The sequence below is a fragment of the Sorex araneus genome, chromosome 1, assembly GCF_027595985.1.
Source record: "Sorex araneus isolate mSorAra2 chromosome 1, mSorAra2.pri, whole genome shotgun sequence".
Taxonomy (NCBI): domain Eukaryota; kingdom Metazoa; phylum Chordata; class Mammalia; order Eulipotyphla; family Soricidae; genus Sorex; species Sorex araneus.
In genome coordinates, this window is record NC_073302.1 from 289552203 (window position 1) to 289624291 (window position 72089).

General features: G+C 41.9%; 1 protein-coding gene across 1 annotated transcript; it reads right to left on the bottom strand.

The window, feature by feature from the left end:
• Positions 1-26885: 26885 nt before the first annotated feature.
• OXGR1 (oxoglutarate receptor 1) lies at positions 26886-59751 on the bottom strand. The gene is made up of 3 exons (XM_055127707.1): positions 59705-59751; positions 59255-59321; positions 26886-27908 (listed from the first exon to the last, which is right to left on the bottom strand). The coding sequence occupies exons 1-3, from the start codon at positions 59749-59751 to the stop codon at positions 26886-26888; spliced, it is 1137 nt and encodes a 378-aa protein (XP_054983682.1).
• Positions 59752-72089: the final 12338 nt, after the last annotated feature.

Below are 72089 nucleotides of genomic sequence, written 5' to 3' on the forward strand. Positions count from 1 at the left end.
CATGTTGAGTTCTTGACCTAGGTACACATAACTACTGCATTCAGAGATGTCTGTTCCATTGAGAGCAAATGAAATGTCAGGAACTAGTTTGTTTCTCATGAACATTGTTTTCATGAGATTCAGCTGTAGTCCGACTTATCCACACTCATGGTCGAAGTCGGCCAGCATTCGTGCTGCTTGGCTAATGTTTGGTGTTATTAGAACGGTGTCATCAGCAAAGCGGAGGTGGTGTAGTTGCCGATCTTCACTCCATTCCTTCCCATTTCAGTTGTTGCATGACGTTCTTGAGGGTGGCACTGAAGAGTTTCGTGAAATGGTGTCGCCCTGCTGAACCCCTCTCTTTAGGTCGATGATCACTTCCTTGTAGAATTGTGAGATCCCGGTGGTGAATCCGTAATACAGCTTCGCGAGCCGTGATGTAAACTATAACTAAAATATAAATTATTAAAAGTGACAAAAGAGTAGACGCAAAGTCCATTCTGGAAGGAACTGTGGCCCTACTTTGTCTTTAGTCCTTCTCTTGTCACTCTTTGACACAGTTTGACTCTATTTGTGTTCTCAACCCATCGTTCTAATAGATCAAGTCTTGTACTTGTCTTTGCATCTCAAAACAACATGAGAGTTCAAAAGAAATATGGTGTCTTCGAACCAGAGGATAATCTGGAGGATGTTTAATTAGGGGTGTCATTAAATAACTAGGAAAGTGTCCTGACCCTTGTGTTCCCCATTGTAAACACTACACAATAACATAAATTGTTCTATCTGCCCTACATCCATTGGCCTATCATCATCCCCGTTGCCATAGGGACCCTGACCTGCAGGCTCCCTCCACCTCTTCCAGTCTGCCCCCCGCCCTCCACCCACCGCTGCTGTGCTCGCCCCTCCATCTCACCTCCTTCATTTCCCAGAGCAAACCTGGTCTTATCTGACCGTTCCAAACAGTATTTAACGTGTATGCCTAGTTGTTCTAATCACTCTTTAAATACATTTTAGCTAGAATGAAACAGGGATTTTTAAAAAATGTGATTTTATTGTTGGCATCAGAATTCTTACTAGGCAAAGAACTGCTTTTATTTCGTAAAATACACCCACAAGCTGAAGCTAAGAGAAAAGCAAGGTCTTCAGGGGATGGATGGGCAGGAAGAGCACAGAGACTAAAGAAAGAAGGGTGATGATGGGAGAATATAGGTAAGTGAAGGCAGAGCTGGAGGAGGGACTGGACAGATGAAGAGAACTGGTAAATCACCCAGTATGTGGGTAGTATTTTGGGTTAAGCAGCTTAAGAGAAAGCACAGGCCTAAGTGGGAAATGTGCTAGGCAAAGTGTGGGCTTCAGAAGAAAATTCCTGCTAGGGAGAATCAAGACGTGGACAGACTTACGAGAGTCTCAAACAGGAAGTCTGGCATAAAGAGTTATTCCAAGAGAAATGGGGCATCCTTGTAGCCTTACCCCCAACAAAGGTGCCGGCTGACTGCTTATCTAATATCTTCTCCCCACACTCCCACCCACAACTGTGTGTCTATCTTACACTGTCCTTCTGATATGGACTAACTCTACCCTATAGCCCCCATACCCACAGTTCTGCACACATCTTACCTTTAAGCATATTGATATGTACTAATTCATAAAGAATTGTAATTGTACATGTGACAGAACACAGAAATGGAATGGTGGTTGTATTCCATTCATACATATAAATAACTTTTAGTTAGTTGCTGTTCACGGGCTAGCTTGGGCCTGTGCCTGATCCATTCTTTGCAACAATTCTGAAGGATGGAGCCAAAGGTGCTGACCTTGACCTGTTTTGGGGGTAGTGATCTACCACAGACAACATGGTAGAAAGGATCAACGTGTTGCCAGAATCAGCAGATTCTTTTTTTTTTTTTTTTTTTTTGCTTTTTGGGTCACACCTGGCAATGCACAGGGGTTACTCCTGGCTCTGCACTCAGGAATTACCCCTGGCTGTGCTCAGGGGACCATATGGGATGCTGGGATTTGAACCCGGGTCGGCCACATGCAAGGCAAACGCCCTACCCGCTGTGCTATCTCTCCAGCCCCGAATCAGCAGATTCTTTATGAAAGGGGGAATCTAATATTCAGCTTAAATTCATCTTCCATGTACGTGTGAGACATGGTGTCCCCTGCCATCATTCCCACGTTGCCGCAGTGAAAACACACAGCCTGTACTGTTCTCCATCCCATTGTGTGAGTGGGACTTCTGAAGTACAAAGGAAATAGCTTCATGACACCTGTTTTGGTTGATATCAAGACTGAGGGAAGGGGACAGAGATCAAAGCAAACAGAACAAGGGAAAACAGATTTCAGAGAAACTGGGTCATCCCAGCATAGACCAGGAAATTCAGAAAGAAGAGTAGAAATAGCATCCTTTCCTCATTGCCAATCCCTGCCTCCCTTCCCCACTGTGAATCATGCACCGGTAATTTTCCCATCTGTAAAATTAGTACATGGTCCCTTAGGGTCCCTCCAACATTTGTATTAAATGAATCTCAGCTTTTCATGGAGCTTGCAGAAACTAATAAAAATTATATCCTATTAGAAGAAAAATATTTGGTGATGTGAAGTCACTTGATGAGATCCTGGAGATGACACAAATAATGACAATCATTTAACACCTAGGTGAGAAAAAGTCGCAAATTAAGATATGTAGCCTGGTGGCAGCAAACAATGGCTTATTCAGTTTCTTCAGCGGTTATGTAGTGTCTGCTCCAAAAAATACGATATGTTTTGAAATTACAATATGAGCGCATAAACAATGTGTGTCAGATATTTATGCAATTGTATTATTTTTTAAAAATTCTATTATCTCTGGATTCAAATACTCTTGTGCTCTCCAAACCTGGTGAACATAGGCTGTCAAATAGTAGCTGACAATGGGTGTTGAGTTCAACTGATAAAATTGCAATTATTTGGGTGAAAAATATCAAAGTATTTCTTTTTCTCTGCTACAGGCAATTATCTGATTCTCTGTAAGTAACTTTAGTCACAAAGAGGCATTATTTTGAAACTGTGTAGAGGGAGAGGACTAATTTATAGCATCATGATTAGGATTAAGTGAGTTGTATATGTTAATGTTTTACAAAAAAAGCTATCATCATCATCATTATGACCTTCATTATTAATATATTATCTAATGGTTCACTTCAATTCTAATTGGAAGTATCTCCACTGTCATACATACCAATCCAGTCCATACATACCAATCAGGACTGGAGCGATAGCACAGCGGGTAGGGCGTTTGCCTTGCATGCAGCCGACCCAGATTTGATTCCTCCGTCCCTCTTGGAGAGCCCGGCAAGCTACCGAGAGTATCCTGCCCCCGCACAGCAGAGCCTTGCAAGCTACCTGTGGCATATTCAATATGCCAAAAACAGTAACTACAAGTCTCACAATGGAGACATTACTGGTGCCTGCTCGAGCAAATCCATGAACAACAGGATGACAGTGCAACAGTGCTAAATAGCAAACCAATGCAAAGTAAATAATTAAGCATGAGGATTGTCTTTTCAGTAGAGAACTCAGTCATGATTTCTATAAAGTTGCAATCTTATGACACCCAATGTAACAATGTGATTCAGGTGAGATTCAAATGATTTTTTTAAGTTTGAAAACTTCACCTACCAGTAGAGATGATCATTTCATCCAGAAGCTCCCATATGCTCCTCATCTATGTCTTTTGTTCCCAAGATAGCAATAATTTCCTTATTCAAATGTATCGGCATATACTCTAGTGCAATAGGGTTTTCCTGGGCTTCATTCTTCATCTTCCTTCTCCCTTCTAATCTGTCACAAAGCTCTACTTAACCAAATAACTCACAAGATAATTTTTCACTATTCCTTGACAATTTCTCCCTTGAACAGCCTTCTTACTACAGAACTCATGATAATGGAATAAACAAAACTTTCCCTTGGCATCCCCTCTGAGACCCACAGATTCTATACCACCCATTCCCTTCATTAAACCTTGGCATAGTTTCTTGGATTCTTCATGGGTCAACGTTTAGGAGACTAAGCTTGCACCTCAAAAAGTTTTTGTAGTATGGAGCTATGTTGTTTCCTAGGTAGACTCGGAGTTGTCAAGCGAAGTTGTAGTAGAACCTAGCAAGGCACCATTGCATGAAGCAGGACTCTAAAGCAGGTATGCATTTCTCATGTTATGGAGAGATCCAACAGCAGACAAACACTACCAGTATCACACACCCCCAGTCACACACACACACACACACACACACACACACACACACACACACACACACACACACACCATTACCTGCATTCATGCAAAGAGGGGCCAGAGACCAAGGATCTTACCTGGTGAACATTATCTTGTATCTTGTGAACCCAGGACACAATCAGATGGTCAAAAGAGGTTCCTACCATCAGATCCCTGAAGCAAAGAGTTCTGCTGTTTCCAAGCCACTCTCATCTGATCCATGACACCTATGGGATCTTATAGCAGAGTAAGTTAGGAAAAGTGTTGACTGCATAAACAAACATAACTTGTTTATTCACTGTATTCCTTTTTACAAAAAAGCCTTGCAGAATTTAATTTTCACAATAATCCTATAAATAACACAGCTCCTCTAGCCCAGGCATTAACCTGAAAAATAGAACACAGAATATGTAGAAGGTTTAGATTTGTTTTTCTTTCCCTGTGATGTATTTAAATTTTATGTATACAAACAAGTGTTTCTCTAATGAATTTTCCACTATTGTCTTCTTCAAGGGCTGGAGCGATAGAACAGCAGGTAGGGCGTTTGCCTTGCACATGGCCGACCCTGGTTCGATTCCTCCATTCCTCTTGGAGAGCCTGGCAAGCTACCAAAAGTATCTGGCCTGCACGGTAGAACATGGCAAGCTTCCCATGGCATATTCGATAGGCTGAAAACAGTAACAACAAGTCTCACAACGGAGACGTTATCGAGCATATCGATGAACAGCGCGCGGGACGACAGTGCTACAGTGCTACAGTCTTCTTCAAAAGTTGTCCCCAATCCATGTTTATAAAAGAATTATATCCAAATTTGTATGACAATACTTTTATTATTTTATTTTTAGGACTTAGATACAAAATTTATCTGATTTCTATAAGGATATATTGTAGTTGTCCTGATTTACTTTTTATTATAGTTGATCAGTATTAGTTTAATAATTTCATCTTTTCCAAAAAAATGAAATGTCATTTTTGCCACACACACACACAAAAAAAAAATTCCAGGATAGAAATTAAACAAACATCATTGATACCTGTGGGTAATCTACATTGCAGACCATGCACATTTACTAATTTTGCCAATTTAATTCACATGCCAAGAGAAGCATATTTTATCGAAAGCGATTGGATTTGTTTTTAACGGCAGCCTTACTTTGTCTCTCCCAGCTGCATTTGGCAGACAGCTTTTCATTTATTCAGAGACTGATTCCCCCCCACCCTTATAGACACTTTTATTTCTAATAAGAGTTCCTCTGCCCTCTAGTGGTTATTTTGCTTCTGACACCTGCATCTAAGTGCTATTAGGAAGCCACGTTTTGACCACGTTGGAGTTCAGGAGCAGTGCCTTAGTCACTGTACGACTGACTCACATCACTGTAGAATTAGTGCCTTCACCACCACCACGAGGGAAATTCTAATTTATTTAGGTGGCTGGAGGCACACGGGTTTTGTGCTCAGCCACCATACCTGGGCCTGCACAAGGTCGGGGCCAAGCTGAAGGGCCACATCCTACCCCATCCTTAGGGGTAACACCTGGTGGTGCTCAGAGAACACTGTGACAGCATTCACACCAGGGTTTGTGTCTTGACGTGTTTGGCACGTGCCTTACCCATTGTCCTATCTCCCTCAGGCCCAGAGACGGGTTTCACAGAACACGCTCCCTTGCCTTCCTCAAAAACGACAACCAACTCGCACTTTCTTTTACCCAACATCTCTCCCTGTGCTCCTCCAATACAAAATAATAAAAGTTCTGCCCCCTTTAGATTATATTTTATTACAAGAATTGGTTGAGTTTGAAAAAAGCGCTTATTTCTGCCCTCAAATTCTGAAGATAATTGGAGGGAGGCCAGTAGGGTGTGGACCATACCCAGAGTGGGCGGGTCTGCTCCTGAGTCTGGGCTCAGGGATTACTTCCTGCAATACCAGATAGACCAAGGGGTTCCAGTGATCAAACCAGGTAAGCAGCGTGCAAGGCAAAGACCTTAACCCCTGTCCTACCTCTCTAACCCCTGAGGATTTTTCTTTGCAGTGCTGGGAATGAAACCCAGGGTCCCACTCACGGGAGACAGGTCCTCCACAATGGATCCACCTCCTTAATCCAATAGTTTTAAATTCTGTCTCCAGCAGGTGAGGTTTTTAAATCCATTCCCCTGAGAGACGGAGCCATCTCGATTCGTAAGGCCAAGGAGGAGAGCTCGGTGGCATATTGTGGGAACTTTAGCAGTTTTAAAGTCCAGTGTAGTAGTCAAACAAATTCCATGCTTGGATTTAAAAAAAAAAAAGCCAAAGTGATTTGCAAAGTGTATTCTGAGATGCAATTGCTCTGGCTGTCTGGTCAGAGACAGATTTTCTTTTTGTATAGCCTCTGGGCTCGCATCATCCCTTCTAGAAATGTTAATCCCTAGTAATTATTGGAAATGACACCAACTCTTCTTAATTAACCCCTCTGACATAAACAGAAGGTATACTTCTTCTGTGGGCTTCCTCTGAGCCTGGAAAAGGTTTCATTGCTTGGAGCTCTCTCCCATTATTCACCAATGCCTACAGGATAAAAATGATGAGGAGAATTTATTTAGATTAGCCTTTCACATTAACCTAAGAAGCAACTCTATCCATTGCTTTGAAGTGCTGGAAGAAAGTCCTCAATAGGCAAGCAAGATAGAGAAAATATTGCCAAATGCTTTCTTATTCATGTGTGACCCCCAGACCTTTGAAAGTATAATTGTTATATCATAGTCTCCAGATATCCTAAATATATCATATATATGGTATACATCTATGTAATTGGCTAGTTAACAGTGAGTAATAAAAATACAAGCATCCATGTTCCTTTATGATGTAAGGCCACAGTATGCAGAAATTAATATGCAAACATCTTGTCAGCAGAGTATGTGTTGGTTGAAGTGATATAAAACTTCTACTAACAAGTACTCAATTTCTCTCTCTCTGGATCACAAGGATTCAAAGACTCCAGGGTACTAGGTGTTGGTGAAGACACGAGATGAAAGGAACAAAGGAACTTGGATTGTTGCGTGGAGATAAATTTCTTGGAATACCTACAATGAATAGTCACTTGATCCAAGAAAAGGATTCTATTGTGTCAGCTACTAAATTTGGTGGCTCTTTTATTGCACCAGCCTGTACTACTCTAACCAATACAAGATTTGGTATCCTGGGGCTGGAGTGATAGCACAGCGGGTAGGGCGTTTGCCTTGCACGCGGCCGACCCGGGTTCTAATCCCAGCATCCCATATGGTCCCCTGAGCACCGCCAGGAGTAATTCCTGAGTGTAGAACCAGGAGTAACCCTTGTGCATCGCCGGGTGTGACCCAGAAAGCAAAAAAAAAAAAAAAAAAAAAAAGATTTGGTATCCTAAAGTAGAAAGGCACCTGAAATATGCTTAATGTTAAGAGTAATAACCTAAGTGTTATAATTGATACTAAAATGTTGGACTGTAAAATGTTTCCATCTCTAGGGTCAGAGCGGTAGGTCAGGTAGGGCATTTGCCTTGCATGCAGTCAATGCAGGTTCAATCCACAGCATCCCATATGGTCCCCTTAGCACCTGGGTGTGGAACAAAAAACAAAACAAACCAAAAAATAAAATGTTGCTGTCTCAACACAGTAAAGTCCAAATTTTTTTAAAAGAATCATTGCTGGTGTTTCTGGTTAGAAGGTAAAGAATGACATGGTGATAAGGGGAAAAGTTAAGAGAAAATGCAGAGAACTTGGGGCTGGAGTGATAGTACAGCGGGTAAGGTGTTTGTCTTACATGTGGCTGACCCAGGTTTGATCGCCGGTACCCCAGATGGCCCCCTGAAAACTGCAGGAGTGATTCCTGAGTGCAGAGACAGGAGTAAACCCTGAGCATCACCAGGTATGACCCAAAAAGCATTAAAAAAAAATTACAGAAAACTTAAGCACACAGTAGCAGAAAACTTTGCCTGCTTCAATTCCAAGAGCAAATGGAAAGTTCAGTGTATGTGGGGCTTGCAGGAATATACCTGGTAAGAATTAGAAATGCTCATATATGTTTTCTCCTTGTTTAGAGCAAGTGTACAAAAATAAAAAGATGAATCCAAGGGGAAAGTGGCTGGTTTAAGAGCGGAGAAGGAAAGGAATGGAGAGAACCCAGAAATTTAGAGTTTTCAGATTGGCAAAACTGTTTCTGTACTCCTAACCAAGATTCAAAAATGAAAAACCACTTTGGGCCACAAAGTTCCATTAGGAATTCTCATTTACATGAAGGGATTAGGCCCAGAGGCAAAAAATCAGATTAAGAGTATTTCTTTCCAAGTCAAGGTTACTTTAATGAATAGCCTCAAGGCAATGGCCGCAGCTTTGAAAGAGGCAACCGAGGGAGGTAGAGAGCAGAAAGCAAAGCTATGAATCAGAGTGAGAATTCTGGCTAGGGAGAAACGAGTGTAGTTATTCATATGTGGAATTTACTGGAACCAAATAGAACCAGAGCCTAGTAAGTAACCTGGGGAATTGTCTTGGAAAGTATCTGCATTTGACTCTTCAAAGTCTAGGATTATAAAATAATCCCTTTGCCCCCAGTTTGCCCCAGCAGGAAGTTGGCCATTAAAACCAAGTGTCCTTGGGGAGGATTTATTACTTCATCCTGGGATTTTAGAGCCACGGGTCACCCAAGGCAGCAGCATCACCATCACCCAGGAACTTGAAACGCCAGGTGTACTGAACTCAGAAATCCTAGAATGGGTCCTAGAAATCTGAGTTGTAACAAGCCCTCTGGTATTCTGATGCTGACTAACACTTGGAAACTGTGCTGTGGAGGAGAAGTAGTCTGTGAGAGATTTTTAGACTGTAGGGTACAGGGGAGGAGCTAGTTCTAGAGAAAAGGAAATTGAGCCCAATCTCCAAACATTCCTCATGCTAGGAGAAATGAGTCTTCACAAAGCCTCTATAGCCGAATTACAAGATTCCTGTGATTTTTGTCTTCTTTCTTTTTTCTATAGGTATTTTACATTGCATGGAGCGATAGCATAGCAGGTAGGGCGTTTGCCTTGCACACAGCCGACTGGGTTTAATTCCTCCATCCCTCTTGGAGAGCCCAGCAAACTACCGAGAGAATCCCATCCGCACAGCAGGGCCTGGAAAGCTCCCCATGGCATATTTGATATGCCAAAAGCAGTAACAACAAGTCTCACAATGGAAACGTTAGTGGTGCCCACTTGAGCAAATCAAAGAGCAATGAGAGGACAGTGCTACAGTGCAGTGCTACTTTACATTAAAGTTACATTTAATCTATTCTGCCTTTATGTTGGGGACAGTTGCCAAATAACCTGTCTTTTATTTTCAAGAGAGCCAGATACTTCCAAATATGCAGTATGAGACCTTTTGGAGTTAAGTTCCCTGACTCACTATGTGGGTGAAAGCTATGTTTCATCCCCCCAGACACAAAGGTTCTGGTCTTTAAAAATAAATCATACATTTTTATTATGATGAGCATTTATATTTTTAACAATGTTTAGTGATAGTTTATATACCAAATTTCAACAATTTAATGTACAACACTTAGGTTAACAAACCTTCTTGAATTATTTTGTGGAGGCTGGAGAGATAATGCTTTTATCTTGCATATAGCTGACCTGGACTGGAATGATAGCACAGTGGGTAGGGCGTTTGCCTTGCACGCGGCTGACCTGGGTTCGATTCCTTCATCCCTCTCGGAGAGCCAGGCAAGCTACCAAGAGTATCCTGCCCACTCGGCAGAGCCTGGCAAGCTACCCGTGGAGTATTCGATATGCCAAAAACAGCAACAACAAATCTCACAATGGAGACATTACTGATGCCCGCTCAAGCAAATCAATGAACAACGGGATGACAGTGCTTCTACAGATGACCTGAGTTCTATTCCCTTCCCCTTCTGGTCCCCTGAGCCAGAAGTGATTCCCTAAGCACAGAACCAGGAGTAAACCCTGAGCACTGCTGGGTATAGCCCAATCCTTGCGCCTCCCACACCACCCCAATTCTTAGATTCTTGTGAGAATGGTCTTTCCTATTTGTGAGCTAGAAAGGAACATAGTGGAGGAATAACAAAATCCCAACAGGAACAACGTGTGTGAGCCAGAGAAAATCAGTTCCGTAAAGTCTAGATGCCTCTGTGAGTGCTTGCTTTATTGTGGCGGTGGTTCTCTCAAGAAAAGAAGGGGAAATACCTGAGCTGCCTCTGATGCCCCTTACTTCTAGTGACCCTCAGGTTCTGTTCTCCTTTTAGAACAGCAATAGGTGAACTGCGGCTGGCTTGTCCCTTCACCACATGAGTCTGTGATGTTGGTGGCCGTGGGGAGACGACTCAGGCAGAAAACCTTTGAGAATCCCCTTTCCTTCTTGCTGCTGCAGTTGGTACGCTTCTGCTGAGGCTGTGGCCACCAGCTGTTTCTCTGTCTTCGTCATACACCAGGCACAAGTGCTGTTCTATCACTGCACATGTGGTTTGCACACAACAATGTCTTTTGTTGTTGTTTCACACCTAGCTTGCCTTTAATTTAGATTAAATGTTATGTTCTCATAACACAAAGGCATGAGACCCTCAGTAGTGTCCCCTTCCCTGACGTAACTTCTTCTAGGACAATGGTGGAGGGAAGTGGTCACTCTGGAGAGGATGGGGTGCTGAAAGGGGGGAAAGCGTCGGCCAGAAGCTGATTGTAGGGCAGGCAGAAGGGAAACTGGGGTCATTGAGGAAGTAAAGTGGACACCAGTGAAGGAATTAGTGTTGGATAATTATACTGCAACTCAGCCATGAATAACTTTATAACTCACGGTGATTCGACTTTGAAAATTCTAATATAGAATTATTTTTGTGAAAGGAACAATCTGGGTGTCAAGCTTCTTATGAGGAGTCAACTCTCTCAACTTTTATTGAATGACTTGAACCTGAACTAACTACTCTGTCATTACTCTAATTTCCAGTTACGTAAGTTTCTACTTGTCCATTTTATAACATCCCACTGCTTTTCTTTCCAACCCCTGTGCTAATATTGCAGTCTATACAAGCTTGTATTCTAGCTTGACCACCCCTATGTTGTTCAGATAAGATTTGCTTAAAGTTTGCAGTTTGCATTTTCTGTCTTTCTGCCTCACTTATGTAAATTCAGTTTCTCATCAGAACAGAAAAACGAAACTGTGTTTTGAAAATATATAAATATAATTACAGAAGAACATCTAAATAAATGAAAAACTACACCCTGTACATGTACTAAAAGACTGAATATTGTTAGGGTACCAAAGCTTCTTATTTGACTTACTGATTCAGCACAGTCTCAATCAAAACATCAGTAAAATTTTTGAGAAATGGATTCTAGTAATATAAAAGCCGAAGGCTATAGAAGTACCAAAGGGGATTTAAAAAAAACAACAATGTTGAAAGACTAATTTCAATACTACTATAAAGGTACTAGAATGAGACATTGTAATCTAGGTGTGAAAACACAAAGGAAATAGAATAGTATCTAATAGTTCCTAAGTAGACCCTTATGGAAAATTAAATTTTGAAGTGACTAAGAAATTTTAGTTAGAAGCAGGGAGTATCTTCATCTATTACTGCTATACAACTGGATATCCATGTGCCAATAAAAGATATCTTGACTTTCACTTCAAAGCATACATAAAAATTAACTTGAATTGGATTATATGCCCAAATATAAAAGTTAGAATAATAAATATTCTAAGAGCAAGCTAAGTAGTCAAATGTCTTTGTGACTTCCACTGTGCCACAATTTCTTATAGGGCCCAAGAAGCTCAAAGGACACCTATCAGGTAGAGGTCATCAGAATTAGACACTTTACCCTAAACAGAGACTTGTTAAGAAAATTAAAAGACAAATCACAAAATGGTTGGCAATATTTCAAAAATATATGTCTATACATTTGTGTTAGACAGATAGACTGGCTGGCTGTACGGAAATCAGAGGAAGTGTGATCAGAGTAGAACTGAAGTCAAATATGATTATCTTCTGTTCTCTTCCATCTTCAGAAAGATTCCTCACCCTCTGAACCTCTTTTTTTTTTCAGTAAAGGTGTGAATTGTAAGGGGCCAAGTGAATGCCAGAATGGTAGGTGCTCTAGGCACATAGTAAAACCTCAATAAAACGTGAGTGTTCTTGCTTCCATCATATAGCACTGATGACAGTATTATTATCCACAATCACTCTGATGCATACATATTATGCACCAGGTACATACTGTTCCTTTCACATTCAGTGGACATTTTGGAGCAATTGACCTCTGGGATGTGAACCGGGAGGACATTCAGAAGTGGAGCCTATGCCTTGTGGACCGGGTCCCTAGGTGGACTGGCCTCCCGAGCTTTCAGCCTCTGGTTTCTGTCATGCCAAGCTCACCCTTCTGTGTTGTGTGCATTTGGGGGGTTCCACTGACTGACTCCCTCAAGTATCCTTGAAGGTGCATTGTCCAAAATGAGAGAAGGGGGAAGGGGCACAAGAAACTCTCCACCGTGCTCGTATTAGATTAGTTTTGCTTGGGGTAGGAGCTGCTCGTTGCTTTTCTTTGGCCATGCCTCTGGCAGCCCGAGGGTCAGTGCTGAGGAAGGAAAACTGAGTCAGCAGCAAATCTGTTCCCACCCACTTCACCCACCCTTCTCTTCTTGGGCATTTCCGTCCTTTTATCAGAGCTATTACATGAATCCTTGTGGCAAATTTTCTTTATTAGATAACTGTGTTTTCTATTATTATTATAAAATGGACTGGAGCAATAGCATAGCGGGTAGGGTGTTTGCCTGGCACACGGCCAACCTGGGTTTGATTCCTCTATCCCTCTTGAAGAGCCCGGCAAGCTACTGAGAGTATCCCGCCCACACACCAGAGCCTGGCAAGCTACCCGTGGCGTATTGGATATGCCAAAAACAGTAACAACAAGTCTCACAATGGAGACATTACTGATGCCCACTCGAGCAAATCGATGAACAATGGGACAACAGTGCTATGACAGTGCTATATGTCTAATAAAAGGTCTATATACAAAATATATTAAAATGCAACTCAAGAATAAAACAGGCAGTTCATTAAAAATAGAAGTATTTACAAATACCCAATTAGCACAAAAAAGAAAATGCAGGCACATTAGTCAAGAAAAAGCAAAACCTGGTACCACTGTATGCTTCCTAGAATGGTCAATATTTTCAGGACTTAAAATAGCATATTTTGAAAAATATATGGAGCAACTGAAATCCTTATCCATTGCTTGCAGAAATATAAAATTGGAAATCTAAACATAAAATTTGGGAAATTATCTGACAATTTCTAATTAGCTTCAACAACCTTTACCACATCAACCAGGCATTTAATTCCTAGAAATTTATAGATAGGAAAGTAATATATACATTATATGTAAATATACATATCAACATAATGAAAATACTTGAGCATGTTTCCAAATATTAAGAGAAAGTTTATACAAAAGAGTCACAACATGGAAACTGTGTCCTTCAGATGGTGCATACGGTGAATGTACATATAACAGTGACATTTTCACATAATGGAATATTGACCGACAATTTTTAAAAAATTATTGCTGATGTAGCAAGAATGTTGAGGAATCTCAAGAGAATTTTGCTAAATGGAAAGAAGCCAGAGAAAGAAATGTCAGAATGTATCATTCTGTTCATGTGAAACTTAGAAAACATAGAAAGCAGATCAATAATTTTCAGGGGATAAAGGTGGGAAAAGTGATTTAACAACAACAACAACAACAACAACAAAAAGATGATCACTCTTTTTTTGAAAGAAAAGCTCTTTTTTGGATGATAAAAATTCAAGAATCCTGGTGTCTAACCAACTGTGTACATTTATTAAAACACAACAATTTTTATATTTTAAGTATAATTTAAGTATATTTAATCATATTTTGTACATACATATTTTAATAAAATATAAATTATACATAAGTAAAGTTAGGTTTTAAAGAAAATTATACTGGGCCATAGTTATAGTACAGGGTACCCGGTGCTTTCCTTGAACACTGCTGTCCCAGGTCCAATCCCAAGCTCCCCATATGGTCCCCCGAGCTCTAGCAGGAGGAATTCCTGAGTGCAGAGCCAGGAGTAAATCCTAAACACTGCTGGGTATGATCTAAAGCTAACCAAACAAATATATAAATAAAATTCAGCGAAAGAAATCCTTATACTTCGAATTGCTCTAGTGATTTTTCTGAAAACTAACTTTCAATCTGTCTTATATAGACTCTGGTATGGGAGATTTATAATTTCTCTCTGATATTTCTTTTTGATCACCTGCAGGGCATACCTGGTGATGCACTTCGGGAACCAGGAGACGCAGGAATTAAACCTACAAGGTAAGTGCCTAATCCACTGGACAATTTCTGCAAGCCCCATGGTCTGCAGTTTTAACTATGGTGTCTAGTTGCCAATTTGTCTTCATATTTAACCAGTCAAGATGTATTCGATTTCCTATGTGGAAGCTTTGGGATATTCAATAATTTTCGAAGAACATCAGTCATTATCAGTCGGCATTTAAATAGTGCCCCTATATTCTCTTCTTTTCCCCTGTCTTTTTCTGAAACTCTGTAGATATACTTGATGAATCTTCTTACTCTCTTTAACAACTCTAAGTTATATTTTTATATAAATTATACAAATATATAATATTTTTTAATATTTTGACTAAACATTCCAGATCTTTTTCTTATTTCACTTCAAATTCACTAATTCTCTTTTAGCTATGTGTAATTTGCTATTTTACCAACCCATTCAAACTTTTTTGTTTGTTGTTTCATGAAGCAAAGTAATTTTTATTGAAACTTATTTAAAAATATACAAGGGGGATGAAGAGAGAAGTATGTGCTTGAAAGTGAACACCTGCTTCTTCAGAGTGGCAATAAGCAAGAAAAGAAACAGAGAGACAATCAAACGAGATTCATGTTCAGGGGAGAACACAGTCTTGAAGAGCCTGTCAATTAAAGCTTTATATTTCAACTAAAATTTACTATTTTTTAAAAAAAATTTTACATTTTCTTTGGGGGTGATAGGTATCCCCAGAAGTGGCAGGCTTGATGGTTAGGTGATCGGGTTCCTATGATGCTGGAAGCTGCCAGGTGTATACTTCATGGTATTTAGGGGTCCATGCAGTGCCAGGGACCAAATCTATGGAGTCCATGCAGAGTATTTTCGCTATCTCCCCATCTCTAATATTTTCCTAAGAATTTTATGGCCTTTGCACAGCGGGTAGGGCATTTGCCTTGCATGCGGCCGACCCGGGTTCAATTCCTCCGTCCCTCTTGGAGAGCCCGACAAGCAACCGAGAGGATCCTGCTCTCATGGCAGAGCCTGGCATGCTACCCGTGACTTATTCAATATGCCAAAACAGTAACAACATGTCTCACAATGAAGGCGTTACTGGTGACCGCTCGAGCAAATCGATGAACAATGGAGAACAGTGCTACAGTGCTACTTTAAGGTTTTGTTGTCAGAAAACCCAGTCGAGATCTAAGCTGCCTATCTTTCCCTTATATTCAGGTTCTTTAACTTAGCACAGGACCACAAGAGCTAGTTAAATAGTCAAGCAATTTATTATAATTTTCATATATTATGATATTAAGAGTATAGTACACAATCAACAAATTAGCATAGTAAACACTCAATAAATTTACCAACTAATTTGTTGGTAAATTTTACGGATAGGAATTCTTTGAAACCTAGGTTACAATTGCTTTCCCTCAGAGAGTTCCTCGTATACACTAATTTGTTAGCATACTTTAAGTAAGTTTGGATCAGAGAGGTAATCTTTGTGTATATGCCAAAATGTCAAGGACATTCATGAAGGTCAAGATCAAAGAGTTAATCTTTGAGGATAGATTAAAAAATTAAGACAACTCCAGTTTGTTCCAGGACTCGAGATCAACCATGGAGTTGTTCAACCTCACAGTGCTCTTCCAGAAAAATATTTCTCAGAACAGTCTCTTTTATTTTTTTTTCTTTTTTAAAAAAATTTTATTGAATCACTGTGAAATAGTTACAGGCTTTCATGTTTGGGTTACAATCACACAATGATCAAACACCCCTCCCTCACCAGTGGCATATAGAATAACATCACATGGGGCTGACACCCAAGGACAGTAGAACAGAGTCTCTTAATGTTCGGCATTTTCCCTTCTCCGTCTCCTTTTCATCCTTCTCCTCAAGACTCTTTGTGTTTTAAAATAAAATTTAAATTCTGTTTTAACTTCAGTGCCTGATACTGCTCACACACGAATTCTTTGATGGTTTTCAATCCTCTCGTTGGAAAGAGTGTTCTGATTCTTCAGTCCTCTAATTCTGACATATTTCATGCACTGTGATTTTTTTTGACTGGTCTTTTTTGTGATCCCTTTTTAATGTGTTTCTCATATTCCTTGGAAATCTTACCAATAGGAATTCTTTGAGACCTAGGTTACAATTGCTATCCTTCAGAGAGTTTTGCATATGTTTCTGCCAGTTGCCTGATGCTGCTACCCATCTGGAAATCACTTTAAAATCAATTCTCTACTTGAACTTCAATTTTAACATGCAGGTAACAACAAATTTACATGAGAGCTCAATACTGACTATGATTTCTCATGGGCAAATTCATTTTTCTTCTTTCCAGTGTCAAAATAAATGAAGGTTATTTTATATGCTGTCCCCTTCTGTTTTATAGCCTTATTTATCTTCACCCTTACATGGAGTATTGATCCTATTGGCATGGACCATCTTACATAGATTTTCTATTATAATCTATACCTTGGTTGATTCCAGACTTTGTGCTCATCGTTCACGTTTAGAACATTAGTTTTTTATTGCTAAGGATGTTCCTATATTGTATTTCACTTAGAAGAAGCAAAGTGATGCTACAATTACACAAAGCAATCAGCATTGACTAATACTGCACTGGGAAAAAAAAAAAAACAGGATATACAATCACCCTACTCACCCAATGCAGATATTTAAATTCAGGATAAAAAAACATCAATATTATCTGAAATTTCTACCTACTGGCCTCTATTTTTTTCCCTTTTATATTTTTTTCCCTTTGTGGATTCTTTGGTTTCTTACCAGCTCAGTGAGCGTTTTTATTGGTGTTTATGAAAATATTTTATTTAGCAATTTTCATTGTTTCCATCTGGAAGATTGTGCAGTAGATTTAATCTAGCATGTTACCAGAAATAGAAGTCTTTCCCCTCATCTTCAAAGATAATACAAAGACTCCAATTACATACACTTTTTCCATATCCAGAAACTGGTCCACTGGTCTGGGATTAAGAAGCGGGTATTTATCATTGTAAATGAGGCTTATTTTTGTTTTTGCTCTATAGACCATCCCTTCTAGCATACTGCCAGGAGCAAAAACCACAAATAAAGGTGACCATGCATTGGAGGAGTTAATCCCACTGGGAAGAAATAAATGGACATGGCAGAGCAGTAATTCAAGTCCTATATTGGAGAACATCCCAAGTGACTCATGAATAAGACAAAGAAGTGGGACTGGATAAGCCAGCCTTGAGGCCAGACAAAGAGTCACAAAGCTTAACTCCAGCAGTTATTTATAAATGGCTAAAAATGCAATAGGGCCTTTCACACTGGCCTTGTCTGAATTCTTCAATGTCAGTAATATCTGGATTTTCCCCTAGATTTTTTTTAAATAGCAGCATTGTTTAAGCTTTTAGATGAGCTTGGAGAATCAGAAATGGCTTACAAGAAAGAGTGAGTCTGTTATTTGACATAGAGAGCGTTGTTTGTGGTGAGCATTGTTTGTGGTGATTACACACACACACACACACACACACAGTTTTTTTCTTGGTCTTCATGGCACAAGATTCAAGTAGTTATAATGTTGCCTCTAACAATGAGATAGGGTAAAATATATATTATGAACTACTGTTCTAATGCTCATCTCCCAGACGGGTTTAAACAGATAAATGGGGCATTTAGCCATTTACAACTAGCACCCAAAGATAATTCTATAGATTTGCCCTTGTGAACACAGTTTAAGGGTCAGTTATTGATGAGCGGGATTTAAAGGACTGGGTAAGATCCTGAAATGTTCCCATTAGATTAAGCTTATTAGCATGTAACTAGAATAATGACAAACTATAATGGAAAACAGAACTAGGATAATCATTTTGAGAAGTTAGATAACTAAATGTAGCATAACAAACACTCAGCTTAAAAGGTACACATGAATAATTCAGTTGGTTTGCAAAGTTGTGTAGAATTGTGTTGAATTGTTTCATGTCTCCAGGGTAAAGTACAGCACTTTGCACATAACAGGAGTTCAGGGGCTGCTGGTTAGTTTATCTGAATAAGAGTCAAAACAATCCTGCTGCCCCAAACACGGAGGCCACAGAGTCCTGTGTTCCTCCATTCAACAAAACTATAAACAAAAAATATTTTATGCATTTACATGGAATGGAGAGATAGCACAGTGGGTAGGGCATTTGCCTTGCACCCAGCCAACCCGGGTTCAATTCCTTTCTCCATCTCGGAGAGCCCAGCAAGCTACCGAGAGTATCCCGCCTGCACAGCAGAGCCTGGCAAGCTACCCGTGGCATATTCGATATGCCAAAAACAGTAACAAGTCTCACAATGGAAACGTTACTGGTGCCCACTCGAGCAAATTGATGAATAACTGGGCTACAGTGCTACAGTGCTATGTATTTTCATCTTGTTTTTCAGCTACTTATAGAAGTTCATTATAGATACATATTTGCATATATATGTGTATCACATTGTGTATATAAATATGATTATACATATACACACATATATGAAACCACCATTTAGAAACATTAATGTTGGGGTCACAGTGATAGTACAGTAGAAAGGCCCTTGCCTCACATGCAGCCATCCCAGGTCTGATTCCCCAGCATCCCAAATGGTCTCCCGAGCTGACCAGGAGTGATCCCTCAGTACAGAGCCAAGAGTGAGGCATGAACATGGCCCCAAAACTAAAAAGCATTTCCAGAAAGAAAAATAACATCTTCAAACCACGAGCCTATGTTCAAATCCTAAAAAGAAATTATGTGCTATTAAGTCATAGTATTGCATATGCTCACCTATCATGTAATACCTAATAGACAAGATAAAAACTTAAAAACAGTGACTCCAAAAAACTCAGTGACTTAAATACATTTTAGTTTTCTCCCACTCTAAGTGCCTGGTTCTCAAAATTGGCAGTGATGGTTTGTTGCAGGCATTCAATACTCCAGTGCCAACCCCACCACCACTGTCTCCTTCCCTCCACATTGTCTTCACTTTCCCAACCACCCAAGATACATTTCGAAAATACCCGGTTTCCCTACAACTTCTGAAATACATACAAAATAACAAACCAGAGAATGCTTTGCCTACACTGAAATCAGGAAAAAGGCCAGCGTCATTACCGTCCCCTAAGACTTCCTTCAGACCAAACAGAATAAGTTGAAAGACCATATGGAGTGCTCCCAGTGGACAGGGAAGTGCTTGCTAGGCAGGCTTCTGACCTTGGCTCCATCCCTGGCAGACAAATGATGCCCTGAGCACCTTTAGGAGTAAACTCTGAGCACAGAACCAGGAGCAAACCTTGAGTACCACCTGAAAAAATAGTTGGAAGGAAGGAAGGAAGGAAGGAAGGGAGCTAAGATGGCTGTGGCAATTTCTAAAACTAATAAGACAACAACAATGAAATTTGCACCATTGATTCCATCTTTTTTTCACCAAATATTTATCCATAGTTAATGATGCTGTTTGATAGCATTTGCTCCAGTACAACTTGTTTCAAAGTTAGAGTCAATCCCTCCCAAACCTGCTTTATCAACTGATTTTGTATAATATTCCAAATCCTTGGTTGCCATTTCAACGGTGTTCACAGCCTCTTTTTTCACCAGAAGTAGATTTCGTTCCATGTTTAGAAACTATTTTATTTGCTCATCCAGAAGTAATTCCTTATCCATTAATGTCTTAATATCTTACTATAAATTTGTAGCATATTGTTTGCATCTTCAGAATCTATTTCTGATTCTAGCTCTGTTGCTATTTCTGCCACATCTACACTTACTAAAATTTTAAACTCAAAAGTCTTCCAAAAGAGCTTGTAGTCAACTAGTTTCAAACTCTTATTAATGTTAATAGGCCGTCTTCCATAAATCATGAATGTTTTTAATGACATCTAGAATGGTGAGTCTTTTCCAGAAGACTTTGCGTAGATCCATCTGAAAATCACTCTCTGTGGCAGCGAGAGCCTTCGGAAATATATTTCTTAAATAGGAAAACATGAAAGCCCCAAACACTTCTTGATCCTAATCTACAAAATGGATGTTGTGTTAGCAGTCATGAAAGCAGCATTCATCTCCTTGAGCGTCTCCATCAAAGCTCCGGGGTGACAGGTACATTGTCAGCAAGCAGTGAGAAGGCACGCGGGGGAGGCGGGGGAGGGCCCAAATGGTGCTCAGGAGATCCAGAGGCCTCACCTGTCAATTCTCCATCAAGTGGGTCTGCAGTTCAATGCATCGGGCATGGTCTGGGCTCCGTGGCGCTGGGGATTCCCAGTCCCAACCCTCAGGCACTCAAGCCTCCCCAGAGCCACAACCAGCGATGCTTTCGGGATCGTGTGGTGTGAAGGATCCAAGGCATTTGCCTCCAAGGCAAGTAGCTCAACCCTTAAACACTCTCTCCAGCACCAAGCACAGCAATTTTGATTTTGAAGCGTATATTTTTTAAGCAACCGGTGCAACAGTGGGCTTGAAATGTTGAGTCAACTATATTGTAAACAGATTCGCTGTCCCCAGGCTGTGTTGTGCCATTAAGAAAGCAAAGGCAGGGGCTGGAGCGATAGCACAGCGGGTAGGGCGTTTGCCTTGCACACGGCCAACCCGGGTTCGATTCCCAGCATCCCATATGGTCCTCTGAGCACTGCCAGGGGTGATTCCTGAGTGCAGAGCCAGGAGTAACCCCTGTGCATCGCCGGGTGTGACCCAAAAAGCAAAAGAAAAAGAAAGCAAAGCCAAGGGCTGGAGCAATAGCACAGCAGGTAGGGCGTTTGCCTTGCACGCGGCCAACCCGGGTTCGATTCCCGGCATCCCATGTGGTCCTCCGAGTACCGCCAGGACTAATTCCTGAGTGCAGAGCCAGGAGTAACTCCTGTGCATCACCAGGTGTGACCCAAAAAAGAAAAAAAATAAAATAAAGCAAAGGCAGTGGAGCTTCGCCATCGTTCAAAAATTCCCCCAGAAGTTTTGGAAACATACATGACTCATGGCCCCTAACCACTTAGCCCGATATGCAGGGCTAGAAAGACAGGGCAGGGGGTGAGGTTCCTGTCTTGCAGGCAGCTGACCTGTACTCTATCCTCGGCACCACGTCCATCAAGAGTGAGCCCTGAGCACAGAGCCAGGAGTAAACCCTGAGCACCTCTGGGTGTGGCTCAACAATAACAACAGAAGAAACCTAATTTTGGAAGATTCGTTGGCAAGTATTGACTCCTCCTTTCTAACTATGACTATCTTCGATGGCGTCTTCTTTTAATAAAAGGCCGCGGCACTCGCAGGCTGTGGTTTAATGAAACTGCCTTTGTCAATGATAACTAATGGCTCTTTTGAAAAACTACAGCGTCTCCCTGAGCACTTATTACTGTTTCCCTTTGTGCTGTGATGGTCAGAGCTGACTTCTTAGACCTCAAGAATTGACCTCTGCTAACTTCATTTTTTTTTCTTTCGCCATTTCCCTACCTCTCCCAGTCTTCAAAGAATGACAGCAACTTAACACTTACCCTGCTAGAAGCACGGTTGACCCAAACCTCAAATTAAAAAAAAAAAAAAAAGTGTGTGAGGTAGCGTGAACACAATAAAATAATGAAGCATGTGTGTTGACTGACTCTCAGTGATTTCTGGTAACTGAGGAAACACATCAAAAGTACTAAAGCATCCATTGGAATAAAACAGAATTATAAGATACATTGCTAAGGAGATAATAGGAAAATGAAGTGATGATTAAAAATGTTGTATTCAGTGAAGAGAAAATAGGAATAAACAGCATAGAAACAAACCCCCAGAAAAACAAACCCCCAAACAGAAAGAAGATAAAATGGGAAAATGGTTCACGAACTATATTAACAGTCACATTAAATGAGAGTACATGAACATACCCATCTTCATATTAAATGTAAGTCCACTAATTGAAAAGTGGAAATCACTGGTTGGGTAGAAATCAGGACTGGACCTAGACTCTCTCCAGGAAACACAGCTTCACTATCAAGGCACAAATAGATTGAAAGCAAGAGAAACAAATACAAACCAAGAGTACACTGACCAACACCAAAATTAAAAAATATATATTTCCAAGTTTATTTTCATGGCCAATTAGATGAAAAACCTCAATGATATTTTTTAATGTATCTTTGGTCATTCCATCAAAATGCATAGACATACGAGGAGAGAAATCACTAGATGAATACACATGAGGAAAATGGCAGACACAGAGAGGAGGAGAGATACAGGACTTTAAAATAATCATTCAGTTCCAGGAAACCATTTGGATAATAAACTACATTCTGATAGCACAGTGGGTAGGGCGTTTGCCTTGCCCGTGGCTGACCCAGGTTCAATTCCTCCATCCCTCTCGTAGAGCCCGGCAAGCTACTGAGAGTTTCTTGCCCACACAGCAGAGCCTGGCAAGCTACTCATGGCATATTCGATATGCCAAAAACAGTAACAACAAATCTCATAATGGAGACATTACTGGTGCCCATTCGAGAAAATCGATGAACAATGGAATGACAGTGCAACAGTCATGATTTTGATTATCTCATTCTGTGTCAGTCATAGGGGACTGAAATATATTCTGACTTAGCAACATGCTTATGAATCAGCTATGAAGGTGGGGATGATTGAAGAAATTTGGGTGAAAGTATCAGGCTGATGCATCATTAAACTCATGATCATTCATTAAATGAAGGTAGGGAGTAGCTGAGCAGTCCATCCCTCATCAGGGGAATTCATGTTCTGTAAAAAACAGAATTAAAAAAAAAAGAAAAGAAAAACATTGGGGTACTAAAGGGGTGAGAGAGAGAAGAAAGGGTGAGAAGGAGGGAGGAAGGAAGGAAGGAATCTATATCTACTCAACTCTCAGTTCTCTAATTCATTGTAAATATGGGATATGGAAGAATATTATATGGGATATGGAAGAATACGATAAACAGCTAAAAGAATTCAAAGAGACAAACACCAAAGTCAAAAATTAAGGACCAACAACATCTTGCTCTTTTTAGTTAAAAGTACCAGGAGGTAGGTTCAGAGAGATAGTACAGGGCTCGAGGTCTTGCCTTAGGTTCAATCCCCAGCACTGCATATGATGCCCGTAGCATTTCCTGGGTTGACTCCTAAGCAAAGAAACAGAAGTAGACCCTAAAAGCATTGCAGTGTGGCCCAACCTCTCCTCCAAAACTATGCCAATAGATAAAAATAAGGAAATGTAATAGATTCAGAAACAATCAATAGACTTAACTAAATGTAAGACTTGGACCTAGTTTGGAGCATGATTTGAAATGTCAGCTGTAAAAAAAAAAAGACACTTTTAGGTAATGGGAAAAATAAAATATGGATTTGATCATTGATAATGTCATGGACTCATATGCTTTATCTTAATTTTATTATTTTCTTAAATTTAGTTTAATGATTGTTGCATTGTAAGTACCATATTTACAACAGTATTAACATTTATGGTTGTTAATACTGAAGCAATCTTGAAACATTTATAGCTGAAATGACCAGGCTTCCTAGGATTTCTTTTCAACATTCTCATAATACATGTGAGAGACGATCAATGAAACAAGAATGGTAAAATGTAGATTGTTGCTAAAAAGAAGACATATATATTGAATTCATTTTGCCTATTTATCTTACTATGTGACTACTTGGAAATGTGCATGCTCCAAAGTTAAAAAGAAAAAGTGGCAGTGCTTTGGGTTTTTGATATTGAAAAAAAAATTGTTTTCTGAATTCTGTTCTAGGGTACAGTGATCTTGACTTCCAACCTTAGGGTATGACTGCCCAGCTAGTTCTCCTTAAGAGGGGACAAGAACTCTGCCCCTTTGTTCTTGACTTTCTCTGCCTACATCTGGGTTGAATGAGAAAAGATCTCAGGGACTCTGTTTATCTCAGAAGTACCATTGTTCTCTTTTTTTGGCCTCAGTTCCAAACTGCACTTTACAGCACAATTAGCCCAGAATTCCTTGCTTTGAAAATTTACCTGACCCTTGCATCCAACTGAGCTTGGGTCTTTGGGATTATATACTATCAGAAGAGCCCACAAGAGCGGATAGTAATCAGCTTTTGATCCATCACTGTAGGAGCAGGTTAGAGAAGGGGATGGCACAACTGAATGAAGGAAGGATACTTTGGGGATAAAGAAAAATTCTGCTTGTTCCTGAGCTGAGTCAATGACCCAGTGTAACAGAAATGATTTGGAGGGGACTCAGGGGGAGGAGATGGAGGGAAACTGGGGACAATGGTGCTGGGAAATGTACACTGGTGGAGGGATGGGTGTTCGAACACTGTATGACTGAAATCAAATTATGAACAGCTTTGTAAAGATCTATCTCACAGTGATTCACTAATCAAATCTTTTAAAAATTGTTTTGAGAAAGTGAGGCTAAATATGGGAGCCAAATTTGCTGAGAAACCAAAAGACACTGGATAGAACTAATGCCAGGGAGATGATTCATTGTTCTAAATTTGCCAAGAAGAAGGAGAAAAATAAGGCACTAGAGATACAATGCAATAAACATGAAGTTTGGCTTTGGTGGATGAAATCTCTAGAGTAAGAAGGGTTAGAGAGAGGAGAGAAAGTAAAATGTCTTGTGTCTAGTACCAGAATAACCACAGCAGTGGGATAAAGGGTAATGTGATTATACTTTGTGAGGGTACCAGAGCTGTTCTGGACCTTTGTGAACAACAGGGAAGAGAAACAGTGAGGAGAAGGGATAACTTCCAGTTTCCAGTGGACCTTTGGATCCCATTATGTGCCCATTCATAACATAATGGATGGGAACATTAGGTCCTCTAGAAAGGAGAAGATGGTAGATGGAGAGACTCATACCATATAGAGAAGTTTCTGCCAGACGCACGCCTTTCTTCTCTCTCCCACCAGCCTGTCTTGCAAAGATTCTTCTGGAACATCTTCACTTCAGTCTATCTCCGAGGTGAAGCACCTGAAAACCATGGGGAGTTTCCATGGTACCTTTTCTTTGTTTAAATCCTCTATCCCAGGCTTACTCTCTAATTAATTCTTAAATTTATTTCTAGTCTCTAGATTGGGAGTGCATAAATTTCATGTAAATACAACAGTGATAAAGCTGCATTTTCACTGGGAAACATTACCATCATAGTCAGTGATTTTTAAATTAGTTTATTAATTGTATAACACATTTACTAGGCTTTTAAATATCCAGACTAGGCATCTTCTCAAATATTTACACTTAGTGATAATTAAGCACACATGCAATTTAAAAATAGCTTTAGCTGTTACAATAGATATCATGCCTTTATGAGTTACAGAAGAAAAAGCTATTTAAGGAGGATTAGTATTTCTTGGGAGATTTCCCTTCAGGACTCAAAACTATATTAGATTATTTGAATCCCCAATATAATATATGAATGTTTAAAAGTTTATCTGTTTCCCTCTCTCCCCAAAACGTAGCTGCTTCTTCCCCATGACATATTGGTATTACTAATCTAATTTGATAATTTTTAGTAAATTCAATAATAGCTTTCAAATGATCCACAATAAAGAGATAATATGTCAAATCTACTGTAGGTGTTAATTTTAGGGTCCTTGCATTGAGAGTGATTGTCTCATGCGCACCTGATTGGCTTGCTCTGATCGATACAACTAATGAAAGCCTAGTGAAAAACACAGTTTAGTCATCTCAAAATGTATCAAATAGTTTTTCAGGATATGAATATAAGAAAAGAACACAATTAATGCCTTAAAGCATCCGGGATCCAGTAGTTTCAATAGGAGGGAACATGAAATTATAAAGAAAAGAGTGGTTTTCTTCTGCTGCTCTGCCACTAATTTACGGCGAGTTCAAAGTCAAGTGTGTGAGCTTCCACCTTCATAATAATTTGGTGTGATTATTATTCCTTCAAGATGGTCTTGAGTTCCAATTGTTGCAGCTCAACATTGTAATCCATTCCTGGATTCATTTTAATCCTTCCCCGGATTCATTTGAATCCTTTCCCGGATTTATTTTAATCCTTACCTAGACACAAGAGAGAATTTCACTAAGAGGATTGCAAAAGCTTCCTGCTCAGGGCTGGAGTGATAGCACAGTGGGTAGGGCATTTGCCTTGCACGTGGCCGACCCGGGTTCGAATCCCAGCATCCCATGTGGTCCCTGAGCATCACCAGGGGTGGTTCCTGAGTGCACAGCCAGGAGTAATCCCCGTGCATCTCCGGGTGTGACCCAAAAAGCAAAAAAAAAAAAAAAAAGAAAAAAGAAAACAAAAGAAAAGAAAAAGCTTCCTGCTCTCTCCCTGACTTTGGCACAATTACCCGAATACACGATATTTACTCAGAGTTCCATTGAGGGAGGAATCTGGGACTTCTCAGCAGTCGTAGGAAAAGTGCCCGCAAACCTTCCTTCTTGGCTGGACGTACCTAGCATGTCAAGGCTCGTTTGAGCAACTCATCTTCTTTGCTGGCTCTAAGTTCCCAGCCGCTCTGCATCTTACCATTGAGCAGACGGCCTGCTGAAAGTTGTCACCTACCGCCACATATAGCAACAGGTTTCCGAAGGTGTTGAGGGCAGCTAACGGCCTAGAGACAATGTAAGCCTCGTGGATCTGATTCTCAGTGGAGCAGCTGATGGGGAGCAGGCGAGATTCGATCCGAACCACCCGCAAGATATGGAAAGGTAAAAAACATATATAAAACACCAGCAGGAGGAGGACCGTGAGCCTCCGGGCTTTCTGCTTCAGGCAGCTGTGAGTCTGAGGTCCTTGGGTTAGGGTGTAGAGGATCATCGCGTAGCAGAGTGTCACTATCACCAGGGGGAAGCAGAACGTGATGGTGGTCAAAACCAGATTGTACCACTTGATGGTGAGAAGGTCATTCGAGCTGGTGAGATCCAGACAGGCGGATCTATTGGTCCTGGTGGTGGACGTGATCAGGAAGTTCATGGGAATGACGGCCACCAGCGAGACAACCCACACCATCACACAGGCTACCACTGCCCACTGTGTTCTGTGAATGGAAAAGCAGGCCACGGGATGAATGATCACGAAGTAACGGAAGATGCTGAAACAGGTGAGGAAGAGGATGCTGCTGTACAGGTTGAAGTGGAAGCCAAAGCGGATGAACTTGCACATGAACTCCCCGAAGATCCAGTGCTCGCCGCCCGCGTAGTAGTGAATCAGGAAAGGGAGGCTGGTCAGATAGAGCAGATCCGTGCAGGCCAGATTCAGTAGGATGATGGTGCTGTTTTTCCAGGGCCGCATTCTAAAGACATATGTGGAAATGGCCACCGCATTCCCAGGAAAGCCCACCAGGAAGATGAGGCTATAAAGAAGGGGGAGGTAGTGACTCTTGAGTGGGATTTTTTCATCAGTGCAATTTCTAAAAGTAGCCGTGTCATTGGGGAAATCAGAGGCACTCGCCCAATCCATGAGTGGCTCATTCGTGGCTGTCTCCTTTCATCTTGCGAGCAAGCAGAGAGTATTCAGGTTGGAATGAGAATCGACTGAGAGGTAACTCTGATAAAGGAAAATGGAAAACATCAATGATAAGGTAATGAAAACAATGATCTACTCTTAACTGAAAACTGCTCTCACACCCTTCTAAATTTGCTACTTGCTCTTCCTTCTCAAAAGAGATTCTTCGGGAGAAACAACTGGATTTCCAAGAAAATGACCATGGGGCATGTTACTAAAGATAGGTAATCATAAAATAAACGCTAAGTTTCATGAGAAAGATAATGAAGGACGGGGGAGATTGGGGGAGAACTATTTGAAAACAATCTGCTTTAGGTTGCTGTTTGGCCAACTATGGGGTATCCGAGTTCATATTAACAAGAACCATGAATCACCCTCAAGGCATTTTACCAGTGTGCATCCTTAAGCTTGACAAATACTTCTTGTTGGTCTATTCTACAGAATAAGTCAGGTGTGAGGAAGATCTTGGGGCCAGCCCCTGAAAATGAATCTGAAGGCTCAGTCAGGAGTCAAACCCATGTTTGTCTGATTTAAAAGTTCTTCCCTTTCAGGAGGCTGGTGAGATAGTGCAGCAAATAGCATGCTTCCCTTGCATGCAGCCGACCCTGGTTCAATCCCATCTGCTCCCCTAAGCACTGCCAGGAAGAATTCTCCGGTGTAGACTCGGGAGTAATCCCTGAGCATTTCCCAGGTATGACCACAACACAACACAAACCAAAAAGTGATCCTCTTTTCGCCTTATCTCACTATGCTGCTTCTTAAGCAAGATTATCCTAAAAACTAATGAGGTGCAGGGAAGTTCAGGCCTTGCCGCATAAGGCTTTGAGTTGGATGCCCAGTTCCACTCCACATTGCCACGCAGACTGATGTTGTGGTCCCCAGTGCCACCACAAGTCTAGTCTGCCTGGTGAACCCTGCAACCAAGAGTGTGAGCTACACAACCAAAGATGCCTCCTTGGGTAACAAACACATGGAACCACCATCAAAGGGAAAAGAATTGGAGGTGGGGGAAAGAATTTGTTTTAAATGATAGAAAAGGAAAAATAAAGGCACGAAACTATCAAACTCAAGGAAAAATTGAAATGTCAGTTTCATGCATTGCAATGCTTTATGTACAGTAAATTTAATTTTCAAACTTCAGCTGTCCCAGCCCGCCTTAAATGTCAGCGTCACTTGTGCCTCTGGAGTGGGAGAAGCGGAAGAGCAGCTGTCTCAAGCAAGCTTACCAGCTTGGACCACAAATCCTGACCTTGGATTTCAGTTTTACCATTGAGGAGTGTCCCTAACAGTGCTGCCGTGCTCTCAGAGGCTGGGAGAGGTGGCGTGTTTTACTTCCTGCTTTGTGCTCAGGGGTGCTTTCTAAAAATTTGACAGTAAATTTCTGCAAGGAGAAAAACATGGAAATTATTTTTTTTAAAAAAAAGAATTCCTTACAATTAGTTTATTATTCCCATGTAAATAGCTGAGGGTAGCATGCAACCACTTACACCTCCGGAGTGCCCATTGTGTGTTAATTAGGCACTCTGCCAGGGCCTTGAGATGCAAAGTAAATGGCACATGCAGATGTACAAGCCACTATCTCCATCTGCTGGGGAAGATGGGCACCAGAGTCATTTTAACAAAACCTAATTCTCTCTCACAGGAGCTGTCAGTGTCCAAGATGTAAAAGAAAGAAAAAAACAAAAAGAACACTTTGGGATACATACTAACGGCTCATTAAATTGTACGTGTATCCTAATCTGTAAATCCTCTGATGCTGCTGTGATAATGCCCAATTTACAGATGAGGAAACTAAGGCACAATAAGAGAGTATTTTGGTCAAGGTCACAAGACTAGTAGATTAATCAGAATCCATACAAGGGCAGTTTGGGCTCTCTCTCTCTCTCTCTCAGCTTTTGCGTCATACCTGGTGGTGTTGAAGGTATCTCCAGGCTCTGTACTTAGGAATTACTCCTGGTGGTGTTCAAAGGACCATATGGAGTGCCAGGGATTGAACCCATGTTGGCTACATGCAAGGCAAGAACCCTACCTACTATACAATCTTTCTGGCCCTCCATGCTGCCTTTCTTCCACCTGAGTAGGCAAGAAGGAAGCAAGTAGTTGCAGCTCAAAAGATGAGCTTAATCTCCACCCAGAAGAGCTCAAAGACTTGCCATCTGCGATCAGGGCTGGAGAGGGGCATTATTAGACCGATGGCTTTGTGTGGAGAAAGGATTAAACGAGTACAAACGCATAAACAGTTTTGAAGAATGCCAGGTAAGTGCTACACCTGTGTCCTCTGCCGTGGCCACTAGGCCCTGCAGCTAAAGCTTCTCACAGCCCCGAGCAGACGCATTTCCAGACCCGTCCAACTCCATCCACCCAGAATCAGCAACATTCACTCCGTTGGTTGGGCCGCAAGCACGCTCATCTCTCGGGATGCAGACTGGAATGAGCATAATTTGTATATGAGCGTAAGCATTTTATTTGGTATGAGCGTAAGCATTTCTTTCTTTTATTTGGTACAACTGGGAGAATGAATAGGCCTCAGATGTAAGATTTGCCACAGGGCAGTAGAAGAAGTCAGAATGTTCTGGAAAAGTGGGAACCACGCACTATGGCTCAAAACTAGAGGCATCTCTCCTTGTAGCCTAATTGGTGCTCGTGGAAACGTGGGGCCATGCAGGCTGTGCTCAGCAGGACAGAACTTTGCAGCCACATGACCACTGTGGATGGCATCTCTGTGCTGTACACAAGAGGCAGGCAGTTCTCGGGATGCCTGAGGAAGTCGGGAGGACACTAGCTTTGCTGCTTCTGGTGCAAAGACCTAAAGACTGATTCAGTAACGTCTAACGCTTTCTCCAGATAATTCCTCACTCTTGGAATGTGGCTTCGCGCAGACAGAAGAGTGAGGGCAAGGCAAGGCAGTTCACTCTTTCTGCCTGTTACCAAGGCTTTGAAAGCAGAATCATAAAGTCATCTTGGAGCCCCGGGGCCACCCAGAAGGTGCTTAGTAAACATTTGCTGGTTGCATGAAAGAGCAATAAGGAATATTAGCAGACTGAATGTGGGGGAGAATGAGTAAAACCCGCAACAACTGTTTTTTTTATTTTTTAATGTTTGTTCCTTGAGTGTCTTTATGATTTTTTTGGGGGGGGACACACCTGGCGATGCACAGGGGTTACTCCTGGCTCTGCACTCAGGAATTCTCCTGGCGGTGCTCAGGGGACCATATGGGATGCTGAGAATTGAACCCGGGTTGGCCGAGTGCAAGGCAAATGCCCTACCTGCTGTGCTATTGCTCCAGCCCCCTTGAGTGTTTTTAAAGTCAAGAGAATTGCAATGATCCTGGCAATTGTCATCATTGATAAATTTCTGTCACCGCAAAGCCATCCCCTGTCATGTGATGGGATCATTGTAAACATTAATTATACCAGGAAAGGTTGTAGGTAGAAACAGCCGCTTTACGATTTGGGATAAACAGTTTCACTCAGACTTTAAGGAAACAGGGTGATTGGAAAGAAGGGAGTAGGAGGTGATGAAGAAATTTAACTCTTCATTCACAGATTTCATCCACAGGATGGGCGGGGTTTCCAAAGATCTGTGTAGCATGAAAAATGGCAGCGAGTATCCCTCTGTGGCTCGGGGCTGAGAGTGAAAGAGAATGAAATTACCCCTTTCCTCCAGCTACCCAGAGTCCTGGCTTCTTTGTTGCTCCTACCCTGACCCCACATTCAAAAGAACACTGTATAGCACAGGGACATTAGAGAATCATGCGGTGCCTTCCCAAGCAAGGGAGGATACAGACCACCTAGTACTAGTTCCTCTTTAGAAACTCATAGTCACAGTCACCATAAGCTTCCACGTGACCCAGTAGACACTTGAGCTACACAGGAAGCCATGTCAATTAAGGCAAACACCAAAGATGCACCATTGCGTACAACAAGCAAGCCAGCCACAAAAATATTTTTCACTTGCCCCACCCGCCTCTGAAACTGGGAAGAGCTTATGATCATCTGAGATCAGCTGTAAGTAGCCGAGTCTGGGGGACACACATTTTGAGAACCACACTCCTAACTCTATGAACCTAATAGTTCCAAGATCCCAAGATGCTGTGGCCACAGAAAGGAGGACCCAAAATCCCATTTATTCAAAGGGTACAATGGACTACTTTGCACCCTTACACTCTTCTTGTCCATTTGGTGAGAAGAAAACAGAATGAAAATGGAAAGAAGAGCTTTTTTTTCATTTTGTATTAAATCTTTACCCAATTACCCCACTCCCTCCCCGGGGGCTGCCTCTCCTCCCTGCTCTCCGGGGTCTTCCTGCTACTGCTCTAGTGCAAGGTCAACACCCCAACACCCGTCTCTCACCCTTTCTCCAAGCTCTCAGTAGACCAAGAAGGTATGACCTTGAATTATGTACCTCCCCTTGACTCCTGTGATTGTGGACCAAGAAGAAACTCCATGGATTGTTCATTCACAAATATGCACCACATTTTTCCTTATTTATTTATAAATCCATGACTCCCCAGTCATGCAGCACAGGTGCTTTCTTCCTGCAGACACGTCTGTGTGGTGGGGGAGAGTTTGTTCCCTTCACCACACCTCAAAGGAATGCCTCCTCACCCCAAGCAACTCAGTTAAGATTTGTTAGAATTGGCCAGGTGGGCAGGACCCCAAAATGATTTTTAGCTCTTTGGGGAACCAGCAACAAAAGCTATGTCATCTCAGAAACAAGATACCTGTGGGTACAAAACCATTTTAACATACATCTTACATGCTTTTCATATGCATTCCAGAAGCTTTAGAGACCATCTAAATGAAACCACCAAGTTTATAACATTGAAACCAAACCAAAACAGACAGAAGACAAAAACAAAAACCACTACCCTCCCCCTACACACAAAAAAGAGACCAATGAGAGAGGAAATTTTGTGGATTTTCTTGGGGCTGGAGCAATAGCACAGCAGTAGGGCATTCAACTTGCACGCCACTGACCCAGGTTTGATTTCTCCGTCCCTCTCAGAGAGCCCAGCAAGCTACCGAGAGTATCTCCCTGGCACCGCAGAGCCTAGCAAGCTCCCCGTGGCGTATTCTATATGCCTAAAACAGTAACAACAAGTCTCACAATGGAGACGTTACTGGTGCCCGCTTGAGCAAATCCATGAGCAACAGGATGACAGTGACAGTGACAGTTCTTGGGTCCAGGAGTGGGAAGGGTGAAAGGTGATAGAAAGAGGCATCAGGAGATTTGCCTACAAAGACCCCCTCCTCCAAACTCCTTCCTGAGTCCCCGGGTCTGGTCTTGAAGAGTGTAAGCTTCTTCCTGCCTCCAAATCTCTGGCCATTCTAGGATTCTCTTTCCCCTCAAGACCCCCAGTCTCCGTCCTGCTGCCCTAAGAGAGTCCAGGTTGGTTCACCCTTCTGTTTTTCCGTAGGCGTCCTAGGGGTGTTACTCCCCTAGACTCCGGGTGCCCGCAAGAACACTGCAGCTCAACTCACCCCCTCACCCTGGTCCCTCCTGCTCACCTGGTCACCACCACAGGGAACAGGTCGCCTCTGCCACGGGTGGCTGGACAAAGGGAGCCCAGCTCACACCGCCCTGTCCGGCCCCGCCCTCCCCAGCCAGCCCCTGCGCGTTCTGTCCCCGCCCTGGCAAGCAGGGGGAGAGTGCCCGCTTTCGAGGAAACGCGGGCGAGGCAGCCACTTCCAGGCAGCCACTTGCAGTCCGGGGATACCTGGACTGGCGCTTCTCCCATCAGGACTCCCTAAAAGGAGTGTTCACGGGGGGAGGGTGGGGGCAGCAGCGCCTGGACTTTGCCCCAGGAGGGTTGGCATCAAGGTCTGACTCCTAGAACCCTTCCTGCCTGGCCAGAGTTCTGGGCTTTTATTGAGCGTATCAGCAGCAGGAATCCAGCCCTGTACATCAAGGGGGCCTCCACGAAAACGTCTTTTCACTGGATCCTATTATACGCTGCCCTGCCGGAGCATGTCAGAAGGGGCCGTTAACACTAATCCCTTCCCACGGTGACAATGACAGTTGGAAATGATCACTCGGAACAAGAACTGAGTGCTGAAAGGAGGTAAAGGGACACCTATGATAAACCTTCAGCACGTGTACTGCAAACCAAAATGCCCAGAAGGAAAGAAAGAGGGGGTGAGGGGAGCCGAGGAGGAGGAGGAGGAGGAGGAGGAGAAGAAAGAGAAAGGGCCCCTCATCACTTCTGCTGGGAATGTCAGACCCCATGGAAAACAGTATGGAAACTTCTTCAGTAATTAAAGATAGGATGCCCACGTTACCTAGAAATTTTACTCCTTGGCCTCTATCTCCCCCCAAAACAAAGATATTATGGAAACATAGATGTACCCTATTTTATTGCAGTGCTTTTACCTGCAATCAAAGCCAAGGACTGGAAGTGACCCACATACCCCACAACAGACGAGTGCATAAGCGCCAGTGGTCTATACTCGGTGCAGTATGAGTACGCTGCAAGGGTGAGAGTTTGCCTTCACTCCCACTCCGATGGAAGTGCAGGGTGCAGGGTGATGAGTGAAACGTGTCAGAAGATGGTCGAATGTGTAATTCTATGTAGGAACTTGACTCAATGTAGGAGCACGGGGTCTGGGATTGAGGGACCGTGGAGGAGGGATACTGCACGCTGGCAGTGGTGCAACCGCAGTAACATCATCTGCTTCAAACATTGTTGTTTAGACTGAAGAGATAGTACAGGGGTGAGGGAATTTGCCATGCATGGCACACACCTGAGTTGCATCCCTGACGCCACATATGGTCCCCCAAGTTCTGCCAGGCATAATCCCTCAGCACTCAGCAAGGAGCAAGCCCTGAGCACAGCCAAGTGTGTCCCCCAAACCCAAAACAACCAAGAACGAAAAGCAGCACACTAATAATCGGGCTAAGGGGCAGTACAGAGATTCTAGAGTGTGTCACCTAGGAGCCATCCCTGGCACCATGTGTGGTCCCCAGCACCGCCATGGGGTCAGTCCTGAGGTCTGAAACTTAGCTACATCATTCGAAATCTTGGGGATGAGGGAGAAACTCCAAACAATACTGGTGAGTTTTTTTGTTGAAATATGGAATGTAATCAAAGTAAAGTGAAAGTAAAGTGAAATTTACGAGTTACACAGGTGGGGTGGGGGGCTGGGGAGGTGGGGGGGAGGGAGAGAGGTACACTGTGATTCTTGGTGGTGGAATATATGTACTGGTGAAGGGATGGGTGTTCGAGCATTGTGTGACTGAGACTTAAACCTGAAAGCTTTGTAACGTTCCACATGGTGATTCAATAAAAGAATAAATTAATAAAAAAAATAATAATAATAAATAAATTTTTTTAAATGTTGGGGGTGTGGGTAGTCACTCTCTGAAGCTCCTTCCGGTATGGAAGAGGATTTCCTGTGTTACCTGAGGATGAAGGGAGGTGGGAGACACTCTGCACCAGAGGGGCACAGAGTGCTCCGTCTGCACTTCCATGTGGGCAGGTATTTGGGGGCTGGCCCGTGCTCTGGGGGGCAGGAGCAGAACTGTGAAACCAGGCTCCGCAGAGTCAGGCTGCTCTCAGCTGCCGGGGGGGGCAACGCAGCTAAAGCTACTGAATGCACCTGCAGTTTGCGGGCTGGTTGCAGCAGATGCCATGCACAGAGGGAGGCATCCGGCTACTCTCTTGAAACTACAGTATTACAGCGCAGTAACAAATGAATACTTTAAAGGCTGGGGGAGAAATAAAATAATAATAATAATAATAATAACAACAATGTGGCCTTTTAAAAATGCTTATTATTTGAGTCCCTGCCTCTCCAGGGTGTAGGATAACATTGCCATAGGCAGCTTAGGTTTATTTGGGTTACTCCTATTGAAGAGGAGGGCAAGTTAAGAGTCAAGAACTGAAGGGCAGGTTAAGGGTTAACCGCTGAAGTTGCCCTTTGTAACTACTTGACTGCTTTGAAAGATGTCTTCAGGACCTTCCGCTGGGCAGGACTCTGTCACCAAATGGGCCAACAAACTGCCCCAGGAACTGTAAACAAACATTTGCTCGGAATGGTCAACAAATGTTGAAATTAGCATATTAAGTGAAATAGGTGTGGTTTTCCCTTTTGTATGGTTTTCCTATGGTTTCCTATGGTTTTCCTATTGATCCAATACCTGTGATTTTCTTTGATATGTATGATTCTCCTTTGATTCAATACATGTAATTTTCCCCCAATATATCCCCTTTGATATATAGATGTGATTCCCATTGATATGTGAGATTTTCATTTGTCAACAAATGTTTAGATATGCAAATTAAGTGACCTATGTGATTCCCTTTGATATGTGAGATTTTCATTTCTCCCCCAAAAGGGTATAAATACAGCCTGCTTTTTGGAGGTCGGGGCCTTCAGTTATGCCACGCTATTGAGGCACAATTGAAGGTCCCAATATAGCTATATTGGCTTAAATAAACCCCATGCATTTGCAGAAAGAGTTGTCTTGGTTTTGTTCTTTTGTCTCTCCGAGCCTCCCCCGGGCAGAGATCTGCCGACCCTAACACCATCACAGTGCTCCTATTCCTCTGTGTTTATTTGTAACTTCTTTCTTCGTGCTCTGTTAACTTGTAAATATTGTTTTTCTCTTCTCCTTAAGTCCTTTGCATAGTTAATTCAGAATAATGTCCTTTTTGTATGGGCACAAGAAGATAGTTAATGCAATGTTTTTGTAACATGAGAGTAAATCGATTGCAAATGATATTTTCCTCCTAGGCATGTGTTCTCTCGACTTAAGCCTCAGTTGCCCTAACTTCCTAGCATTCCCAAAAGCAAGATCCCAACAAGGCTCTGGATGGACCCAGGGCAAGCAGTGAGCTATGTGCTACCCTGGCACCGAGATGGGCCTGGCCAAAGTGCCATAATGCTTAACTATAAGTTAAGAGCTTGGTCATGGACAAATGCTGTCATGATCCAAAAAGTAATAACTAGATTCAAACCCCGATAGGGTTAGGAAAGCTTAATCTGGCCTGAGCACTGTAGTCTGAGTCTGTGGCGAGTTGTTCCCAAGAGAGCTGCCCTACAAGCCTCAATATATCTCTTATTGTGTCCATACAAAAATAACTAATATTAAGAAATAGAATTAAGATGTTAATTAAGATTTTAGTTAAGACTGAGGAAAGGAGAAAAACACCTTAAGGGGTATTTTGCCTGTGAGCAAAGGAAGAGCTTTCTTATGTTGATTTTGCTATGGAAGGGGTGTAGCCTCCCTCTACCCCCTGTGCTGGGAGTCCAGAGGTGAGAGAGTAGGAGTTGTTGAGAGAGAGAGCTCTGAGAGACTAGTGAGGAGGGGCAGAGGGAGAAGAATATGGAAGAAGAATACAGGAGCAGGCACGTGGAGAGAGAGAGCAGGGAGCACGATGGAGCCCGAGAGATGAGTGGGAGAGATGGGAGGAGATGGGAGTGAGGGGCAGTGTGAAGCTAGGATGGGGGCTCAGAGAGACTGGAACAGGGGACAGTGGAATAAACAGCAACTGATCAACCAGCCGGCTTGGCCGTCGTCTCCTCCTCTGTCTGTCCCATGGCACGGGCAGCCCTGGCTGGGCAAGTGGCCCGAGACCACCCCCAATCTGGGCAGCAAGGGGGAGAGTCATCGGGCCCTTCCCTGGCCACCCAGAGTTTATGCACCAGGGGAAGAAAAATTGCACTAGGATGAAATTCATTCTCCAGCTTTACCATTTTTAAAGTTTTTTAGCAGACTTACGTTTTTTAATTTAAATCTTTAAATCATAGTTTAGGTAATATGATATAATAGTGTTCAGTTTTATACTGATGTACCAGAGCTATAGTCATAGGACAGCCAGTAGGGCACTTGTCTGACACACAGCCAGCCAGGGTTTGATCACCAGCGCCCCCTATGGTCCCCTGATCCCTGTGAGGAGTCATCCTTGAGCACAGAGCCAGGAGTCAGCCAGGTGGGGCCCACTCCCAAAAAAGCATATTAAATCATATCAATACACAAAGCTTACTGCAAACACTTCCGCCCCCCGCCACACACACACACACACACACACACACACACACACACACACACTGACAAGGGTCATTACCCATAACCTTTCATCACTGTCCCTATGTCACTCAACTTTACCATTTTCCTTGGGGCCAAACCTGGGTGTTCTGGAGGAGGTGAGGAGGTGACTGAGACAGAGCCCAGGGGCTCACCCAGGTGAAGCACCCACTCTATCGGTTAGGCCCATTTCCCAGCCCTGTTTCCAGTTTTACTAATGACTCCCTCAAGTCATCGTTTGTAGGCCCTTGAATCTATTTTGTTCCAACCATCCACATATTTTCCAATATACTTGCTCTTAGATAATCCTGACTGCGGCTAGTACTGCAAGGATAAAGTGGACCATGACAGTGTCTGCTCCCAGGAGCTCATGGCTTTTCAGCAAAAATAAGCAACCAATTTTTGAAATGATTTGGGGTCTGACAATGGTAACTAAGGGGACTATTGGGATAAATCTAATTGTGGAGAAAAAAACATTGGAGGGGGGGAAACAGTGAAATAAAAGTCATTTATTTCATGGTGAGCAAGATTTTCTGATTCGAAGCAAATGGCTTAAAGCAATCACTGGAAAGGAAGTATTGGGGTCAGGGTGATAACCCAAAGGGACGGAGCACATCCTTTGAACACTAGAGGCCCAGGTTTGGTAGCTGGCACCCTACGGTCCCTCCAAACCCTGCTATATATAAAGAAGCAAGAACCCCAATGTATTAGGTCCAAGAATTTTAGACATGGGAGGGATCTTTAAATACATCCAATTTTAGAAGTCAAAAATGATATATTATTAGGTTTGTCCCCAAAAGAGCTAAAAGATAAAAATAGCTAAAATGATAGAGCACAAGGCTAGCTGATCCTGTCCCATCCACACCCCACCACTGTGACTCTGATAACCCCCAAGGGCCCTGGGGTAAGACCTTATAAAGATTATTTTAATGAAATTACTGTGCGACACAGAAATTTCACTGCTGTATATGTATCCAAATGAATCAAATCAGATTCAAGGAAGTATCCCATTTTTAAATAAAAGAGTTTTATGGAGGCAGGATACTAAATCCAAGGAGAGTTTGGAATTTTCCAAAGAGAGAAGGAAGGAAGGCCAAATGTGAAGGAAATCCATGCCCCAAAGATGACCACTGACAACCCCAGCATGCAGTGTTGTTAAAGGATATCATCACAAACCCAAAACTGGGATGCAGGCAACCCCATAGCGTAGTGGAGAGTCTCAAAGTTACTTCTACATCCACATTCAGAGCAGCGTTTTTCACAATAGTCAGAAGGTAGAAATCACCCCAAATGTTCAAAGTGCAGGGAAGATAAATAATGTGTGGGAAGAACATGCAATTCTGATTCTCCTTGAGGAAAGAGGGAAACTCACCACATGTAAATACGATGAAACTGGGGGATATTATGTTAATGAAATAAACGAATCACAAAGGAACTAACACTGTGTGGTTCTGCTGATCCGAGATACTGAGAGCCATCCAGTCCCTAAAGTCCCTTAGTGGAAAGTCTGGAAGTGGACAGGGATTGGGTTGGAGTTTCAACGTTGCAAGATGCAAGGAGATGGTGGATCTCATCATGGTGGTGATGTCACATAACACTGTGGATATACTTGATGCCTCTGAACCGTACACTCAGAAATGATGGAGGGACCAAAGCCATAATACAGTGGGGAGGGTGCTTGCCTTGTACACAGTCAAGCTGGGTTTGATCCCCAGCATCCCATATGGTCCCCTGAGTACCAAGAATGATTCCTCAGTGCAGACCCAGGAGTAACCCCTGAGCATTGCCAGGTGTGACCCAAAAAGCAAAAAATAAATAAATAAAATAAAAATAAATGACGTATACAGGAACTTTTTATGTTATGTGTATAGTTAGGCACAATTTTTTAAAATGTGTTTAAAAACCTAGTGCTATGATCTCATTTACTTTATAAAGAAGGACATCTCAGTTAGAAAGGTCCAGGGGACAAGCCTATGGTCAAGGGAGGTCCAGGTCAGGGAGAACTTTGCACAATCTTTGTCTTAACTCTCTGTCTTACTACTTACTAGGTGTTGGAGGTGGGGGATTGGGAGGGGTAAGGGTGTCTCTGTTTTATCAGAAAAGAAAAACATCTAGATTCCAGTACTCTAAACAGATCGTATCAACAAGATGATTACGATGAGGTTTTACCATTTACCTATAAATATTGCTTCTGACTATAATTCAAAACCCCTGCCTATAAAGTGGGGAGAAAAGTAAAATAAAACAAAAACACTTGGCAGTATAGATCCCAAGCATTCCCTCTCTGAAGAGAATGATAAAATGTGTGCATCCAATTTGCATTAGAAAACGATGTCACTACTTTAGACTCTTTTAAGCGTCCCAACATTGGAGAACTTGGGAGTTGTTGCTTAACAACTCCTGAGTCAAAGACTTAGCTAAAGGTAAAATTCTACTTCAATATAAAATTGGTTTCTTGCCCAGATTCAGAAATGCACTTTCGTTTTTAACATGAGCAGTCGCCCAGTAGACTTGGGTCCCAGGCTGCAAATTCACAGCTAGTTGAGCAACATAGGTGCCGCCTGCAATGCATGCAATTGCTCCTCTGGAACCGAGGATAGGCTTAGCTCTGTAATAATCCCGGGACTCAAACCCTCTCTAATTAGGAAGTACTGACATTTCAAAGACCCCTGCTTCCGCAGGTCCCGAGAAACCGCACCGGAGGCAAATGTAGGTAGCATTCTCCAGAGAGCTATTAATTACTGAGTTCAGGTAGGGGAGGAGGTAATTTAGAGGAGAAACTATACTGAGATCTTAATCACAATCTACTGAGAAAGGAACAAATTGCTGGTGACAATGTGGACCATTTTAGTTATTCCCAAAATGTCAAATGATCCTGTTTCTAGTTCTGGCATTTTGCTGATAGCTGACCTTCATACTCTTGACTATCGGTATTCACAAGGTCTGAATTTTCTAAAAATTTGCTATTGCTCCGACTTGGATGGCATTGCAAGGTGTCATAGTAAGTAAAGCGAGTCAGAAAGTAGGAGATCAATACCAGATATCACTCATATGCGGAATAGGAATAGACCAGTAAAGGTATTAGAAAATCCTCAGTGGAAACAAATCCTGAGGCAAGTCAACAGAACTGGGATGGAGGTGGGGAGAGAGAAGGAACCTTGGGATAATGGTGGAAGGATCTTGAAGCACTGGTGGAGGAATTGCATCATAATGCTTCGACTATAAAATACTATTTCTTCACAACTATTGTAAACTCTGATACACAATTGTTTTTTAAATGGAAAAATCCACAAAGAATTTATTTCTTTTGTTTGTTTGACTTTTGGGCCTCACCCAGTGATGCTCAGGAATTATTCTCTTTTTTTGCTCTTTGTGTCACACCTGGCTATACAAAGGGGTCACTCCTGGCTCTGCACTCAGGAATTACCCTTGGCGGTGCTCAGGGGACCATATGGGATGCTGGGAATCGAACCCCGGTCAGCCGCATGTAAGGCAAATGCCCTACCCGCTGTGATATCACTCCAGCCCCTCAGGGATTATTTTTAACTGTCCTCTGGGATCACTCCTGGCAGAGCGTGGAGGACCATTTACGGTACTGGGAATTGAACCCCAGTCAGCCACGTACAAGATAAGGGTGTTACTTCGGCCCAGATTGAAATAAGAATTCAAAAGCAAGGTGGAGAAATCTGAAGAAAAAAAGAATAGAAAAAAAAAAAGGTGAAGTAAAATAAGTCTAATTGACCTTATTTCCTAGGATCTAGGGAAGTCTTATCTGCATCTGGGAAGCTTGAAAAGAATGCAAATTCCTGAGGTCCAAAATCCTCGTGGAGGTATTTGGGGAGTAAGGTCCCCAAAATGCATGTTTAGCCCAGATGATTCTCTAAAGTCAGAGCACTTTCTGAGTCAAGGAACATTTCAGTGGAAATAATCGTATTGAATGAAGGGCAGGTCACAGAGCAGGTGAGGTAAGGAGAAAGTTTGTCAAGAGGAGAAAGTGTGGAAGGGAGTCACTGACAGCCAGGACAGAAAAGGAAGAACTCTAATGTGGAAACGAAGCAAGCCTGAGAAATTTGGGCACCGGAAAGAGCACGGAGACTCAGCACCGGCTGGAAGCCGGGACATCAGCCCCCAACCAGGACTTGAGAATGAACGAGAATGAACGTCTGAGCTGAGCTGCAGCCAGTTCTCCTACGAGGTGACTTCCTGAAGGACACCAGAAAACAGAGGCAGATGGACCATTGCCGGGAAAAATGTCAGCAAAATGTTACATATTCAAAACAAAAGCAGCACACGTGAAAAAAGGACCTCCAGTATTATTTGACTAAGCAACATGGGTGGGTTTTTTTAAAGAGTTTCAAAGAATTTTAATTTTTTTGAAGAGGTTTAAAAAAATTTAAACTTTTAAGTCAATTACTACAAAAAAAAAATTTTTTTTTGAGATTTAGAATTGAAAGTAGAGTTCCAATAGGAGCATGAAGCTCGCTTTTCCTAGATTTCTTTTTTAAAAGCTCTTTCAGAAGAATAGTGGGGTTGGGTAGGTTCTAAAAAATTAAATGAGGTATGTTATGCAGAGGCTAAATCTCTCTCTCTGGTCTAGAAGCAAGTGGCCATGAATTATGAATCCTTCAGCCCACAAGAAAGCTGCAAGAAAACTCTTGCCAACAGCTCAAGGAAACTAGAAATCTAGTCCTTTCTTATTGTCTGAGCGTCTACTGAGAACCCATACATGCCCTGAGCAGAGATGGACCAGATAACCCTTGTCTCTTCTCCAAAGCAGACACTGTCGGATGATAAATGTGTGTTGTTTAATGCCACTCGGAGAATAGGAATTTGGTATGCAGCAATAGATGACTGATAGTGGTGAGGAGATATATCTCTAACAGAGGAAGTGGGGAGGCACTTAGAAGTGTTTGTTCAGGAAGCATATTTAAAACCATCTCCAATGTGTATGGCATCTTATTACCCACTGTCCTTTGTTCAGTCACTGGTGTGATATTCAGTACAAATATTTCATCAGTGAGTTTCTAATATGTGAAAATGCATGTAAGTAAATCACTTGAAAGAGACACCAAGTTTGTTGTTGCCTTAAAAGATTCAAAAGTTCATATATTTAGGGGCCGGAGCGATAATACACCATGTAGGTCATTTGCCTTGCAAGCAGCTGACCCAGGTTCAATCCCTGGCATCTAATATGGTCCCCTAAGCACCACCAGGAATAATTCTTGAGTGGAGAGCCAGAAATAACCCCTGAAAATTGCTAGGTATGGCCCAAAAACAAACAAAACAAAGTTCATATATTTATTTTTATACCAAGATATTTTTATGATATATATATATTTATATATCATACATATCTGTAGTGCTATCATCCCATTGTTCATCAATTTACTTGAGTGGGCACCAGTAATGTCTCATTGTGAGATTTGATACTGTTTTCGGCATATCAAATACTCCATGGGTAGCTTGCCATGCTCTGCCTTGCAAGTGGGATACTCTCTGTAGTTTGCCGGGCTCTCTGAGAGGGATGGAGAAATCGAACCTGGATCAGCTGTGTGCAAGGCAAATGCTCTACCTGCTGTGCTATTGCTCTAGTCCATTATATTTATATATATGATGATATATACATGTAATTTGTATATATAATATACATGTAATATTTATATTATATTATATATTATACATATATATTATATACATATACAATATGCATGTACATGTAATACATATATAAAAATTATATATGTAATTTGCTTTGGTTTCCATCTTCTGGTGTTTAATATTGTGATTTTATCTAAGATTTTATTTTCCTGTCTTCTTCTTTAAACACTAAAAACTACATGATGAAAGCAGTATAATGTGGTTCCATTTTTTTGCCATAGGGCTGGGTATCAGGATCACACCTTGGTCTCAGGGCTTACCCCTTGCTCTGAGCTCAGTGGTGACTCCTGGCGGTGCATGGTGATGCATGGCGGTGCATGGTGAGGATCAAACCAGAGCTCATGGCTTGTAGCAAGGACTTCCTTCCTGTACTGTCTCCAGCCCCCATGTGATTTTGTGAGGTGGTTTCTTGTTCTGTGGAAGACAGGGAGATTCAGGGGCCAATGGCAAGTCTCTCATCAACATGTCATGCAACATTTTCTTTGTTGTTTTCCTCTATCTCAGAAGGAATCACCCTCAGCTCCTGTGCACGGGGAGACCCTCCCCAGAACAGCCACTTCTCTCCTTTGCTGAGGTCTCCATAGTGTCACTTGCGGTTTTTGTGAATCTCCGTGGTATTCCTAAGACCCAGCACAGGGTGGTCACATTTGAAGCAAATGAAAGAAAATTGTTCCAGCATGGCTCTGAATTTCTGTCTCCCCACTCCCTGTTCTATTCACTGGGCAAGCAGCACATTAATCATCCTTCGATTCGGACGGACGTTCACAGATTCAGATTCTACGGTGCTGAAGTAATGACTGTCTGCATTTTCTACCCCAGTTGATGCGAGTTGCATTCACTTCATAGAACATTAAAAAGAATCACCACTGAAGATATCTCTCCTTTTCTATCCCTGCTAGGATTTTTTCCTCAAATGTCATTAAACCTCCACGAGCTGTTGAAATTTGTTAATCTAACCTACTCCTGTCTTCATCACTTTTATTTTCAGCTCGCGCACGGAGTGATATCATCTTATTTTCTTTGTCATGCTTCTGTGTTGGAATCCAAGTGCCCTAGAAACACGTAACCGGCTCTGTAATTTCTTTATTACGGCATTTTCAATTTCTTCCTTTTGACCTTTTGGTATTACTTTCGGGATTAATTTTTCTCCAGGGCTCTGTTGACACAACAGAACCACTGGACTAACCTATTAACCTTTGAAAAATCAAAGTTGAAATCTGATTTGAGTAAGAAACCCAAAATAGTTTTCGGCTCACTGGGGCTTTATGAACAATAAGCCAGACAAGTCCATCTCCATGATGGACAGACTGTGCGTGGGCGGGGGTGGGTGTGAATGGGGAGATTGAAATGAATCATGATGCTAAAGCATCGCGCTTCATCTTGAACTGGCTTGTCTTAGGACTAGCCGGTAGGAAAACTAATGACACCGTCATTTAATTATAGCAGCTATTTCTTCCTCTCTTCAACATTTCATAGACAGACCTCAGGAGTTTGCTCTTTCTGGCTCTGTGCATTGATGTATGATGGTTAGTTAATATAGTTAAGCCATTTCTTGTTCTTCCTTACCTAATTATATTATCAGGTTGGTATTTAATTAAATTAAAGATTTTTTCATTCCCCCTTAACTGTAAAATAAAAATTAGTTATTTTTTAGTCTTACTTTAATCCCGGGCTGGAGCGATAGTACAGTGGTTGGGCATTCGCCTTTCACGCGGCCGACCCGTGTTCAAGTCCTCCGCCCCTCTCGAAGAGCCCGGCAAGCTACCGAGAGTATCGTGCCTGTACAGCAGAGCCTGGCAAGCTACCCACGGCGTTTGGATATGCCAAAAACAGTAACAATAAGTCTCTCAATGAGAGACGTTACTGGTGCCCGCTCGAACAAATCGATGAGCAACAGGATGACAGTGACAGTGACTTTAATCCCAATTGTCAGTTTAATGGTTTTCAGATTATTGTTCAATGCTTACATGTCTAGCGATCATTGAAGAGACTCCCATTGGCTAATCTCAACTTTGGGAACAGATGACTCTCTGGTCTCTGTCTCACCTTCAGAGCTAGTTGATTCCTTGTGTACCTCCTCTCCCTGTCAAAACTTACTGGGGTTCTGAAGTTCTGAGGTTTCAGACACTCTTTAAGTCTTTATAGCTGACCTTCCTGTTGTGTTTTACTTTTGACCAGCAGCAAACAGGTCACCTACATCCCAAAAGGGTATTCTTTGAGAATATTCATCTATATTCGGTTAGTTTATTGTAGCTTTATTTGAGAACCACACGCATAATATAATTGCTTTCAAATTTGATTTCTTCAGTCTGTGTTCAGCAGGGGTGAGAAGACCCCAGAACATATCAGTGTGGTAAGACGGAAGTGTGAGCCAGGAAGACTCTCCTCCTGCAAAGCAACTTGAAAACCAATTATGAGGAAAGACAATCCCCAGGGAACATGGTTTATCTTCCCTGTGGCCAGTCACTGGCTATAGATAGATAGAAGCACTTGGGCGATGTTCTCCCCTGATCTGATTATTACCTGGAGTAGCCACTTTGTTCAGGTGGTTTTGCTTTGTTTTGATTTTTGTTTTTGTATTTTTGCTACCAAGCTGTGCACTTATTTAGACCTTGAGCTGAACAAGCTATAGAATTTGCAAAACCTGTTTTAAAATGAAAGTGAGGGGCTACGTGCTTGAAAAACGAGCAAAAAAAATTTTATTTTTTAGTGAAGCAAGGTAGTTTTTTTTTAAACAAAATTTACCTAGTAAGGAGAGGAAGAGAGAAATACTATTCAAGAGGGAACATGGGTTTCTTCAGAGTGGAAAAAAGCAGAAAGAGACACGTGTTCAAGGAAGAATAAGGGTTTAAAAGAGAAAGTCAAAAGATAATTTGAAAGGCATTAAAATGTTAAATTCCCTTTCTACTGTGTTCTTTCTTAATTTATAATAAAGCTGCTAAATTTTAATGTGATTTTATGCTATCCTAAGAAAAGATTAATTAACATTTCAAATAATTACTATAAAATTTGCCATTTATTTCTATAAGGTGCAGTGACAGATTTAAATACAACTCTGAGACTACCTAACTCCTAGGAAGTACCCTCAAAATTATATAACCTATTTTAAATCTCTTCCATGTACTTGTCTTTAGGTAAAAACCCTGCATTAATGCTTACTCAGTGGGTGTTAATTTTAGTTTCACACACACACACATACACACACACATTCTACCCATTTACTGACAGGTAAGTGAAGACTGAAAGGAAAATGAACAAATGAACTCTAAGTTGTTGTATCTTTTCTGTGCTTTTAATATCATCGTTTACATTATCATTGATTTATTCAAGAAAATTGCCTAAATAAAAAATAGCACTGTAGCACTGTCATCCCATTGTTTATTGATTTGCTCGAGTAGGCACCAGTAATGTCTCCATTGTGAGACTTGTTGTTACTGTTTTTTGGCATATCAAATGCACCACGGGTAGCTTGCCAGGCTCTGCCGTGAGGGCGAGATACTCTCGGTAGCTTGCCGGGCTCTCTGAGAGGGACGGAGGAATCGAACCCAGGTCAGCCGCGTTCAAGGCAAACGCCCTCCAACTGTGCTATCGCTCCATCTGCACGCAAATAAAAAAAAAATAAGATGAGAGAATTCCTTGTCTATTAGTGTTTAGTACAGATCCATTCTTTTGTTTTGTTTGTTTTGTTAAAGGGACCACATCTGGCAATGCTCAAAGGTTACTCCTAGTTTTGCACTCAGGAATTACTCCTAGAAGTGCTCAGGGGACTATATGGGATGCCAGGAATGGAACCTGGACCGGTTGTATGCAAGGCAGGCTCCCTACCCATTTATTATCTCTCTAGTCCTCGGTTCATTCTTCTTTCCCGTGGCCTTAAAGCAAGGCCTGGTTCAAAGAGAAATCTTGTCCTTTGGCGACTGGCAACCCCCCTGCCCTGCCTCGCCCCAGCCCTCATTTACCTGGTACTTGCTTTGAGTCACGGACTCCAGTGCTCGTGGGCCTGTCAGCGTCTTTCGTTCAGTGTGCATCATGAATATAGTATGTAAACAGAGTTGAACAGAGTTGCATGAAATGGGAGTGGAACACACACGATCTATAATTCCTGGGTTCCCACACATGCCCAATAGTCCCATCAGATTTCACCTGCAAAGTGGAAGCACAAAGGCATTACTCAGAAGTTCTAGATAGCGGCATCAGAACTTTAAGTGAAATGGAAAACGTTTAGGAACAGGATCCTTTGTCACCGATTAGGTCACACGGCTGTAAAGTCAGCCCCAACCTTGAATTAGGAACCCCGTGATTTAATTCACTCATGTTCCACCCTGGAGAAGTAATCAAAGTCGAAACATTTCGAAGACATCAATTGGGAAGAAACTGCCAGCGTCTGTTTCTTGGGTTTATAGACCCTAGGAAACATCAGTTTTCTCTTAGTTTTTAATTCATCGGAATGGTTCCTGTCATCTCCAGTCCTCTGCGCTATGCCACAAAATAACTCTGTAAACTATGAATGAGCCAGTTTATCTCTAGCTTCGGGCAGACTTTGTTTTTGATTGCTACATGCTTGCCAGCAGCTTAACATCTTGAAATGAGCTACCACTGTTTTTTATTTTTTTCCTTTGACTTATTCCAACTGGGATCCTGGAGAAATGGTGTCTTTGGACATAGAATTTATACCACGGGATTTATTAGAAATTTTTTTTTCCCGCTGATGATATCCTCAGTCACAGACCCTCCATCCACAAGGTGACAGCATACAAAAAAATTATGCCTTGTGTGGCAAAAGGGGAGCTGTGAAGAGAGGTCTTTGCAAATTTTCCCACGAGGATTTTATGTCAGCGTTGTACAACGTTGTGCAGAAATAAAAGCTGAGAGAAAGAAAGAGAGAGTCGGGGGAGAGAAAGCAAACACATGTTTTCCTGACACTTTGAAATTGGCGTGTTAGACTAACTCTCTGCACAAAACAAGCTTCCGTAGTATTAAATTCCTGGAGATGAGGGCCCCAGGCCTGCAAATAACCCCCCCTTCTCTACCTCTTTAAGGTACTTTAGAGAAAAATTTGACAAATCAACAGGAATAACTGGGGCGGGGGGTGGGGTGGGGTGGGAGGGTGCATTTGTACATGTTTCTCCAGTCAACTGCTTTCAGCCTTATTTTTCACCTAGCATCCTACCACCCCTCGGCCACTTCTCTGGCAGCCAAGAATGGAGGCTGGGTTTGGGGACACCATATTCCAGGCTCTGAAGGCTCCGTGATAGCCACCATCTCTTTCTTCCTTGTCCTTGTACACTGACCTTGGCCCCAGATGTGGTAGAAGTAAACAAAGACCAGTCTGAAGCTGCCCCTGCTCTGGCTGTCCACTCCCTCTTTGACCTCTTCTCTGCCATAACAAAGTCCCCAAGGTTGTGCCTGAGGAGGAGCGAATTCAGTGGGAGGATCCTGCGTCTACACTGTGGAAAGGCGACCAATCCCCCCCCCCCCGGCTCCCCAAAACCCGCCTTGGGAATCCTTTCCAAGGACTCAACATTCACTCTGGATTGTAAGCCTTTCAGTCAACCCACACTGGCCACCCTTACGACAGGGACGGCTTCCAAAGACCCTGGTGGAGGGAGCAGCCTGGAGTTTGAAATAGCAACTGCTGCCGCCCAGAGATTGACTGACCTTATTCCAAACATTCCAGATATGCCAATGGAATAATAGCCTTAGAGAAAATACTTACTTCTAGAATTTTCTGTTTTCTTGAGAATACATTAGAGGGGAAGAAAGCTCATGGGTGACCTCATGATTTGGGGGAAGAATAACCAAGTTTTGTTTTTGTTTTTGTTTTTGTTTTGCTTTTTGGGCCACACCCAGCGATGCTCGAGGGTTACTTCTGGCTCTGCACTCAGGAATTACTCCTGGCGGTACTTGGGGGAACCATATGGGATGCCGGGGATCGAAGCCGGGTTGGCCGCGTGCAAGGCAAATGCCCTCCCCGCTGTGTTATCGCTCCTGCCCCAATCAAGTTTTGTTTTTTTTTTAACTGAATATACAACAATATGCTATAAGGACACAGTTAAGGGCTAGAGCCAAGTCCATCACTGCTATCAAGCACCTTATGCTATTGCAGGCAGTGTGGAATAATAATAATAAAATTTTGTGCCGAACTAAGTTCATAATCTAGTGAAGAGGAAAGACACTATACCAGACACAATGTCCCGCGCCAATCTCCATGTTAAATAATTTATAGCAACATTTCAACCAAGAAAGTTCTATTATTGTTCCCATTTTACACATGCTCTCATACGTGTGACCTCAAAAAAGTTTTACCTGGGGGTGCGGGGGAGCTGGTATCTTCCAAGCAGCTGGAGGAAGGCCCAGGAGCCCCACTGTGGATTCTCAGCCAACGGGGTTGTTGGTTCAGTGAAAGAGTTTGAGGGTTTGAGTTTGAGGGTACTCAGAGCCTGCAGTGCCAGGGGCGACCCAGCTACCCCAGCAGTTTCAGGCCCCTCCAGGGCCTGCACCTGGCAATGCTCAGGGTCCATCTGGGGCCAGGAATTGAAGCAAGTTGAGCGCGTGGTAGGTAGGAGTTCTAACTGCTACACCGTTTGTCAGCCTCAACTGGAAAAACTCAGATCACACAACAGAAGTGAAAATGGCAGATCCAAAAGATGAAACCCACAGTGTCTTACTTCAGCCCAATTTCACCTTGACACGAGGCCATCACTTCTTGGGGACACCATATTGCCACACTGGGGTACTAAATATTTAGTAGCACTGTAGCACTGTCACACTGTCATCCTGTTGTTCATCAATTTGCTTGAGCGGGCACCGGTAACATCTCCATTGTGAGACTTCTTGTTACTGTTTTGGCATATTGAATAAGCCATGCAGGCAGAATACTCTCGGTAGCTTGCTGGGCTCTCTGAGAGGGATGGAGGAATTGAACCAGGGTCAGCCATTTGTAAGACAAATGCCCTATCCACTGTGGATATGGGAATATATATGTGTTTATATATATATATATATGTATATATATGTATATACATATATATATGGTAATCCTTTCAAAGACCCTCTGGAGTATCTTCCCCTCAGAACACTGCTTTTAGCTTTATGCTAAGCCATAATAATCACTCCAAAATAAAACTAGGCCTTCTTAATTCATCTCCTGTGTGGAAGTTCTCAAAATCTGTCAATCTATTTACAAAATTCATAGAGATTTTTTTACTGAATCACCATAAAATGCACAGCTACAATGTTTTAACACTCATCCCTTCACCGTGTACATTTCCCAGCACCAGTGTCCCCAGCCTCCAGCTTGTCCCTGTGGCAGACTCTTTTCTTCTCTTCTTCTCTTTACCCCATTTTCCTTTTAGGCACTGTGCTTTGCAGTACTGTAACTGAGAGGGTGTCATGCATATCCCTTTACCTCCTCTTAACATCCAGCTATTTACCAGAGTCCCTGATCTGTCCTAACTTCCCTCCCACCTACTCCCCCCTGTGGCAGCTTCCTGCCATGGACCAGTCTTCCTGGCCATTGCTTCTATTGTCTTTGGGTATTATTCGCATACAATGTTTTTTTTTTTTAATGGACTGGAGTGATAGCACAGCAGATAGGGCATTTGCCTTGCACGTGGCTGACCCGGGTTCAATTCCTCCATTCATCTTGGAGAGCCTGGCAAGCTACCAAGAGTATCTGGCCTACACGGTAAAGCCTGGCAAGCTTCCCATGGCATATTCGATATGCCAAAAACAGTAACAAGTCTCACAATGGAGACATTACTGGTGCCCGCTCAAGCAAATTGATGAACAACAGGACGACAGTGTTACAGTGCTACAGTTTTTTTTAATATCCTGCAAATGAGTGTGATTTTTCTATATCTATCCCTCTCCCTCCAACTCATGTCACTCAATATGATACTCTCCCTGTCCATCCATGTATAAGCAAATATCATGACTTCATTTTTCCTAATGGCTGCATAGTATTCCATTATTTTCTTGGGCACTTGGGCTGTTTCCAGATTCTGGTTATTGTGCATAATGCTACAGTGAATACAGAAGCACAGATGCCTTTTCTGTGTCATGCTTTTTGGGCCCCAGGGTATATTCTCGGGAGCACAATATCTCTGGGTCATATGGAAGCTCTATTCCTACTCTTTTGAGAAAGGGCCAAAAGGCCGTTTCTCAAAAGGCTGAACTAGTCAACATTCCCACCAGCAGTGAATGGGAGTCCCTTTCTCCCCACATCCACACCAGCACTGCTTGTTCTTGTTCTTTTGATGCGTGCTGGTCTCTGCAGCATGAGATGATATCTCTTTGCTTTGATTTGCATCTCCCTGATGATTAGTGATGTAGAGAGCATTTTTTCATGTGTCTTTCAACCATTTTTATTTCTTCTTTGAGAAAGTTTCCATTCATCTCTCTTCTCCCAGGTTTTTTTTTATGAGGTTGGTGTTTTTACCTTGAGTAGTTCTACCAGTGCCTTATATATCTTAGATATTAACCCCTAATCTGCTGAATGTTGGGTAGATAATTTCTCCCATTCTAAGGATTGTCTTTGTATGATAGTCTTCAATTTCTTTGTGGAGCAGAAACTTCATAGTTTAATGGCAGTCCCATTATTACCTTTGCTTCTAATTGCTTATTATTTATCTGAATAATTGCTTATTCAGATAAACTGGTGTTTTATCGTTGAAGCTGCCTTTAACTTCAATGTCATGGAGGATTCTGCCTATCTTCTCTTCTCTGCACCTTATGGATTCAGGTTTGATATCAAGGTCTTTAAACCATTTTGAATTGGCTGTTGTGCATGGCATTTTTTTTAATATCCTGCAAATGAGTGTGATTTTTCTATATCTATCCCTCTCCCTCCAACTCATGTCACTCAACATGATACTCTCCCTGTCCATCCATGTATAAGCAAATATCATGACTTCATTTTTCCTAATGGCTGCATAGTATTCCATTATTTTCTTGGGCACTTGGGCTGTTTCCAGATTCTGGTTATTGTGCATAATGCTACAGTGAATACAGAAGCGCAGATGCCTTTTCTGTGTCATGCTTTTTGGGCATGACACAGTGGTCTGAGTTTATCGTTTTGCATGTAGCTGACCGGTTTTCCAAGTACCATTTGTTGAAAGGCTTTCCTTGCTCCACTTCCCTTTTTTTTCCTTTATCAAAGATAAATTGATAACATATCTGAGAGTCTGTCTCAGGATATTAAACTCATTAAATTTCATTCATCTGAGGGTCAGGCTTATTCCAGTACCAAACTATTTTAATTACTAGTAGAGTTTGAAGTTGGATAAAATGATACCTCCCTTCCTTTCTCCCCTCCATCCCACCCAAGGATTGCTTTAGTTATTTGGGATCATTTGTTGTTCCATATGAATTTCAGGAGTGTTTGCTCTATTCCTTTGAAAAATGTCATGGTGTCCTTATAGGGACTGTACTGAATCTGTATAATGCTTTGGGGAGTATTGCCGTATTGCCCTTTTGACAATGTTAATCCTCCGAATACATGAGCAGGAATTGTGTCTCTGTTTCCTTTTGTCTTCCTTTATTTATTGAAGTAGTTTTTTGTAGTTTTCTTTGTACAGTTCTTTCATCTCTTTACTTAAGCTGTTTCTGAGGTATTTTATTTTCTGAGGCACAATTGTGAATGGGATCTTTTTTAATATCTCTCTTCTCTTTTACTATATGCATGTAGAAAAGTCATGGAATTTTGTATATTAATTCTGTAGCCTGTCACTTTGCAAATCTATTATTTATAAGGGTGTTTTTTTGGTAGAATCCTTAGAATTTTATCAATATTGTATAATGTCATATGCAAGTAGTGAGAGCTCAACTTCTTCCTTTTCTCTCTGGATGCTCTTAATATCTTTTTCTTGACTAATTGCTATAGCAAGAACTTCAAGTATTATATTGAATAGAAGTGGGGAGAGTGGGAAAACTTGTCTTGTGCCTGGTCTGAAAGGGGAGGCTTTTAGTTTTTCTATGTTGATGTTTGCTGAGGGTTTGTAGGAAATAGCTTGACTATGTTGAGGAAAGTTTCTTTAACTCCATTTTGTTGGGAGTTTTCATCACGAATGGATATTGGATCTTGTCAACTGCCTTTTCTGCATCTATTGATATGATCGTATGATTTTTAATCTTTTTATTGGTATGGTGTATTACATTGATTGACCTGCATATGTTAAACCATCCTTACATCCCCGGATGAATCATACTTGATTATGGTACATGATATTTTTGATAAGTCGTTGAATTCTATTTGCTAGTATTTTGTTGAGGATCTTTGCATCTGTGATCATCAGTGATATCATTCAGTAATTTTCTTTTATGGTGGTTCTCTGTTTGATTTGGGATATCAAAGTGATTTTTGTTTTGTAGAAACTGTTTGCAGTGCTTCTATTTCTTCAATGTCCTGAAAGAGCCTGAAAGAATTGACAGTAGGTCTTTAAAGGTTTGAAATAACTCACTAGTGAATTCATCTGGGTCTGTGCTTTTGATTACCATTTCAATTTCCTCGGTAGTGACAGGTCTTTTCAGGTATTACATAATGTGTTAGTTCAGTCTTGGAAAGTTATAGGAGTCCAAGACTTTATCCATTTCTTCCAGGTTCTTTCATTTTGTGGCGTAAAGATTTGCAAAGTAATGTCTGATTTTCCTTTGAATTTCTCTAGTGTTCTTTATGACATCCCCTTTACACTTGAATTTGATTTATTAGGGGGTTCTCTCTCTTTCTTTCTCTCTCTCAATAGTGTTATAATCATGTATATTTTTCATAGAACCAGTTCTTTGTTTCATTGATCTTTTGGATTATTTGGGGGGGAATTCTAGTTCATTAATTTCTGCTCTAAGTAAAAAATTTCATAAAGATCTTTAAGTAAAATATTTATAACTTTTCATGGAACACTCAGAACTGGAGTTCTAACACCTGGTGAAGAGGAAATAATCTTAAAGAATGTCACTTAGGTGCCTATGTCTCTGCCCACATATGGAGCTACTTATGCCCACAGGCACTATCATAACTAGTATATTTTATTGAAGCTCTCTTTCATGGAACCCCTTTACACAAAAATATTCATCTAGTGTAGTGTTCCTGGAAAGCAGTATTGGTCCCATGCATAATAAAATGGAATTTAATCACATTTCAGGCTCTCTGGGACAAGAAAGTTATTTCAGATGAAAAAGAACAATCTGAAGACACTAAGTGTCTTCAGTTTTAAAACAAACACAAAATTACAATTAGAGAGGCTGGAGAGATAGTGCAAAATGTAGTGTACTTGCCTCTCACTTGGCAGACCCAGGATTCTATCTCAGGCATCCCATATGGTCTCTCAAGAACTGTCAGGAGTAATTCCTGTGTGCAGAGCCAGGAGTAAGTCCCGAGAATCAGTGGACACAGCCCCCAAACAGCAATAAAAACTGTAAGAGGTCTGAGTAAGAAGTTGTTTAGGAACAGAATACTACAAATGTATGAACCGTCCCACATGCTTACTTCAAACATCTTAGAGAACTCACTGGTTTTTGAAATGTTATTGTGTCTTTTGGTACCTCCTTCAAAAAAATAATAACATCTTACCTTTCTGACCCTAATTCTAACTCTCCTAATGATTACCTTGTATTCATTTAAGATCCTCTATTCACCATGCTTTATGACTTAGAGACAAATTCTAAGGCCCATGCCTAGTCATACAGAAACACTGTAGCTTTCTTCTTGCATCAGAAACTGGATATTTTTTCCCAATTACTTTTTTTTCCCAATTACTCTTTTAACGGGTTTTCATTCAGTGTTTGAGCTCTGAAAGTGGTCTTTTCCATCATATTCCCAGCATACCTTTCTGACTACTGAATCAGAGTAGTGCAACTTTTGAATCCACTGGAAGTTTGTACTAAGACAAGGCTATTGAGGTTCTAAGAAAGACCCACCTAGTTCCAGTGTGGAATACCAGAACTTTCTGGAAGTTCTGATGGAAAGGGATCCATTGCATATGCCATGATTCGCTAAGTTTTCTCTTCCTCACTGGACTATAAACCTGTGTCTATTTCTCCACTGTTTCCTAGTTCAGAGTCTGGTGCATGATAGCGAATCAAAATGTCAGAACCGTTATTTTAGGGGATGCATTTCTTAAACACCCAGTTTGGGGGATCTGACCCAATGAAGCTTTCTCAGAGGCCAGCAACCGTGCTGCAATGTCCACAATACATTAGCAGAAACCTGATGCTAGACAATTTTCATGCTGCTCCTCTTTGGCGTCAACCTTATCTATTCCGAGAATGAAATCTTAGGCTTACTTTAAACCTGGATAAATCTGTTGTGTGGCCCTCCTGCAAGTTATTTTCCTGGACAAATGCTCCTGGCTATCTTACAGAATGAACCCCAATTTGTTTTCCCCGATTTATAATTTAGATTTTTTTCACATTAAGAAGAAAAATGAGAGTGAAACAGATTCACTCATGACCCTTAGCTTTGTGGAAAAAGGGTAGTGCATCCAGGGAACCATTAAAAATTCCCAAGCCAGACCTGGTAAAGGCAGTGCTTGAGTAACGAAAGCGGCCTGGTGTTTTTGATACTGGTGCTGTGGGTGTTTGTTATATAACATTCTTTCCTCTTGAAGCTGTTTCCATTTCCTCCACAAGTTCAATTGATTTGTAGGAATGCTGAAAATATTAAGGGTCTATGTTAATTTGCTACATGGGGGACAGTTGTTTCAAATGAGATCTTTTCGTTGAGATCATTTGTAAGGGTTACAAATGTGTCCTCCTCCATCTCCAAGTGCAGAAGCTTTAAATTGTCAAGAGAGTTGAAATCTTATTGTGCTGCTATTTCCCCCAAGGAAGAGTAGCCATGCCATAAATTTCCTTACTAAACCAGCAACTTATTCTCTGTTTTCAACTCACATTGAAAATGTGAAGCATAAGAAGAATTATTATAGAGATTCCAGGACCCTTCACCGGCAACGAAACACTGGCTGTGCGGGTCTGCAGAGATAGCACAGTGTGCAAGGTGTTTGCCTTGCATGGGATCAACCCAAATGATCCCCAGCACCGAATATGGATCCCCCAGATCTTGCCCGGAGTGATCTCTGAGACAGGAAGACAGTGAACCTCTGCGCCTGTCTCTGTGCCTCTCCCCCTCTAAGTACAGATCAGTTATATGAGAACCAGGACATCTCCCACCCCCCCACCCCCACCACTGCCAAACACCTCATTTCCTACCTTCCATCCTCCCCTCTGTGTAAGCTCTATTTCCAAAGGAGGTCTTAATCACAGGTACCAGGGCTAGGTCCGGGGCTATCTTGTCTGGGGTGAGACCATCCAATCCCTGGCAGAACTGTTCTGCCTGTGCTTTAGTCTCCTTTATAAGATGCAGGTCAGGAAATGCTTCCATCAGGCCTATGTCTCTCCGGGATCCCCAGGAAGAGAATCTAGACTATCCTCTGTCAGGGGAGACAGCATCCGTCTCCACCCACCTGGACCTCGACCCTGAGGTCTGGGCCTCAGCTCAATCCCTCACATCTGGTTGGTGCTTGGGAACCCACACTGGGGAACAGTTGCGAAAAGTCTGAGACCACCGTTTTACTTCTAACTAGTAACAGGGCATGCTTTCCGAGGCTGGAGGGGCACAGAATCCAACTGACCTGGGCTCAGCAGAGGATCACAGGACCACTGGGCGGGGGGGCTCTTTGTAACAGGCTGTGCCTCAGAATCCTACTTTCTATCCACGGGGCTATGACTTGTTTGCTTGTGGATGGGTCTGCAGTCGTGTGGCCTCTTTGTCTGCTGGGAGTAAGGACTCTTGATCATTGTCTCTCAGCCTCTGCCTGCCGAGTCCAGTCATCTGCTAGGAGAGAAATCCTCAGGGATTCCACCCCAGGTCTGCTCCCATGGAAAGTGAGAGCCAAGGTGGCATCAGGAAAGTTGTAAGAGGGGCCCAGAGAGCACCTATTGGCCTTCTGACCCCTATCCAGAAACTATAGTTTCTTTCCCTATTTGTTGTAAGTACAGGATCATAGAACTGGGGTCCCAGGTGGTGGGGGCAACACTTACTGCTCCCCAGGATAAACTTCGATGTATTAAAGATCTCATTTGGATTGTGGTTCTTGACTTCTTTCTTGGCAAGATTCTAAGTTGAGTGAGTAAATGTGATAACTCCAAAGGCTTAATGGATAGTAATAGCACAGTATTATCCTACATATCCAGATGAATTAGAGCCAATGGCAATGCCATAATAGAAAATTGCCCGGTTCCAACAGTTTTTTAGTATATGTCTTTTGTGGACCACAGCTATAAGTAAGTTTAGCTGATGCGAGTGTTTTATATCAAAGACCACTTGAAAATTGTCTGTATTGATCCACCCATGAATTAGCAAAAACCCAGACTGTATTTCCAAGGTTGACAGGTGATTCTTGCTGCTGTGTATTGTAAAAGCGAGGCTGAGCTGTTATAGTACATAAATGTAATTTATTGAAATAATTAGGAGTCCATAAAAACTCTCCTGAGAAACTTCTCAGCAGGTCTGTCCATAGATCAATGGCTGCACCTGAATAAAACCTGATAGATGCAGAGAATTGTGGCGATTGGCTTTCATTGAATCAGCAGCTCTAACCCGGCTGTGGCCAAGCCCTTGCTCCTACTGGATTGGTTCTGAATAAAGGAGACTTAAGCCCAGGCTGGTACCAGACCCTGTAGGCACTTTAGACTCAGAAAGACTAAGGTTATAGAAAATTAAGGCAATGCTCCCTTCACTGCAGATACCTGCTTCCTTTCTCTATTTGAAAACGAATATAATCAGAATAAGCCATAAATTCCACCATCTAGTACTTTATTATGAAGTTATTTTCAAAGGGATTGGAATTGTTTCATAGTTAAAGCAGAAAAACAAAAATGAAAGTGCTTTATTTCCATACTTTCATCCAAATACTGCAAAAATTGGATTAACCTCAGTTTATCAGTTTGCTTGTTCAACTATGTGCTTGGAGAACACTCAACTTTGTTTAAATACTGTAAATGTCAGGTTTGGGTTTGGTAACTGGTAATGCCAATGTCTTCATTGTCGCACTGTCGCACTGCTGTCCCATTGTTCATCGATTTGCTCAAGCGGGTACCAGTAACATCTCCATTGTAAGACTTGTTGTTACTGTTTTTGGCATATCGAATATGCCACGGGTAGCTTGCCAGGCTCTGCCGTGTGGGCGGGATACTCTCAGTAGCTTGCCGGGCTCTCCAAGAGGGATGGAGGAATCGAACCCAGGTTGGCCACGTGCAAGGCGAATGCCCTGCCCGCTGTGCTATCACTCCAGTACAACGTCTTCATTAGAAATGTTTGCCATGGTTTATCAATACCTAAGAGAAATTTCTAAGAGCTTGTGTCTAATTTTTTTGTATAGTTTTAGAAATGTTTGCCATGGTTTATCAATACCTAAGAGAAATTTCTAAGAGCTTGTGTCTCACATTTTTGTATAGTCTCTATTATCCTTTTAGTTCTGTTGTGTGTTTTGGAGTCCTGCTATTGAAACGTTGCCTTAGGAGTGACTGGGGATGAATGGGAAGCCACAGGGTGGGAGGAGGAATTTCCTGTAGACTGTGACCACTTTCCAAAATGGCCATCCACCACCTTGCTGCAAATGTGCTTGTGGAGATGTGGGACTCACCCATGTCTGTTCAGTAACAATGTGAAAGTCCCAAACTCCACCCAGGTTCTGAAGTACATTGTCTACTCTTGAAGGGGAAAAAAATTCAGTATAAGACAAAGAGTGAAGCAAATCAAGTAATCCTTGGGGAAGAGAAGATAGAAGGCATCACTTCCCCTGACTTCAGACTGTACTGCAAAGTGCTAGTGACTAAAACAGCATAGTACTGGAATAAAGACAGACCCGCAGATCAGTGGAATAGAGTTGAATATCTTGACACTGACCCTCAAGTACATGATCACTTAATCTCTGATAAAGAAGAAAGAAATATGAAGTGGAGCAAGGAAAGTCTCTTCAGCAGGTGGCTCTGGGAAAGCTGGGCAGCTGCATGCAAAAAAAGGAACTCAAACCTCTCTCTAACATCAGGCACAAGCATTAGATAAAAATAGATTAAATACCTCAACATCAAACCTGAATTCATAAGGTGCATAGAGGAAGATGTAGGCAGAACTCTCCATGACTTTGGAGTGAAAGGCATCGTCAAAGATGAAACACCACTGACCAAGCAAGCAGAAGTAAAGATAAACAAATAGGACTACATTAAACTAAAAAGTGTCTATACCTTCAAAGAAAGAGTGACCAATCATGAACAACTTTGTAGCTGTGTATCTCACAGCGATTCGATTTAAAATAACTGTCACTGTCACTGTCATCCCGTTGTTCATCGATTTGCTTGAGTGGGCACCAGTAATGTTTCCATTGTGAGACTTGTTACTGTTTTTGGTATATCAAATACGACACGGGGAGCTTGCCAGGCTCTGCCGTGTGGGCGGGATGCTCTCAGTAGCTTGCTGGGCTCTCTGAGAGGGGCAGAGGAATCAAACCCTGGTTGCCACTTGCAAGCCGAATGCCCTGCCCACCGCTTTATCGCTCCAGCCCTTAAAATAACAATAGTAATAATTTTTTAAAAGACAAAAAGTGAAGCAAATAAATCTAATGAAAAAGAAGTGAGGAAAACGATGTTTGTCTGAAAGAATATGGGATTCTCTAGAGGCCTGCAAAGGAAAGAAATGATGTACCCCAAGTTGGGACATGGGTACAGTCTTCGATGGCGCCAGCCATCAAGTAAAGAGGAATGTTGCACATTCTGTAGCAACCCGAGAATAGAGAGCACCCCACCAGCATTTTATACAAAGTTGACTGCATATGCCTGCTTCAAGCTGTGCAGATCGGAGATTTCTATGCAGATAAGAGTTCTGTGGAGGAGCCAGAGTTATAGCACAGCAGATAAGGTGCTTGTCTGGCGAGAGACAGACGACCTTGGCTGCCCAAGGCCTCGTATGGTCCCCTGAGTGGGACAAGAGTGATTCCTGAGCACAGAGCCAGGAGTCAGCCCTGAACGTGGCAGGGTGTGACCCAAAGCACAAAATCAAATGAACAAACAAATAAACAAGGAGTCCTGTTGCAAGAGCCTTGTCAAGGAAGGACTGTGAGTTTAGGGACTTCCTTTCAGGTGCTGCAGACCTTCTGTTCCACTAGCACACCTCCTCGCCTAGGGGAGATACTCCAGCCTTCTCCTCAGTCTGGAGGGGAACCTTCACTCAGTTTGTCACACCTTTGCTCCTGGGGAATCATCTCCAGGGAATCCAGACTCAGTGTGTGTGTGCCTGAGTCTCAGTCTTCGAACAAGAGCAACTTTTCAGATCACATCTTGCTTTTACAGCTTCTTGAAATTTGCTGCTAGGGGTCCCCCAATCTAAACTGCTTACTTCGGATCTAAAGGTTTTGTCCAAGGTGCAGTACCCTGATTTCTCCACTTTTCACCTCCCTCAACCCATTCTGGAATTTCCTGCCTTTGGGCACTATTTCGGGAAGGTATTTTGTTTAAGTGTATGCACTTTAAAAAGATATTGTCCTCAGGCTCATTCATGGAAAAGGAGAAAATGCAACCGCCCGGTAATCCTGCATGTCCTTATTTTTTTTTATTTTTATTTTTTATTGAGCCACCGTGAGATACAGTTATAGAGCTTTCATGTTAAATGTTCAGCCATACAATGATCGATCACCCATCCCTCTGCCAGTGCAAACTTTCAATCACCAATATCCCCATTATCCCCCTCCCCACTTCCATCCCAGTCCTTACCCTGCCTCTATGGCAGGCAATTGCTCAGATACTCTCTCTCTAGTTTTCGGCATTATATTTTGTTCAGTTATTCCCACCACCATTCAAGCCTGCCTCCCAGGGGCAGACGCTAGATCATTTATTTTCCATTGGTCACTCTGCATATCAGGAGAGGTCACGGAGCCTTGAGCTTCAGAGGAATAGTCCTGACACCCACATACCGGAGCCATGCTTGTAGAAGCTCATGGTCACCAGGATTCCGTCTGGAGAAGGCAGGGAGACGGGGAGACTGCACCTGTTCCATCTGGGTGACCCATGGTATCGGCTCGGCATGGGGCCGGAGAATTAATTCTCTGGTGTTGTGGTCCCCACCGGGACTCTTGACTGCTGTGTGATGCCTTTATTTTTAATTCAATAAATTGCTGGGTTTGGATTGTTTATTTCGGTTTTGTTTGTTTCCTTCCTAGGGGAAAAAAATCATCAGAAACGTCTATTCCCTTTCTGGAAATTTCAATCACAAAACCAGGCATATCTGCCCCCTAGTGGCAGACTCGTTGATGCCTGCAGAAGATAGATATTTTCCATCACGACTTTTGGAGGGAGCCTCGAAAGGATGGTAAAATCACCAAACTCCAGAGTGGTGTTTTCCTTGTATTTCTTGTTCTAGCATTTAAGGAAAAGTGTGGAGGCAATAATAGTCAGCAACGATTCGGGTGGTCAGCAGAATGCTTTCATACGCATCTTCACGTTAAGTCCCATTTCTTTCCACCGTCAACATCAACTTTTTTTTTTTTACAGGATTTGCCCAATTCTGTCTCCCTTCCGTCTTAGTGACCATACTTAGTGGTCCCTTCCCTTAATGTGGTCACTAAGAGGGAAGGGAGATGTTCTGCTTTATGTTCTGCTTATGGTCTAAGAGTTTTGTTTGTTCGTTTGTTCTGCTCTTTTTCTAAAAATAAAAATTGTACATTTTTATTATATTATGTTTAGATTATATTATAATCCTGAAAGGGGTTTGTTTTCTTAAAGAAGATAGATTCCTGAGATTCCTGGCTGGTGTGTGTGTGTGTGTGTGTGTGTGTGTGTGTGTGTGTGTGTGTGTGTGTGTGTAAAGGATGCGGTAGGCCAGATAAATTTGAGGACTTCTGCTAATGGGAACTTTTGCATTCCTTTCACTAGTTTGCATTCATTGTTTTACACTGTGTATTACCTTCAGGATAAGGGAAAAAAAAAACAGAATTAGGTTTAACTGCCTTCTATAACTACTTTGGTCTTAACAAGGACCATCCCAGGAAGCCTTTGCGTTAGAGGCTGAAAACAGTAGGACAAACATGTCACAACACTGAGGAAGCAGTGTGTAAGCAGCCAATGAGTTCCGGCAGAGTTTGGAAACAAATATAAAGGTCATTTTCATGGTCCGATTGATTTTTCTCTTTGGACCTGGCACCAGCTCAGTTTCAACTCTGTTTTCAATCTTTTATGGATTTTTAAATAGGGGGTTTAACATGGGCAGAGGGCTCCCTTTTTCTTGATGGGTGTTAAATGTATTATAGTTTTAATCTTTAGTCAATTTGGCAAAAGATCTCCTCATCTTTATTTTCTTCCTAGCTGCCTTCCAAAAAGAGCTTCCTTTGAAGCTTTATTTTCTACTGTTTGTGTGACAAACCAATTTTCTCTCCTTTTTTCTTGAATAAAATGTTTTGTTCACTGCCCTGCCTAGCCCTGACCTTCCAGCGTCCCACACCAGCCAAGACCTAGTTCTTTGATTGTTCTATTGCTTATCTCGGTGTTAGCTGTAGGTTCTGGTTTCATGAGCAGCCAGTGGCCTGCCCTTGTGAATAACAAGCAAATTGTTTGCTCATCCAAGGGTCTCACAGTGGAGAGACTCTCCAAATCTCAGACGTCTCTCTTGAAGAAACAGGGACCACCATGCTGCATTCATTTTTATTTAGGATCTTGGATGTATGAGAAGTCTGCCGGATGGTGGTAAACCTCCTCTGGTTTCCATCAGCACCCAGGTCAGGGAAGGGTTAAGAGCTGCCTGATTGTGCAGTAGTTGGTCGAGGCTAACGCGTTAGTTGTGAATCCAGGCAGAAATTTCATCACTGTCAGAGATTCCACTTTTGAGAAGGTGAAAGTTTCAAAAACCTCAACTGGTAAAATATGGAGTGATAGGGTGAGTTGGATAGAAAACTTGTACTGAGGTCCTTAAGGGCACCTTTTGGATTTTGTATTCCCAAGTGCCATCTGCTTAAAGCATAAATCTTTGTGCACTGAAATATTGAAAAACCTCAGGCAAGGTTAATAACTACATTCTGTGTGTGTGTGGTTGTTGCCAAATGAGGGCTCTGGCAGAAGGGGAAGAAAAGGAAGTTTAGCAAGTTTTAGGTTGTTTTGTGAAAACTGAAGGATATGGAGTTTCTCTTCTTTGTGCTTGATGTTACATACTATTGCCACACGGTGGCGATACAACATAATCTTCTTCCTTCACATGTTGACAAGTAGAAACTCAAACCCTTTCAAGCCAGACATCTCTTATTTCAAGGCTCTCAAAGGATCCTCCCCGTCTCCCCTCCACCCCCCAGTAAAACTTTATGGTAATTTTGACCTTATGTATGCTACAGGAAATGTGCTTGTCAGAGAAGGCATATACTTTTGAAAATCACTTACTTTTTAAAATAATGTGCACAAATGGCAATGAAAACTCCTTTTCCAGTTTGCTCCCAGTGGAAACAGGAGAATCCCAGAGCTTCTGTGGATGACGCCGGCGCATTGGCTTGGATGGGTCAGCCCTAACCTAGCATTCTTCTCTCACCCAATGGCATCATATCAACTAGCTTCCTTTTCTCCTTCGTTTCTGCATGAATTTCTACTATCTTATATTTGGTTTTATGAGATTTAAAGAATATTGAGCTTTGGTATTTCACAATAAATGCAAGTATATTTTTAAAACCGTGGTATTCCAGAATGAACCATCCAGAATGTCTTGACATCTGTATCAACCTCTTAGAACAGCAATATTTGTGCTATGTCTAGGCAGAGAATCAAATACAGATCTATAGTGATTTTAGTTATTTCAATTTCTTAAGTGAGAATTCAGTATTTAAAGATAGATTCCGTTTTCCTATCACGTTTTATAAATGATACTGATAAATTTACCTAAGCATAGAAATGCGAGAGAAACCGTGTTTTTACAGAGGTATGGTTTCACATATCTAAAATTAAATTGGGGGTGGGTAAAGAGATAGTACAGAGTTAAGGACTTTCCTTGCACATAGTCTACTCTGGTTTGATCTCCAAAACTGCAAGTGGTCCCCCAAGCCAGGAGTGATTCCTGAGCACAGAGCCAGGAGTATGACCTGAGCACTACCAGATGTGGTCCATGCAGTGCTGGTAATCCAACCCAGGGCCCCCACGTATAAAACCTATTTTCCCATCTTTCGAGCTCTCCATCCTGCCTACACATGGCAAATTTTATCCATACGTTTATGGATCCATTTCTACAGCCAACTTTCCATACAATCTGTACCTGTGTGCTCAGTCATTCCAGCTGGGAGACAAGCAAACATCACCTTCAGTTAAACGGCATTATCACCTTCTCACCTCGAGCTACTTCCTCTGGTCCCTGTCTCCACAGCTATGCTAGAAGACATCTACTAGTCTAGGGACCTTAAGACCTTTTTATCATCCTTCACTCTGATCAAAAAACTAATCATTACCTTGTGGATTGTTTCCCAAATATTTTTCAACCCTACAGTTTTCTTACAAAACTTTCACGGAATGGGCGTCGGATTGGTCTCTTAGTCATCATGGAGATCATCAAACATGAAGGTGACTCTCATCTACCTGGAGTCCAGGTCTGATTTGGTCCCTAATTTTTCTGTGAACCCCATTCTCCTCTCCATCACCCATTAACCAGAACATGAAATTCAGGAGCTCTCAAGGGCCTCAAACAACTACTCCAATGGGGGGGGGGTTATCCCTAAGTCTTGGCTGGTACTATTTTTTACACCCAGAAAACATGATACTATTATTTTAAAATAGGAGGTAAATTCCTGGAAATATCACTGAAAGATTTTAAAGTGAGAGCTAAACAGAAAAATAAAAAAGGAAAGGGATCTGGTTTTCCTTGATGTCTCATCGGAAATGTTAATGTTTAAACATATGGCCGTGTTTTATGCTGAGACAAATTAAAAAAAATACTTCCTTGTTCATAAATAATTGAGAAAAGCCTTAAAAGTGATCTCTAGTTGCAACAGAGGAATTCTAAAAGCAAAAATGACTATTTAATGACTGTTTAATAAAGATGTGTTTCCATGGTCTGGTTTTCTGTTGTTTCCATGGTTTTTGAGCAAATATTTCCATACCGTCTGAAATGGGTCAGTTAAAATCCAGTTCAAAGATGAGGTGTTTTGAAACATGAGAAAGGTTTCTGTCAGGAAAATCAAAGCATTGGAAGAGAATATATTGCTGGGAAAACCCAAACTATCCAGAAATCTGTATGTTTTCATTTGGTTCATGTACTTTCCGGGTTTGTAATATAATATAATAACCTCTAAATTAAAATACCAAAACTTTCTACTAAGGGACTCACTTTTCTCTTTTATAGTTTTTTAACTGTCTGCAAAAAAAATGAACCTATAAACTTCATGTATTCTGGGGAGTCTTCAAGAAAATTTACATATGGAATAGCAATATAAATGGTAATTTAAATTTTGTTCTTGTTTCAATATCTAAATACTTGCCTTTCAAATCTCTTTTTACCTCTTCCCAAAAGAAATGGATGTTAGACAATCACAAAAAAGAGAGATGCATGTATAAGGGTTAAGTGAGTCTGCTCAGACACATACAAAAATCTAAAAATTGCACAAATCCTTTGCTTCTTTTACTTCTATAAGTTGTAATTATGAACTTGTGATAGATCTTATGGTTATGTTTGTAGGTGCAATAATTTTTCTATAAGAGATTGAGTAAATAAGAGCATGGGGGAAGGTGAAGATACATGTGAACCAATACGATCATTCCTAAAGTTGTTCTTTCTCTTTTCACGAAAGAAATGAGCTCTAGATAAATGTACTACCAGTCTAAGACCATGGGAATCAAGATTTTTCTTATAGAAAGCTTTTGTTTTGAATAAGTTTATGTATGTTCCCTTGCTCTCTTCCCTTATTCCCTTCCTTTTCCCTAGCTCCATGAAATTCAAAGGTTAACTCTGAAGAAGTGGTATGACTAATCGATACCTACAGATAACAGCTATACTATTTGTCTTGTTAACCAGTGAATCACTGTATCACTGTCATCCCATTGTTCATCGATTTGCTCCAGCGGGCACCAGTAATGTCTCCATTGTGAGACTTGTTACTGTTTTGGGCATATCGAATACACCATGGGGAGCTTGCTAGGCTCTGCCCTGTGGGTGGGATACTCTCGGTAGCTTGCTGGGCTCTCGGAGAGGGATGGAGGAATCAAACGTGGGTCGGCGGAGTGCAAGGCAAATGCCCTACCCGCTATGCTATGGCTCCAGATGGTAATCAGTGAATAGAGACTGGAAAGGTCTTTCTGGTTTCATCTCTCAGGGAAAGAGCGGTTCCTTAAGCCTGCATCCCTACGAGCAGGATTTCCCTTAAGCAGGGTCTCTCCCAGCCCCTCCTTTTCCTTATGTAACTTTGTTTTCTTTCTTCCAAGAGTTATCCCCTTGGGAGACCTTGCTCCTTAGGCTCCCTCACAAAGTGTTTCCTTTCGTTCTGGGGTCACAATCCAGCAATACTAACCTCCTGGCTCGGAGCTTGGGGGTTCACTTCCCGGGACCACTCAATGCTGCATGCAAATCATGCCCTGTAGTCCACGGAACTGTCTCCCCGACTCTAAATCACCACAAAACTTAATCACTATTATAGCCTGGGTTTGGCATCAACTCCTGCGACACTGGATGTTGTCTCAGTAATCTCCACAGGAACCCATCACATCTTCCCTCCGCACAGTGCTCACAGACACTGGGGCACCATTCTTGGTGGAGGAGGGACGGAGGGTTCCAAGGCTCCAACCGGCTTCTCCCATCACCAAGAGTTGCTCCCGACCGTTTGCCCCGGCACTCTGCACTGCTCTAATCAGGCACTTTAATTCAAGCTCACACAAATGGAGAGAAATGTGCTTCTGTGAAAATGTGCTGGTGAGAAGCAATATTTCTCTGAAAACTAATTTCAGTTCTCTTTTAGGTTTTTGTTGTTGTTGTTGTTCTTGTTGTTGGAGAGGCGTGGGGAGGATGAGGTCACACCCAGTGATGCTCAAGAGTTACTCCTGGCGAGAGAATGAAAGGGAATACCCTGCCATAGTGGCAGTGTGGGGTGGGGGGAGACGGGACTGGGGAGGGTGCGAGGGATGCTGGGTTTACTGGTGGGGGAGAATGGGCACTGGTGAAGGGATGGGTTCTCGAACTTTGTATGGGGGAAACATGAGCACAAAAATGTATAAATCTGTAACTGTACCCTCACGGTGATTCACTAATTAAAAATTTAAAAAAAATTATAGCAACATATATACTGATGTTTGACCAAATACTCGGAAAATCTAATAATTTTAATCCACGCAATGGACTATTCAAAGATTTACCATATTTAAAAGAAACAGAATTTCAATTTTATGTAAAATTGAAATTATAAGAAATAAAGACTCAGAAACAAGCATAAAAAAAAGAGTTTCTCCTGGCTCTACACTCAGGGGTCACCTCTGTTGGTGACGGGGAACCATATGGGATACTGGGAATGGAACCCTGGCTGGGCACATTAAGGCAAATACCCTACCCTCTGGGCTATCTTTCCTGTTCCGGAATGGTTCTTTGAAAAGAAAACTCCACTGACTTCAAAAGATGAAAACAAACAAACAACAACAACAACAACAAAAGAAAAAAAAACATGGGAAACAAGCATGACAATTTTACAATTGAGTGAAAAAACCTGAGATGAGAAACTTGGGGCCTTTAGAGATTCAGGACTTTATATATATATCGAAACTGGAACACATGGAAATTTCATTGTAGACATGGGCTGCACAGGACATTGCTCTCTGCTTTTCACTCTTGAGTTCAGTCCCATCAGGAGACCTTCCCTCTGGGTCAGAGTGATAGTACATGGGGAGAGGGTTTTCCTTGGGCCATCTGACCCAGGTTTGATCCCTGGCATCCAGATGGTCCTCCAAGCACCTTGAGGAGTACTTCCTGTGTGCACAGTCAGGGTGACCCCTGAACATTGGTAAGTGTGGTGCAAGACTTAGCATTTTCTGGAACAATTGACAAAAATCCAAACAAATCCCTATGTTTTATTTACAATAAAATGATGAGTTTATCCATGTTCTGTTTTTTAACTACATTTAAGTGAGATGTATGCACACTTTATTTCAAGAAACACAAAACAAAGGCACACAGATGTCCAGATCAGATGCCCTAAAGATAAACACATTTTAGAGAATCTCATTAAAATGAATAAAATGAATCTGTAGTGGTTTTTTCTGCAACCAAAATACCTTTCAATAAATTAAAACAAAGATCATTATTCTGAATTACAAATGCTTTGCTTCTTGGGAAAGAACAGGAGGGGCCAGAAAACCTGCTGCAAATTTTTTTCATGAGTAAGGATTTATACACACACCCACACACACACACACATACACACACAAGACTTGTTCACTCACTGCTAGATGCTGTACGTTCAGTTGCAGATTACCTTACACAGCAAACAAGACAGTAAGAAAAGCATCCATACAATGAAAACTTAAAATTCTCAAAAAACACTGAAAATTGTCATGCCTTTAATAAAAAAAAATTGTGAAAATTGGAACTTTTCCTCAAAAGATTTACTAATTGTAAGGATTCATTTGAAAATGGATCTGAGTGTGATTTTTAGAATAATCAACCAAAGTAAGCTATCAACCAAGAGCCCTTGATAAGGATGACAATCAAGCGTCTCTCATAATCACTTAACCCTTTGCTCAATAATAAATCAAACATATATTCATGCTTTAGAGGCTAGACTATGTTCTGGTGGCAAAATGTACAAAGGAAAAAGTTATCCTCCTGAAACTTAGCATTCATGTTTTTTACCAGGCCAGGTACTTGAAGGTATGGAAATGCAAACACACTCTAAAAACTTTGCACTCGAGAGGCTGAAGCAATAACACAGCGGGTAGGGCATTTGCCTTGCATGAGGCGGACCCGGGTTCGATTCCCAGCATCCCATATGGTCCTCTGAGCACCGCCAGGGGTAATTCCTGAGTGCAGAGCCAAGAGTGACCCAAAAAGAAAAAAAAAGAAAAAAAACTGCACCCGAACTGTATATTTTGGGTTTTCTTGCTATTTTATAACTTCCTGAAAGGTAGAACATATTATCATGGTTGCGTTTTCACTGCCTTACCAAAATACCTAACTTTACAAAGATTAAATAAAACATGGATGAACTGAATGAGTGAATAAAGGGCAAATTTTTATCTGAAGCTTTAGTGACTGTAAAACTAGCAGAGGTCAATATTGTCAACTCTTAGTTGTCGATTTGACTGAGGTAACCAGGGGCTGAGAGGACAGGACGCTCACTAAATGGGGTGAATCACTTGTCTGTCTGGCTTGTGAATTCCCAAGTGTCTCCTCCCAACTCATCCTCAATTGCTGGACCTACTATTTCAGAGTGTTCTCCAGGCACCGAAGCATATCTGGGGACCCTTCCTCAAATTAAAAAATCATGATTATATTTGAATGGATTATGGAAAGAATGGAATGACACATAATTGTATCTAATTATGTACAGAATAGAATTGAAACATAATTATATCTAATTTTTCCGGAAAAATTGATTATGATTGCACAATTTCTTATGAATTTTGCCTCTCATTTACCAAGGGAGTACTTATACAAGTCCTCAATAAATTTCCTGCACAGATATAATCTCAGAGTTGGGGCCAAAGCGATAGAACAGCAAGTAGAGTAGTTGCCCTGCAAGTGGCCAGCCCAGGTTAGATCCCAGTACCCCATATGGTCCCACCAGACCACCAGGAGTAGTTCCTTAGATCAGAGACAAGAGCAAGCCTAAAGCACTGCCAAGTGTGTCCCAAAGAAAGGAAGAAAGAATGAAAGAAAGAAAGAAAGAAAGAAAGAAAGAAAGAAAGAAAGAAAGAAAGAAAGAAAGAAAGAAAGAAAGAAAGAAAGAAAGAAAGAAAGAAAGAAAGAAAGAAAGAAAGAAAGAAAGGGAGGAGGAGGGAGGAAGGAAGGAAGGAAGGAAGGAAGGAAGGAAGGAAGGAAGGAAGGAAGGAAGGAAGGAAGGAAGGAAGGAAGGAAGGGAAGGAAGGAAAGAAGGAAGGAAGGGTGGGAGGGAGGAAGGAAGGAAGGAAGGAAGGAAGGAAGGAAGGAAGGAAGGAAGGAAGGAAGGAAGGAAGGAAGGAAGGAAGGGTGGGAGGGAGGAAGGAAGGAAGGAAGGAAGGAAGGAAGGAAAGAAGGAGGGAGGGAAGGGAGGGAAGGGAGGGAGGGAGGGAGGAAGGAAGGAAGGAAGGAAGGAAGGAAGGAAGGAAGGAAGGAAGGAAGGAAGGAAGGAAGGAAGGAAGGAGGGAGGGAGGGAGGGAGGGAGGGAGGGAGGGAGGGAGGGAGGGAGGGAAGGGAGGGAGGGAGGGGGGGGAGGGAGGGAGGGAGGGAGGGGAAGACGGTGCACAGGGGTTACCAGGCATCCCCACAGCTGCGGTCTGGGAATCAGGTTCAGAGTCTCTCATAGGCTCACCATGTACTCCACCACTTGGACCATCTCCCCAACCTCTGCAAGAACTTTTTAATGAATTCATCTGCAGCAAAGATGAGTCAGAGCAACAATTCATGTCTAGTGGGAGCAGGTGAGTAAGCTGTGGATTCTTCAAATGTTGCTGGGTCCCTCCCAACACTTAGTGATTTAATCCTGCAATAACAGACTGGAATAGACATAAAAATTCCTTGGAACAGCTTGTACTTTTAACAAGTTTGATTGGGCTAAAAAAGCTCGTTATTCCCTCCTCAAAGGGAAACAAGTAAAAGTTGTATATGAAGCCTTCATCAATATTGTCAATCATTTTATCCTGACCCTGTGATGGAAGCTGATTTTTTTTCAGGATTTATTGCCCAAATGATTATGGTCATCCAAAGAGCCTCAAGTATATCTTCTCTGTCATCTGGCCTAAATGCCTGTCTTTGAAGTCTGTGTGTGGATGTCTGGATTTCTTCAACAGATGGAGGAGCTTCACGCTCCCTGTTTCTCAATATAACTGGAGCAGATATCTGGGTAACATGCAGCCTTAATTTGCTAAAAGTACAGTCACCTATTGTGTTATTTTTCTTGAGAAATTTAAAAATACAGAAAAGTACAAATAACATACATCACGGAGCTATCAACCCACCACCCAGTATTAAAAATTGCTAACATTTAACACCTTTGATTCAAAGCCTTAAATATATATATATATATAATCATAGAGAGTTATGAATCAAACTAAAATACCTCTGCTCTTTATTCATCATCATCATCATCATCCTGTTGATTGTCGAATTTCTCAAGTGGTCTCAGTAACGTCTCCATTTGTCCTAGCCCTGTGATTTTAGCAGCCTCTCTTTACTCGTCCTTTCCAATGATGCTGCATTGGAGGCTCTTTCAGGGTCAGGGGAATGAGACCCATCATTATTACTGGTTTTGGCATATGAATACACCATGGGGAGTTTGTGAGGTTCTCCCATGT

Bases quoted from the DNA above. Each gene is read 5' to 3' on its own strand.
- OXGR1 (XM_055127707.1), bottom strand. From the start codon at position 59,751: ATGGAGAGTTCTGCCTACATCTTCCTCTATGCACCTTATGAATTCAG. The intron at 59,322-59,704 runs GTTTGATGTTGA...TTCCCCTTCAAG, and splicing joins TATGCACCTTATGAATTCAG to AGTAGACAATGTACTTCAGA. The intron at 27,909-59,254 runs GTGAGTCCCACA...GCAAGATGAAAG, and splicing joins TTGTTACTGAACAGACATGG to GAGACAGCCACGAATGAGCC.